The sequence below is a fragment of the Clarias gariepinus genome, chromosome 19, assembly GCF_024256425.1.
Source record: "Clarias gariepinus isolate MV-2021 ecotype Netherlands chromosome 19, CGAR_prim_01v2, whole genome shotgun sequence".
In the NCBI taxonomy this organism is placed as follows: domain Eukaryota; kingdom Metazoa; phylum Chordata; class Actinopteri; order Siluriformes; family Clariidae; genus Clarias; species Clarias gariepinus.
In genome coordinates this window covers 27571599-27642910 of record NC_071118.1, presented here as the reverse complement: position 1 = coordinate 27642910, position 71312 = coordinate 27571599, and the positions used below count along the sequence as shown (strand labels likewise).

General features: G+C 38.6%; 6 protein-coding genes across 8 annotated transcripts in view; 2 read left to right on the top strand and 4 right to left on the bottom strand.

Annotated features, from left to right (window-relative positions):
* The window catches only part of aff1 (AF4/FMR2 family, member 1), a 50463-nt gene extending 48933 nt beyond the window's left edge, over nt 1–1530 (bottom strand). Inside the window, exon 1 of the mRNA XM_053479236.1 lies at nt 1324–1530. Coding sequence (XP_053335211.1) covers nt 1324–1340 — 17 coding nt within the window. The 5' untranslated portion in view covers nt 1341–1530. The remainder of the gene's footprint in view (nt 1–1323) is intronic.
* A 14424-nt stretch (nt 1531–15954) lies between these two features.
* Nucleotides 15955–19493, bottom strand: gsdf (gonadal somatic cell derived factor). Its single transcript, XM_053479073.1, has 5 exons — nt 19121–19493; nt 18065–18225; nt 17854–17937; nt 17614–17750; nt 15955–17019 (listed from the first exon to the last, which is right to left on the bottom strand). The coding sequence occupies exons 1-5, from the start codon at nt 19243–19245 to the stop codon at nt 16873–16875; spliced, it is 654 nt and encodes a 217-aa protein (XP_053335048.1). The 5' UTR covers nt 19246–19493; the 3' UTR covers nt 15955–16872.
* A 5874-nt stretch (nt 19494–25367) lies between these two features.
* LOC128508019 (serine/threonine-protein phosphatase with EF-hands 2-like) lies at nt 25368–37919 on the top strand. Its single transcript, XM_053479215.1, has 17 exons — nt 25368–25532; nt 25635–25652; nt 28063–28190; nt 28501–28555; nt 28661–28836; nt 29151–29265; nt 29382–29428; nt 29533–29699; nt 30082–30118; nt 30777–30926; nt 31080–31373; nt 31472–31657; nt 34145–34287; nt 34434–34540; nt 35220–35386; nt 37250–37337; nt 37493–37919. The coding sequence occupies exons 1-17, from the start codon at nt 25472–25474 to the stop codon at nt 37708–37710; spliced, it is 2157 nt and encodes a 718-aa protein (XP_053335190.1). The 5' UTR covers nt 25368–25471; the 3' UTR covers nt 37711–37919.
* Nucleotides 37920–40808: 2889 nt separating this feature from the next.
* Nucleotides 40809–54887, bottom strand: nup54 (nucleoporin 54). Of its 2 annotated transcripts, XM_053479045.1 has the most exons (15): nt 54815–54887; nt 53081–53194; nt 52816–52893; nt 50750–50914; nt 48972–49055; nt 48657–48818; nt 48087–48307; nt 47303–47490; nt 46121–46317; nt 45292–45346; nt 44285–44378; nt 42479–42586; nt 42251–42370; nt 42038–42148; nt 40809–41335 (listed from the first exon to the last, which is right to left on the bottom strand). In XM_053479045.1, exons 1-15 carry the CDS (start codon nt 54852–54854, stop codon nt 41207–41209), a joined length of 1866 nt encoding a protein of 621 aa, XP_053335020.1. In that variant the 5' UTR covers nt 54855–54887; the 3' UTR covers nt 40809–41206. The 2 variants fall into 2 exon arrangements, with proteins under 2 accessions (XP_053335020.1, XP_053335019.1); XM_053479044.1 differs by lacking the exon at nt 50750–50914.
* Nucleotides 54888–57191: 2304 nt separating this feature from the next.
* Nucleotides 57192–64699, bottom strand: bxdc2 (brix domain containing 2). Of its 2 annotated transcripts, none has more exons than XM_053478657.1 (11): nt 64678–64699; nt 63835–64013; nt 61698–61809; nt 60356–60399; nt 60186–60256; nt 59882–59931; nt 59466–59539; nt 59305–59355; nt 59106–59207; nt 58606–58734; nt 57192–57644 (listed from the first exon to the last, which is right to left on the bottom strand). In XM_053478657.1, exons 1-11 carry the CDS (start codon nt 64682–64684, stop codon nt 57378–57380), a joined length of 1086 nt encoding a protein of 361 aa, XP_053334632.1. In that variant the 5' UTR covers nt 64685–64699; the 3' UTR covers nt 57192–57377. The 2 variants fall into 2 exon arrangements, with proteins under 2 accessions (XP_053334632.1, XP_053334633.1); XM_053478658.1 differs by lacking the exon at nt 64678–64699 and adding an exon at nt 64309–64379.
* A 6548-nt stretch (nt 64700–71247) lies between these two features.
* Nucleotides 71248–71312, top strand: part of fech (ferrochelatase) — an 11991-nt gene continuing 11926 nt past the window's right edge. Inside the window, exon 1 of the mRNA XM_053478619.1 lies at nt 71248–71312. This exon is cut by the window's right edge and continues 130 nt beyond it. The gene's annotated coding sequence lies outside the window, so the exon portion shown is untranslated.

Here is a 71312-nt window from a genome sequence, read left to right as displayed (position 1 = left end):
TATTTTGTATTATTATTATTATCATCATCATATCATTCAACCACTGAGTTGAAACATGACAACTCCACAAAGGCTTTGCACATGATCATATCCAATCCCTGACTGTTTAGTTGAATAAACAGACAATAAAAAGGTTTTTTTCGGGGTTTGATTTGCATGTTTCATAATTTGGGGCCTGGAGCCCATCAGAGTAGGGCACGAGAGGGGTTACACCCTGGACCGAGTCCTTATCCATCACAGAGCACACATACACATAATTTGGGAACACCAATTAGCCTAATCCACATGTTATTAGACTGTGGGAGGAAACCGCAGTACATGGAGGAAACCCACCAAGCACGGGGAGAAACATGCAAACTTCACGCACTCGGAACCTGAGGCGGGAACCAAACCCTGGAAGTGTGTTGGGGACAGTGCTAGCCACTAGTACACCACCGCCATATCATACATAATATATTAATTATATGTCATATATAATATTTATTCATAAATATCATATACATCACGCCATATCACTGATATATTAACAAATAAATAAAATAATAAATAATGACGGGAATTTTTTTTCTGTTAATTAAAAGTCCATCAGAGAAGCTAAACAATAATAATTGTCCATATATTGAAAATATAAAACAATTATTATTTAGTTGAATAACCTGTGAATAATCTGTGCGCATGCAAATGAGAAAACTCCTATTTATAGCATGATGTTCAGGTTATTTTGTGTTTTTTGTTCCTAAAAAAAAATAAAATAAAAAAAAGACCCTAGTAATGGGGTTCAGTCCTTGCATTGAGTATTTAAAGAGTCTTTCAGACCATATAATAATAATAATAATAATAATAATAATAATGCCTTGTTTTAATTTACATGTCTGTGGTGTAGAACATTGCAATTATATGCCAGTAAGAGCTCTTACACACACACACACACATATATATATATATATATATACACACACACACACACACACACACTATATATATATATATATATATATATATATATATATTTTAACAATAATATTAATAATAAGGAACAATAATAAAACACATAGGGATCTCCACTCCAGATGTTTTCGTATTGTTTTGTCCCTCTGATTGACTTTGAATAAGCAGAAAAGGGACACACACAAAAAGCACAGAGGAAAAAAAAGAAAACAGAAAACACCATTTTGTTCAGATGAATGCGTTTTTAAGGTGGTTTCTCGACAAATCATATGCATACTCCTAAACCAATCAACTTTCCATCCTAGGGACAGGCTGTCACTTTAATCTCACAGCTGGATTAATTATAAAACTGCTTAATGCATTTAAAGTACTCACCTAGACTGAGCAGCCATTAGTGCCAAGCCAAATACAGATTATCAGCCAAATGTGAAGTTACAGCTTGCCATTGAGCTTCTTGGCACAAATCCGTCTTCTTACATGGTGTTACGATTGAGGCGAAACGATAGATTTATTCGTTTATAAATGCCGAAAGTAGGATTGATCGTTCATAGTTCACAACTTATTGTAGCAGAACAGCTAGGAGCTTTGATCCCTGGACTCACCGGGCTAAACCATTCAGGTCATCCCCGCTTCCGGAGGGGGGTGTCCCAGGGTCGTGTCGTGTCCGCGAAATACGATTTATAAAACATATAAAGCCGCGGTAGACATCTCCTACGAGAGGAACAAGCCTTAGTCTTACAATCCTACTTTTACAAAAGGTCACATCTCTGTTTAAGTGTCGTGTTTGAGTGGAAAGGTCGAGACGTTCCCCCCTTCCACTTGTCACGAATGGTACGTCCCGCTGGATCCTATTATGGGCATGTTATTCTGAAAGAGCGTGCCAAAATATTACAGAGGGGGGCGCGCGGCTCGTGCGCGACTGCGCGTGCGCCTGTGAACTAGAAAACTCCTATTGAAATCATGATGTTCAGGGGTTTTTTTTGTTTTGTTTTGTTTGTTTGTTTGTTTTTGTGAGTTTTTCTTCCCCCGAAAACAACATAAATAACCCAGTTTTGTGGTTTGGTGCTTGCTCTGAGTATTTAAACAGTCTTTAGGACTATTTAATGCTTGTTTTTATTTACATGCCTGTGGTGTAGAAAATGACTTAACATTGCAATTATATGCCAGGAAGAGCTCTTACATGCATGTAATTAGGTGCATTTAATCATAGGCATGCATTTCTGGTATTTATGGCACTGCATAATTTATTTTAGGATTTAAAAAAAAAAAAAAAAACATGGATACTACTTAGAGGGGGTGGGGGTCATGTTGAGGCTTCGCCTATTATGGTTTGCTCCTGGAGATGGGAACAGAAATTGGCTCCAGTCAGATGAACAGAAGTACCTGGTTTAGATTGGTTATTAGTGTAAATATCATTTTTCTGATAATATATAATCAGATTTCATCTTTTCATCATACACTATTTTGACAAAAGTATTTGACCAAACCTGTTAATTAATGGCCCATCTTAATGCCTCATCATAATAAGACATATCTACGGCTCAATCTACTCTATATATTTGCTGTCTGATCTATTTTATTTAAGATATCTGCCGTCCAATACACTCTACGTATTTGCGGTCTGATCCACTCTATATAAGATATCTGCAGTCTGATCTATGCTATGTAATATATGTATGGTCTGGTGCACTCTAGATAAGATATCTACTGTCTGAGCTATGCTACGTAAGATATCCATGTACGTACCGATCTAGTCTATATAAGATATCTTTCTCTATATAGCTGCGGTCTGATTTACTCTAATAAGATATCAATAGTCCAATCTACTCTAATCTATTGGATATTAGGGATTCAATCTACTCTATATATTTGCTGTCTGATCTATTCTATTTAAGATATCTGCAGTCTAATCCACTCTCTGTATTTGCGGTCTAATCTACTCTATATAAGATATCTGCAGTCTGATCTATGCTATGTAATATATGTATGGTCTGGTCCACTCTAGATAAGATATCTACGGTCTGATCTACTCTAATAAGACATCAATGGTCCGATCTACTCTATTTATCAGTGGTCCAATCTACTCTATATAAGATATCTGTGGGCTGAGCTATGCTACGTAAGATATCCATGTACGTACCGATCTAGTCTATAGAAGATATCTTTCTCTATATAGCTGCGGTCTGATTTACTCTAATAAGATATCAATAGTCCAATCTACTCTAATCTATTGGATATTAGGGATCCAATCTACTCTATATAAGGTATCTATTTACCGATCTAGTCTATATAAGATATCTAACTCTATGTATCTGCTGTCTGATCTACATTATTAAGGTGTTTCAATCAGGGCCCCTTATCCCCAGTAAAGGAAATCTTAATGCTTCAGCCTATCAAGACATCTTTGATAATGCTACCTCATAAACGCTCTACAGAATGAATGGACACAAATGTCCCACAGAATCATTTCAAATTCTTGTGGACGCTGTTATAGCTGCAAAAGGTGGACCGACTCCATATTAAATGAATGCACAAATACTTTTGTGTCTAGATAATGTGTTCATGTAGGACAAAAAATCGAATTAGAGCACAAGAAGCAAGAAGAACTGCATGTGTTTTTCTGAGCATGAGTGCAAATATTAACACATTTATTTGTCCGCTTGTTTTACTAGTAGTTCGGTGGGGAAAAAAGGGGGTTTTTAGTGTCTTAGGACCGGCTTCTTCACCCATGGAATACCACCTGTACACTCTTCTAGTGACAACCTTTATGACGTTGAACGTAGCAGTCTGATTGGCTGTTTGCACGTTTGTTGTCGATCAGTCAAATCGTCTCGTCTTGTAAAAGGAGCCTGGTGGCACAGTGGTTAGCCTCCACCGCTGGGGGGTTCGAATCTCACCTCCGGCCTACGATTGTCTAGTTTGCATGTTTCCATGTTTTTGCTGTGGTTTGTGGGTTTCCTCCAGGTCCTCTTCCTCCACAGTCCTAAATTGCCCCCGAGTGGACAGTATGTTGTGATATTGAATGTGCATCTATACCCTGTGATCATCAGACTTGTTGTTTTGAGTCATGGTGGCTCTGAAACCTGGGTGTGTGTAATGCAGGAATAGCAATTTTAAATAAAATCTATAAAACACCAAACACACACATACATGTTTGTACACAACTAAGGGGGATTTAGAATAGTGGATTCACCTACCTGGGGGCTAAATGGGGAATCTGGAGGAAACCCATGCAGACCATGAAAACCAAGTAATATCAGCTGCACTCAGGGACGCATTTCTTCCAGAATGCGTCTTTCACACGCTGATAAAAGCGCTACAGAGATGTGAGTTCTAGTTCTAGTTCTAGACCCAACAAAAATTGACAGAAGAATAGAAATGAGTACAAACGAATGTCCAAAATTAAACCATGATGTGTCGTTTATGAGCGGGTATTTGAGTATCGCTTGATTTTATTTACCAAGTTTGTTTTTACCAAGTGCCGCAGCATTGAATGACTAGCATGATACACTAGATAATGCAAACTCTCAAATTGCCATGAAACAATAAACAGACCATGTTAGAGCTTGCATCGTTTAAAAAAAAAACAGCTGTATTTTACTTTATCCTTCCCTACAGTTCAATTGTGCTGTGTTGACAAAGGTTTGGGGCCGATAAGAGCTCGGCTCTTAGGGAGGCAAAGTCCATGGACGGGCTGGCACGTAAGAGGGAACAGGTACACTCACTCCAAGTCAACATGTGCCTTATGCTTGACATTCCTCCATGGCCCAGATGCGCAACGGGCCTCGTGTTGGGGAGTGTTTGTGTTTTTGTTTAATCCCGACGGCTCCACGCCCACTTAACGTGAGTGTTAGACTCCTAACCTAATGAGTAAAAGCAGGACACCAGTCTCTGTAGTACCATGATGCTACAGTATCACTATGTAGGCTTGAAGCCCATAACATCTCCTTAGTTTAGATTTAGTTCTATGCATATAAATATTTAAGATGGTTGGCAGAACATGAGACCTCTTCTTCACACAGAGGTAGCCATATCGTTCAGAGTTTTGACCCCTTCTTACAGCGACACCGGAGTCTCTATGAAGTGAGCAATGATTCATTTACTCCAGTTCAAAACTTCAGTCGCCAAAAATGTCTTGGCTGATTGGTTTCTTGTGGATCTTTTATTGACGACATCATTATTAATGGCCAATGCTGATTATTACAAACAACAGACTGTAGATTAGATTTCTGTATCTGTGTGTGTGGGTGTTTGGCTTGTTATTTATTAAATATCAGTCAGGCCCATCTTAACTCTATTCTATATATCTACAATCCAATTTACTCTACATATCTGCAGTCTGATGTAGGTCTGATCTACTCTATATAAGATATCCACTGTCCAATCTACTCTATATATCTGCAGTCTAATCTACTTTATGAGAGATATCTAACAATATCTAACGAATTTGCGGTCTAATCTACTCTATATAAGATATCTAATGTCCAATCTACTGTATATATCTGCGGTTTAACTTACTCTATGAGAGATATCTAACGTCCAATCTACTCTATATATCTGCGGTTAAATCTACTCTATAAAAGATATCTCATGTCCAATCTACTCTATATATCTGCGGTCTAATGTACTCTATATAATATATCTAACGTCCAATCTACTCTATATATCTGCAGTCTAATGTACTCTATATAAGATATCTAACGTCCAATCTACTCTATACATTTGTGGTCTATTGTACTCTATATAAGATATCTAACGTCCAATCTACTCTAAATATCTGTAGTCTAATTTACTCTATATAATATATCTAACGTCCAATCCACTCTTTATATCTGCAGTCTAATCTACTCTATATGAGATATCTACGGTCCAATCTACTCTATATATCTGCGACCTGATTTACATTATATAAGATATTAACGTCCCATCTACTCTATATATCTGCGGTCTGATCTACTCTTTATAAGATATATGGTGTCCAATCTACTCTATGTAAGATATCTGCGGTCCGATCTACTCTATATAAGATATCTGCGGTCCGATCTACTCTATATAAGATATCTGCAGTCCGATCTATGCTATGTAATATATGTTGGTCTAATCTACTCTATATGAGATATCTGCGGTCTGATCTTTGCTATGTAATAAATGTTGGTCTAATCTACTCTACATGAGATATCTACGGTCCGATTTACTCTACATATATGTGACATCTGCAGTCTGATCTATGCTTTGTAAGATGTCTACGGTTTTATCAAGTCTAACAACAGAATGTAAATCAGCTTTCTGTATGTGTGTGTGGGTGTGTGCTCCTTTTGGCTCCCTTAAGCCTCATCATTCTTCACCTCCCCCCATGCAGCTTAGAGTCTCAAATCCCAACTCTTCCTGGCCTGAAGCCGGCCCTGGGATACACAGGCAGCTAGAGTGTGTGTGAGAGTGTGTGTGACCCATGGCAACAGGTCGACCTGGATTAGCCCTTTCCAGTACACTAGTGTTGGGGTAAATAAAGGGTGAATACTAGGTGCATCTTCATGGCTGAGAAAGTTTGTTCAAGCTAATGACACAAACCAGAGCACCACTAGTCCGGTTAGTTGGTAGTTAACTAGGTATGCAGTGAGCAGTCTTAGATGAAACTCCTTCCTGATAGGCTTTGGGAATGTTGGATGTCACTTTGCTGGTGGGAAGGGAGCTTAGTGTGTTAGATAGGAAGGTTTGGAATATATGTAGATAAGGTGGCCTTGCATGCACGCCCTACTGTTTTAACTTCTGTTAATCCAATCAGAACCAGAATCAGGTTTTATTTGCCGAGTATATTGACCCACACAAGGAATTTGATTCTTGTGCTTTGAGGCTCTTATAAACATAAGACACTGTCCAGCTGTTATACATAGTAACTATACTACATTCTATGACTGTACAGATTAAATAATCTTTGGAATAGCCTTCCAAACAGTGTTCGGGGCTCAGACACAGTCTATCAGTTTAAAAGTAGATTGAAGACACATCTCTTTAATCTGGCCTACACATAATTCATCACATATAGTAACCTTGTACTCCAGTATATCTAAATGCACACTCCTATCTAGTGCTGCTAATATCCTGAACGGGCTTTACGCTAATTCTTTTCTTTTCCACCTGTTTCTCTACCCATCCCGAGGCAACTAGAGATTGTGCCAGCTCCAGTGGGCAGAGGACAAGCCTGCGAAGATCTTGAAGCATCCAGAGAAGAACCGCCTCCTGCTGGATTCTGCTTTATGATGGTTTGGATCCACCCATGCTGCTCCTGAGCTTCTAGTGCTCCAGACCCCCCTCTGTCCTCTGCACCTGCTGACTCATCCGTGTGCTGAACTGGACTCCATGATAACTAGGACAAATCCATGACAACTTTTGTTATACTGAACTTCCAGCAGCCTAACACACATGATGTCGTTATATAATTTCTGTTATCCATTATAACCCAGATGAGAATGGGTTCCCTGTTGAGTCTGGTCCCTCTTAAGGTTTCTTCCTATTAACATCTCAGGAAGTTTTTCCTCGCCACCGTCGCCCTCGGCTTGCTCATCAGGGACTAAACTATCTAAACACATTTTTTTTCTCACTTATACACACTTCCATACATTTATTTTTTTTATTTTGTAAAGTTGCTTTGAGACAATGACTATTGTTAAAAGCGCTATATAAACAAAAATGTTTCAAGAAGGAAACCTCTTACTGGTTTCTATGTATGCACCAAACAGCAATACATTGCATTTAGTCTTTTTGGAGACGGTAAAGCACATGCTCGTGAATGTACCTCCTGGAACACTATAGAGCTCATGTTCAAACGGGAGGAACGTCCTTCTGGATCTGAACATGATAAATAAAATGTTGCTGGACTTCTGTCTAAACCACAGTGAACAATTGAACAAACATGAGTTTACATGAACCCAGAGCGTTCAAGTCAAACCGGGACTTGATGAAATTTCTACATTTCTTAAAACAGCTGTAGGTCCTTTGTTGATGATGTCACCAACTTGCAAAAGAGACGCATCTGTCTGCGTGAACTGTAGACACAATCGTTCACCATCACTTGTAAATAACAGGAACTCGTCTGGGAGTTATCGCCTCATCCCCCATACAGTCCTGAGCTCGCTCCAGGCCATTTGCAAACGGCTGGGACATGAAAGGAGTTCCTGGGAGGCCGGTGTTTCAGACAGGCAATCTGATCATGTTTTGGGAAAAGAAATAATATTAATAATAATAATAATAATAATAATATATTTTTTTTTATATGGACACCTTTCTAGTCACCCAAGGCAGCCGTCCAATTTAATAAGAGATTTTGTTATGTTTTATAACACAGAGTAACTCTAACAGAATATTAAATAAAACAATAGACAGTGTCATCACTGAAGGGGTGGAACTGTCAGCTGATAATGAGCGCTGAGTGGGGTTTGTTGGAGGTAAATAAATTTAAATAACATGAGTAAGATGAGGAACGTCGAGATTAAACAGACCAAGTTAAAGTCTTCGATCATACTGTAGATGCAGCAATAAGGCTGGAAAGCACTTTCATTTACTTCTTACACATTTTTCTTCTTCACCTTCTGTTTCGCTGCCAATTCTCCTTCATCTCCACTTGTCCTTCATCTCTCTCTCTCTCTAACTCCTTACATCCTCTCCCCTCCTCTACTATTTTCCCTGAAGAGAATGTCACCATGTTCTGTTTTGAATCAGTCGTATTTCTTCAGGAACAAACGGCCCATTTATCTGAGTATTTTCTGGTTTCTCTTACCACGGACGACGACGTCTGCATTTAAGCCAAAAAAGGCTCCCGTGAGCAGAAAACCGTCCTGTTCTCAGTATAAATGCATGAACGTTTCTTCTCTAAAAGCTGTTTCTAACAGGAAGAAAGGAAGCGGTTGTGTGAAACCTGTTACGACTGGTATTAATGCTGATGGTGATGATTTTGATGATGATGATGATGAATATGTGACGATGTATAAAGCGATTTAAGGGTTTTTACCTGACACTTGTAGAACAAAAGGGTGCATGACTTGTCTTGGACATGTCTCATACTGTATCGTGATTAAATGGAATTTCTTGCTTTAGATATTAAATAACAAGACTAAATTACATAAAGGCCTCCTTCCTGTGTAAGAGTAAATGAGTAAGATGAAAAGAGCGTGCACGTGTCTGTATGCGTTCCTGGAAGCATGTTGTAAATTAAATTCCTTTATTATTTTTCTCTTGTTGAAATTGGAATCGCTTATACAGAGTCAGCCAATAAAAATGTACACACACTTCAGGCAAAGAAAAATAGTATGATGCGTATTATTTTAATATAATATAAATTATTTGATCTTAATATATAATGTATAGCAATAAACTTAGTATTTAAATATTTATACAAGTTTTTCTTTTCCTAAAGTGTGTTTACATTTTTATTGGCTGACTCTCTATTTTTATTATAGGATAAAATATGGCTGCAGGAACATTTAGAGGTTTTGATTTAGTCTAGACTTTAATGACTTGAAGGTTAGTAAAATGACTAGTTTCTCTTTTCTATATCCAACTTTGGAGAATTAGTTTTCAGGAGGTTTTCAGATTCTCATGACTGTGTTAGTGTGTTAATAAAAAAGGTATTATATTTGTACTAAAAAAATTAAGATTAGACAAGATAATATAAACAGAATCTTCTAAGATTAATTAAATTAAAAAAAATAAAATAAAGGACCAGTCTCCAATAAAAAGAGATGACATCGATTAAAAAAACAACAACTGAGATATACAAATACATGATACAATGTAATGAAATGTAAATAAAATGTCTATAATGTACACTAAGCTTATTTTAAAAAACAAGCAAAACCCTCAAAAGATCAACTGGATGAGATAAGATCTACATTACGGGATGACTGATAACAGGACCTGGAGGAGGAGGAGTGATACTGAAAGTGTTTTTTGTTTCATTCAACTGATAAACCGCACAAAAATAGCAGAGGCTCAATTTCCAAAGCACTCGGTAAACTTCATGCGTGTGTTTCCTGTGGGCAAGAAAATACACAGAAAAGTCACAGTTTCTATATAGACATTATGTAGGGGAGAGACCTGATGTGAGAGAAACTAAATAACTGAGTAGATCAAACCATGCATTTTCTGTATACAGTATGAGTGTGAAATATCTTAAAATAGTTCAGGGACAGAATAAAGTTGTAATTACTCTCATAAAAAAAAAAAAACCTATGAATTATCTGGACAGTCCAGTTAGACTTTGACTTTCTTGCACAATAGTCTCTATCTGATATTGCACCAAGGTTTGGTTTTGTCCTGTGGGTTAGGGAGAACTTCCATGATCCCACCAATAGGGGGCACCACCTCCATGAGCAATCACCATACTGAACCAGGCATAAAAAAAAAACCTACAGCTTCATCTGTTCTTGCACTTTTGTTAATGAACAACAACAAGAACAACAAGGATCATGTTAACCTTTATGTCATTTGTTTTATGTTAACCAGAAGCAAAATGCTCTTATGTTCCCCTTTTTCTAATAATCTTTTAAAGCCTCACAAATAAAACCTCACCGGTATGAATAAAATCAGACAACGTTCTCTACATCTGCAAACAAGGCCTACCTGTGGATGTCTTAATTACACTACAACTGTCCTGCAATTCTATCCTTCATTTGCATCACTTTTTCATCCTGGATTCAGTTTCGACTCAATCGTAATGTTTCATACTCTCAGGTATGAAGGAGCATGGAGGGGATCGGTCTGTGGCTCTGCTGAGGTCGTATGGAAGCCCAGGATGCTCTGCTAGCAGCCTTCAGGTCGTCCGGTGTCTCACATCGTTCTCCTTCGCAGGTGTTTTAAGTTTATCACAAAATTTACATTTTTGAAAATACTGAATTTTGGGTTTTCATTAGCTGTAAGCCATAATCATTAAAATAAAAAGTAAATAAACACTTGAAATAAACATTTTTGAATTGAGTCACTGAAAGAAATTACATTTTTAATGATATTCTAATTTTTTGAGATGCACTTGTAGTGTCTTTAATTAGATGTTGGTGATGTAATGCATTAATAATGTTGATGTGTGTAATATTAGATAATTAGATGGACTTTGCTTCACTAGTCTCTTTATTATCACTAATGCGACTTATACGCTTCGGGTTATTTTAACCTCATTTACTGTACTGTAGTTAACGTTAAGATTGACTCACCTTCTCAGCAGCTATGAACATTGTAAAAACTTTGAATGGTTTAACTATATTTTGAATTATGAAATCGATCAGATGTTTGTATCCAATCAGAAGCCAGATCTGGTTCCACCTGTTCACATGACAATTAGACACATGAATGGAACAAATTTCTAGAAGCATTCGCATTAATGCGTAACACAAAACACAAAGACAGCTGTATAGTTGTATATATATTTAAAATGATATAAACTCATAAAACCGTTTCGTGAAAAGCCAAGCAGAGGCTATATCAGTTTCCAGATATTTCTTATTATACAACGGTTAGTTCTAATCTGATTGGACGAGAGCCATTTCCTAAATGGTGGCACCGGCACCGGGATGCTTATATGTATCACTCCTCGTCCAGGGTGTTCTAACGATCATTAAGTACTGTCGGTTGCAGTGTGGGTGAGTGCAGGTCTGTGTGGTCCGCAGTACTAATCTTATTACAATAAATGGTGTTTGTTAAACTGGTATACTGTATAAAAGCAATAACACACTCAAGGTTGTGCTGTTGTACTGAATATCAACACAACCTTTAGTGTAATATTGCGTAATCATATTGGCAGAGGCAAAGACATTATTATGATCAGTCAGTTGTGTGGTTTCATTTTTTTCCCGGTTGTAAAACCAACATAAAATGTAACACATTTTTACCTAATGAATGACAAATAAAGCCTTACGTACAGTAGATAAATCTTATTTTTTTACCATTTCATCCATAAACAGTATTCCCTTACATATTTTTTTAAAGCAAGATTTAAAAAAAAAAACACTCTTGTAATAGTATACACTCAACCGTCGAGAGAAAGAGAGAGAGAGAGAGAGAGACTGAAGAATAGTAACTAAAAGAAGATCTTCACCTAACTGTTGGTTCATCGTTCACATAAAAGCAACTTGTGTATATGTATATATATAAATCCAGAAGCACATTTGTGAGGTCAGACACTGATGTTGGACGAGAAGGCCTGGCTCGCAGGCTCCGCTCTAATTCATCCCGAAAGAGTTCTATCAGGTTGAGGTGCAGGACTCTGTGTAGGACAGTTAAGTTCTTCCACACTGAACTTGCTCATCTTTGTCTTTAAAGACCTTGCTTTGTGCGCTGGTACGCAGTCATGTTGGAACAGGAACAGGCCGTCCCCAAACTGTTCCCACACAGTTGGGAGCCTGAAATTGTCCAAAATGTCTTGGTATGCTAAAGTATTGAGAGTTTCCACACCACTTCCAACATCCAAGCAACGTCCATAAAGACATGGATAGGCGAGTTTGGTGTGGAAGAACTTGACTGGCCTGCACCTCGACCCGATAGAACACCTATGGTATGAATTAGTGCGGAGACTTCAAGCCACGCCTTCTTGTCCAACATTAGGGTCTGATCTCAAAAATGCATTTCTGGAAGAACGGTCAAAAATTCACATAAATGTATATGTGTGTATATATATATATATATATATATATATATATATATATATATATATAAACAATGCAGACACCAGTCAGTCTGTTGGTTTCTTCTCCTCTGTTGTTCTCTCGTAATCCATGAAGGTTTTAATTTTTCGGGGGTTTTTGATGTGAAAATCATAGAAAATCTCTGTGTGTCTCAGTGAAATATAATCCACTTGAAGTTGAAGAGCTTATCCTGGACATACTGGACATAACATAATGCCCTCTGATATCAGGCAATGTAACAGTTAGTTAAAACGATACTGTATGTAGTTGGCTAACACATCCTACTGCTGATGTCTGTGCATCAGATCTTATGTAATGTAATGTGATGTTAAACATAGCGATAACTGCGTGCAGATGAAAAGTCAAGTTTATCCCTGATTCCATTTCTCCCACATGGTGACCAGGTACGGCGGACACATCAGGCCTTGATCCTGAGCCATGATCTTTACACAGAGGTTTTCCTGACGCTCTTTTGCGGCTATGTGCTCCGTGACGTCGAAGCGAAGGCCACATTCAGGTGCGATAACTGAGTCCTCGGCGTGATGGTGCAGGGTCGCTCCATTAATCTCTGAGTTGATCTGAAGTCTGATGGTCTCTCTGGCCATTACAGATGAGTCCACGGGGACGAGAACGAAGGCGCTCTGCAGACGTTGGCCGGAGCTGCACTGTCTCCTGGTAGACCAGCAATACTCTTCATGTTCACCTGGAGACAGTAAAAACAAAAAAAAAACAAAGAAGCATAAAACTAATTAGCTTAATTTATCAAAAAAATGCTTTAGTTTTAATTGAGATTTAACTAGAAAGATGGTATGAGATCAATTTTTAGAGTTGAGCATACAGAACTGTCCTGTGAAAAAGTAAGACAGAAAGATAGACAGACGGTCAAATATATATGCTGCAATAAACACCACCATAAGATCAGACATTTGCAAGAAATAAGTTTTACACCAAAAGACAATAAATTAAATCAATTACCCAGAATTATGCATAATATGTCTGTCTACCTATATCATATAGTCTATCTATCTATCTATCTATCTATCTATTTTTATTTCATTTAGATTTATTATACAGTATGTATGTACGTATTTAAGATTTTTTCTATATTTTTTCTAAATATATGTGTCTATTTATTTATCTTTAGGTTTTGTTTTATATATATATATATATATATATATATATATATATATATAGAGAGAGAGAGAGAGAGAGAGAGAGATCTATCTGTAGGTCTATTTATATTTTATTTTATTTCTATCTATCTATCTATCTATCTATCTATCTATCTATCTATCTATCTATCTATCAACCTCTCTATAGTTTCTTATTTTTTTTATTTTTTTATATATATATTTTATATATATCTCTCTTTTTTTATCTTTTTTATTTTATTTATATGTGTCTATTCGCCTTTTTGTCTATCTATCTATCTATCTATCTATCTATCTATCTATCTATCTATCTATCCATCTATCTATCTATGTATCTAACTGACTACCATAGACACCACCATAAGATCAGACATTAGCAAGAAATAAGTTTTACACCAAAAGACAATAAATTAAATAAATTATCCAGAATTATGCATAATATGTCTGTCTACCTATATCATATAGTCTATCTATCTATCTATCTATCTATCTATCTATCTATCTATCTATCTATCTATCTATTTTTATTTCATTTAGATTTATTATACAGTATGTATGTACGTATTTATGATTTTTTCTATATATTTTCTAAATATATGTGTCTATTTATTTATTTTTAGGTTTTGTTTTATTTATATATATATATATATATATATATATATATATATATATATATATATATATATAGAGAGAGAGAGAGAGAGAGAGAGATCTATCTGTAGGTCTATTTATATTTTATTTTATTTATATATGTCTATCTATCTATCTATCTATCTATCTATCTATCTATCTATCAACCTCTCTATAGTTTCTTATTTTTAAAATTTTTTTATATATATATTTATAGTATGTGTCTATCTATCTATATTTTATTTTATTTATATATGTGTCCATCTATCTGTCTATCTATCTATAGTTTCTTATTTTATTTTATTTTTTAATTAATTATATATATATATATATATATATATATATATATATATATATATATATATATATATATATATATATATATAGTATCTCTCTTTTTTATCTTTTTTATTTTATTTATATGTGTCTATTCGCCTTTTTATCTATCTATCTATCTATCTATCTATCTATCTATCTATCTATCTATCTATCTAACTGACTACAGTTCTGCAGCTGCACTAAACACTACCATAAGATCAGACATTAGCAAGAAATAAGTTGCACGACAAAACACAATAAATTAAACCAATTATCCAGAATTATGCATAATATGTGGAAATTTGTGAAAGACATTTTGTGTGATATTCTACAAACTGTTTGTACAAAAGTCTTAATACCCAAAGAAATGTCTTTACACACAACATCAGAGAATAAAACAGAGAATAAACAGGCATCTCTCTAACACATCCATGAAAAAAAAGAGCAAGCCTTCGCCTCGAACTCACCCACACGTGAGTCTGTGAAGCGGATGGTGGTCCTTGTCTGCATCGCCAGAACAGCCCTGTAGGTCCGAGCTGTGCAGTCCAGGGTGCAGTCAGACGGCATGCGCACGTCTGCAGGCACTTCCCTGAGAAAGTCATCCCTGTCTCCGCAGTCCCACACGCCGTCTTGTGCAAACACCAGAGCAAACACAGAACACACCATTCCCCAGGGCAGAAAGCAGGAGCTGACGTACGCCATTGCCTTGCAGAGATACAACACTTCTCACGTCTCCTGCTCGTCTTGGATCCTGACTTGCGTGTCAAAAGAACTTTTTTTCCCCGTCCTAGTTAACTCACTCAGCTGGGACGTGCGAATGCTGCTGAGAGCATTTAGATTTTTTTTGTACCATACCTCAGGCAAGATGGAGGGGAAAAAAATAAAGAAAGACAAGAGCAAAAAAGAGAGAGAGAGAGAGAGAGAGAGAGAGACTGGCAGTGATCTCGAGAGCCCAGTGAGCTGGAATTGTGAATGATCTAACCACGAGGCGTGTTTTACAGAGATGTGCCAGCCAAGTCCAGGGGGAAAAAAAAGAAAGGAAAAAAAGAAAGAAATCTGCCTGGAAAGACAAAGATATAGAAATAAAAGTCTGCAGTATTTGCAGTCAAGTCAACAAAGTAGATCGGACCAAATATATTGGAACAAACCCATGAACTTTGGGGGGAAACGTGTTAAGCATTAAGAGAATTGGTATTATAAGGCAAATCTGTATAAAAGAATGAGTCGAAAAGCACTGAGAATATTGCATGAAGCTTTTATTTAGTGAAATACATGTGAAACATTACTGGTGTAGATATTGCTTTGGTGATTTGCAAACAAGCATAAAACATGCAGTAATGCAATAATGCAGTAAAACACAGTGTAAATAAGAATGAATGTGCAGCATGTGCTCGGTCAGTGTATATAATACAGTCCATAATTATAAGACCATGTGAGTTTAGGGAAGGTGGACTGACAAGGAAGAAATAAAAAAAACAGGACGCAGCTTTAATCTCAGGTACGGGACGAAATGGACCTGCTGTAGAACTACAAGCTCTTAAATATATACTAAATAATCAAAATGTCCCGAACGTGCTCCTTTTCTAAGAAGAGTAAAACAACAGCGGGGCACAGCTGCACGCCAGCCTTGAAACCTACGTGGAAAGACATGAAATACAAAATATGCCCTTTTTTTCTGCACCGCTCGCTTAACACACTAGGGTCATGATGTTTATTCAGATCCGGGAGGCCCGCACGGGGAGACGTCTGGCTCGGGTAGACTCGCTTCGCTGCCCACATTTTTGCAAGGAACACCCCGTAGCTGTTATCTAATCCCTTTCCAGAGTCCGGCTATGAAGTTATGAAGCTATGCATATTTAATAATAATAAAAAAAAGCAAAACAGTCATGTGAATAAAACTTTCAGTGAGATTTATTAGGTGAACTATTTGACCCTTTGGGGAACGTCGAAGGGAAAGACCACCGAAGGAAAGATCTCTGTGAAATATCAGACACTCACAATATATGATTTTTATTTGTATTTGTTATAAAAAAATGTAAAGATAAAAAAGCTGCTCAGTGTTAAACTTTTGGAATTTCATTGTAGTATCCTGACGGCGACAGACCTGCGTGACGTGAAAGAGGTAAGGGGAGGCACGTGTACGGGTGGTGCTGGTGTCACGGTTGAAGGGCCCGGGGGTCACCGTCGTCATGGCTGCAGCCGCATTCGCGGGGGAGGGGGACGGAGCTCAGGAAAAGGGAGCTGGTTTCATCCAGGTAAAGGAAGGGCACGGGGTCGAGCGAGGTCACCTGGCAGCATGGGGCCTGAGAAAGAACAGAACGAGAGAACGTCAACGTGTGGAAAAGAAATGCAATTTAACAAGGGTTATTTATGTGACTTGACCAATCTCACTCATTTACTCATCTTCTATACCACTTTATCCTACATTCACATGGACTTGGAGCCTATCCCAGGAGACTTAGGGCAATTTTTTTTTTTTGTACTCAGATAAATTGGCAAGCACGACAACGGCCTATTTGCTCAGATCAACCTGCAATGTCACCTAGTTCCCATGTAAACATCACAAGGTCACTTATTCCTTTAAACTAGTCACATTTACTCAGATCTGGTTTTCCTGAAAACAGAAAAAAAAAAACTTAGCCCTATAGCTCCAGCTGTCAGATCATGTGACTAACATTTGGGACAAAAATCTGTTCAGTCTTCAAAGACTTTCTAAAACTCTCAACAGCATTCATCATGAATAAAAACCTTGTTTGTTTGATTTTTTTTTTTTATCTCTAGAAGCATAAGAAGTTAAGGCATGTGCTCGTGAACCAGGTATGTCTAAACACAGTGATGTAAAAATGGACTTGTGTCTCCAGTGTGTGCCTTTCATTTATTGTTTCTGCAGAACTGACCGGTGAGGGAGGATCCTGTGTCGCGGGGTCATCATCTCTGCAGGTAAACACGCGCTGATTCAGCTCTGGGACGCATGCGGTGCACTGGACAAAGGTGAAGCTCTCAGGGTAAATGATCCACTCGTCCCAGCCCAGGTCTGAAACATATATATATATATATATAAAAGAGAGAGAAAACACTGAATCTTGATAAAAATCATTAAGAAAATCTTCAGTGGTGTGTATTTTACAGAAACGAACCTTTAATAAAAACCTGTGAGGCCAACTTGCAGCACTGGAGTTGGGTTGAATTCTCAGAAGTGGATGATGGTAGTGGCGTGTTGCCTCAAAGAAAAAAAAAAAAGCAAATGATTTTTCAACTATACCTTAACAGATCTGGAAAAGCTCCTAGAAAATTGATTCAGAGCCAAGAAAACATCCACAAGAGATCTGTTTCAGGAGATTCCTTTACCGTCTTGCTCTCCAGGGCTCGAGTTTCTGGTGGCTTTGAAGGCGCTTTTCCACTGCTCTCGAATCTGAACCATCCCGGGAACGGAGATGCGTGGCTCGCTCTGTAGGTTCAGAGAATCCAGTACGGCCCTGCGAACCTTCTGATGTAGATCTCCCAGGCACCTGGGAAAAAAGAAAACCACTCATACATAACATGCTTAGTGCAGAGCTGGTTTAGGACATGCACGATTTAAAATATATATATTCAAAGAGTTCCCAAAGTGTTATTTGCATATTTTGCACTAACTGATACAAAAATTGGCCCATGCAACATGCTTTTATATCTAAAACTCTAAACGCTTTTCACCGGCGTGAATAAATCACTTATTGCTGATGCATTTAGTTCATGTTTTGAGCTTCGCATGAGCTAATAAATCAGTGTGACCAAGGGCAGACTGGTGTTTCATGCCAGGTTGGGAAGCCGGAGCGTGAAACTTGTCTCTGCACGCAGATTGATGGTTTTCATCGCACGAAAGAACAGCATGTAATCAGATTCCTGTTATGGGTCAGAACAAGTTCTCCCTCCAGAGAAAGAAGGCACAACGGAGAAAACTCTGGTTAGCAAGCTATAAAAGGAAATGAATGGCAAGCAAAAGAAATGAATATATAAATAAATAAACAATCCTGGCCTTGGGTCTGGACGTGTGGCCCGGACTGGTGTGAAAGCTCTAAATATGTTTCTCTGTGAGGATTTAATGAGCTAAATTGTAAAGACTAAAACTGTTTTAAGTTTTAAATATTTCAAAAAATGTAAGGATGCAAACATTTATTAGGCTGAGAAAAATGAACATGTACAATAAGGTTCAATGACATCTGAAAAAAGGAAGCACACCAACACTTGATTAATAATGTCAGACTTCACCAAAATAAGGGTTACCAAAATAAAAGGTAAAAATTTTGAACCCTCGTCTGACTAACAGATCATCTCGATAAATATCCCGTGCAAACAGTGACTGTGCAGAATATTTCCCATTGTGAGCATGAAAACAACCAAAAAGTAAAAATCTGTGATGCTCACCTGTTCACCCTGACGATCGGAGGAGACTGAGCATCCGTTGGTTCTTCAGGTGAAGGATGGAGGACGGACGCTTTTCCTGGATGACAAGCAACCAGCGCAAGTGTCACAAGCAGCCCCAGAGACATGTCTGCGGTTAGAGGTGGGGGGGAGGGGGATTTGCTTTGCCGATGCTTTGTCTCGGTCCTGCACGGAGCAGAGAGATGCTCGTCCCGTTGGCTGCGATGTCCGGCACGAGCGCAATGGAGGGAAGGAAATAGCTGTTGTTTCTTATAGCCTGGGAAAACCTGCACTTTATCTACATGTAGACCGGGTCTGGCCTTGGAATACTCTACATTGTTTTCATTTCTCACAATTGGGAGATGGCGAGAGGGAGGAGAGATTAAATGAGAGAATGGAAAGGATTCAAAAGGAATACTTTTTTACCAACTTGGTCAATGGTCCCAATTCCATGGAGCGGAAAAAGAAAGAGAGAGAGAGAGAGAGAGAGAGAGAGAGAGAGAGAGAAACAAACCTACAAGATAAACATTGTGTGGGAATAATAACGCCTGAGATTATAAGGGAACCCCGAGACCGCAGGTGCATCGAGAACAATACTGGATAGTATGTGTGGGTCAGGAGACAGTATGAGCTGTAGACAAAATCATATTATTGCATGATCTGTCTAAGTATAGCATGCTCACGCAGCCGATGACACCATCAGTCAACGATATTAGCATATTAATAACATTGTGACATTATAAAAGGTAGAGGGAAAACATGACAGTTGATCATCAGTTTAACTTGATGTCGAGTCTCAGTTATCTTTTATCCTAGCGTTTAGGTCATCTGGAGACGTTTCATCAAACTCAAGACTCATTAAGAAGTCCTTGAGTTGTTTTAAAAAAACAACAAGGTGCCAATAGACACTAGACACCTTTATTATGAGGCCTTTAGGAAATTAGCTTTTAGGCAATTAGCACCCAGGTTCTGGGTTCGATTCCCACTTCGGGGTCTGTGTGCATAGAGTTTGCATGTTTGCTCTCACAGTCCAAAGACATGCAGATTAGACTAATTGGCCTTTTCCGAGCCAGGGTCGACCTTGCCATGTGCCCCGAGTCCCCTGGGATAGATCCAGGCCGCCTGTAACCATATAAGTGGTGGTGAGAATAGTGAGTGAGAGAGAGGAGATTAGTCCTGAAGATATCTCTGGAGTCATGGTCTTTAGAGCATTAACGAGTCCTAAAGAACTTTACAATGAATGAAGTATTCTATTAGAGATACGGTACGGTCTCAGGTTGCTCCTGACGTCCTGAAGACATTGTGCAGCTAGCTGGCTTTCAAGCAGACATGAAAATGGGTTCGAATGTTTCCTTCTATCATAAACAGAAGCAATAACATGAGAGTACGTGAGAAAATCGTGTTTTTAAATTTGCGGTCTGTGTGCATGGAGTTTGCATGTGCTCCCTATGCTTGGTGGGTTTCCTCCGAGTACTCCGGTTTCCTCCCACAGTCCCACCACAGTAGTGTGTGTGTATGTGTGTGTGCCTTGTGATGGATTGGCACCCTATCCAGGGTGTACTTCGCCTTGTGCCCTAAGTCTAGGCTCCAGGCCCTTTGCGACTCTGGATACAGGATAAAGCGGTATAAATGGCGAGTGAGTGAGAAGCGATCAAACAAAAGGAATTTAAGACCAGTTGACATGACCTGGATAGCTGACTATTTTTATTGATTCATGCAGCTGGTAACAATAAGCATTCACACTGAGAAGCAAGATGTGTGATCGTTCTGTAAATTCCCAGAAGTTTATTGAGGTTGATTGAACTCGCCCGAAACAGGGAGCAGATATGAGGTCTGGATCGACATCCTGGACCAGCTTCTACTCCCAACTTCTCTGGCAGCACATGAAAAGCTTAATTCTACCGCAGACCAATCAAACACTCATACCTTCCTTTCTAAATATATTTTTTTTTAAATAACAACTCTCAAGGCCAGAGTTTCTAAGAATACAAGCTCTGTGTACGACTGATGGCGGTCACGTCAGTCAGCGACCATTTATAGACGATCCAGACGGCTTGCCATCACTTGTTTTATCCCTGACGAGGCTTAACACAAACACACAGGCCTCTTTTGTGGTTTATTATCAGGAATATTCAAGGAATGCAGCACGATCACAACAGCCAGCAGGTGGCTTGGCGAAACGTTTCTAAAAAGAGGGCTGTTCAACAGATCGGGTGCCGTTTAAATGCCGTATTTAACGCCAATATAGCCATGCATATATAATAATTAACACCCAGGATGCACATAAACGACCATTTTCTACTAAAACAATAACAATAATATTATCTGGACTAAATAAATCTGCATTTTTCTGTCTCGGTGCAGCGTGCACGCTAGTTCCAGCTCGCTCACTTGAAATGTTTTTGGCAAGCCCAGGTGAATATCTTTAAACCAGAACAATCCAAACCGACATCTATTTTAAGAGCAACTCGACCTTTAGATATTTCGAACTCGTCTCGAATGCCAAAGTGAAATAAGACACGTGTCAAGATGTGTTTGCTTCCCCATATTTCTAAGAGTTGGCGAAGTTCTTTTCTAACATTTATTTAACGTTCATGGTTTACAAATCTGGCCGTAGTCGGTGAAGCAGGGCCCGATGGTGGCTTCGTCTGGAAGGACGTCTGAGGACAAGCAAACGTGTGTCCTTAGACGACCCCAGGCAGCGTAATAGTTTTTATTCAGGAGTGTTGGAACAACAGGAAACGTAGTTGTAGATTTGTCCTTGAGCACAGGCAGCCTCCCTAACTCTTCTATTAGGAAAAAAAAAAACTCATAAAGGATGCATTCACTTTTGACAGCAGTCGTGTCCTGCCGGTGGGAAACTTTTATATAACAAGGAACCGGAGGATTCGTCCCTGGAGGAATGCTACAATTTTATGCTTTACAGGAATCTCTGTGATATGTTAAAAAGTGAAGCTGTCTAAAAAGATGAGCACGAGATAAATGATCAAGTATTTACTTTTTGATTATAGGCCTATACTAGAAAATGAAAATGTAAAAAACAACAACATAATGTTTCAACCAAAACAATAATGCGCTCAAGTAAAAAAAAAAAAAGTGCTGTCTACACGAGACTTTCAATTCTCTTGTGACAAAAAATAAAGTTGCTTTAAAGTGAATAACTTAAAAGCTGTTGAACTTAAATGGAGTGTAAACAATAATATACATAAAAATAACTAATGAAGCACTGGTGCCATTCGGACACTCTGGTAACTACAGCACGTCATCACTGCAAGCTTTATTTTATATCATTATTATTGTTTTTTATTAGAATAACGTAAATGTCAGGGATTTTGTTAAGTACAGTAGTTTGAAATTAACTACATAGTTTACAGTGTAGAATTTATTGTTGCTAAAGGTTTTATTGCTCCATCTATTCTTCTACATAACTGTTCACTCTGTTCTCAGGGTCTCTGTGTAACAGCTGGAATCAATGCATCAGGTTTAATTAACTAATACGGTCAGTTATAAACACAATTACAACTGTACATGTGTACCTCTGATCAGACAGTCATACTGTATATATACACACTATATGCACAGATTTTGGATTTTTTCAAAGTTCACAGATCCTACAAGAGCATTAGTGAGCTCAGACGCTGATGTCAGGATGTCGGAGGTCCGGTTCAGTCAGGGCTTTGTGCAGTAGGACACTCGAGACACTCCAAACTTTAAATTAACACACATCACATCAGCTTGTGAAATACATCCAGCAGAAAAAGTGCTATTGGACTTGGACTGAAGGCTTCAGTAGTCAGGCTGAGCCACTGCACAGTGGAAGCTGGTGATGAAGAGCACTACAGCATGAAAGGAAGGTGTGACAATAAATAAGCTTAGTGATCCCCAATCCTAATCTACTTGCTGGTTATTTCGATTACCACGTCACGAGGTGGTTAAAGACACTTATCCCCGCTGAGACTCTTCAGCAGCGTAGGAGCGATGGACTTTACAGCAGGGCAGAGACTCAGTCTGGCTTTCTGCTCAACCTGAGAAAGCTTTGTCTGAGAAGAGACCCGCCCGCGCTGTGACAGACGTTTCCACTCGTCTACCGTTTAAGAACTTCGAAGCAGCACGTGGAGATCTTGGTCAGAGGTTTCTGCTGACATGGTGGGACTTTGAGAAAACAAAAGGGTTAGTGAGTGTTAAGGAGATCAGCTGGCTTTAATCTTAGAAAATTTGGATGTTTAGATTAGTGTAAAGTGCAGATCCTCAACCTTGAATACATTTTGAGCAGCGCTCCTGATGCAACATCGAACACATGCTGCACGATAAACCCTGACTAAATTGGGATAGAGGTAAGGCTGTAAAAAAAAAGTGAACTAACTGAGAGTGAAAACATTTTAATGTATGGAAGCAAAAATCTATGAATTTGTAAATAAAGGAAAGGAGTTTTCCCCCTAATGTACAGTAGCAGTTAATACATTAAGGCTACCCCTACTGTACTAGTCGCGGAGGGCCGAAGGCTATCACATGTCTCCTCCGAACCACGTGACACCAGTCGACCGTATCTTTTTTAACTGTTCGGTCAAAGCAAGTGCTTCGCATTCTACCCCGGTGATAGAAAGCTCGGCCAATCGGCTCCCTCTAGGCCCTCGGCTGCAGGCGGCCACAGAACAACCCGGGAATTGACTTAGCGGTATCCGGATGATAGGGCGAGCAATTTTTCACCGCGCCACTCAGAGAAAGTACTGTTACATTTTTACAAGCACAAGAAAGACACAATTTTTATCTCAACCAAATAAGATGTCAGTTCAGTTGGGACACAATGCACCAATTAGCCATGACATGACAAATATAATGAGTAGAGTGTAAGCAATGTTTGGAACCTACCAGAAATTAAGCGAAGGCTGGTCCATCTGGTTCAAACCGCTGAAAAACGGAATGCTGATTTTAATAGAAAGGAGTCAGAATGCACAGACAGGTCAGAGTGGCCATGCTGACTCGTGTCTACCACCAAAAGCTCCAACAATGGGGATGTCGGGTCCATCAGAACGGACCACGGAACAGTAGAAGACCAAGTACCAAGTACACCCATGGCAGTGTAGTCTTTCAGCAGGATAACACACACACACATGCCTGACACATGGCAAACATTGTTTAGGAATGGTTTGAAGGACCATGACAAAGATCTTGAGATGCTGACTTGGCCTCAAAATTTTCCAAATCTCAATCTGATACGCCCACTCCACTCAGCCGAATTTGCTAACAAATTTACACCCATGCAAATTCGTTGTGACCTCTGGAGCTTGTTAGAGGTTGGTAATGGCTCCTTACAGCCTCTTCTGGGCTCGGTGTGAATTCTGTCCTGTTCGTCATCATTAATAGTGTCAGGAGGAGAAATTGGAGCATGTTCAAAAACTTGATGGTACCATCCTCTATTTAAACAGCTGGGCATCGAACATATGTCCCATTCCTCCAGTGTCTATAGGTCGGTCTCTATCCATTTAACAAGGTTGTTATCATATCCTTAACCCCTCGGTAATAATTTGTAATAGTCTGTAGCATTGTTGTAATTTCGCTTCATGTTGGTAGCAACGGCGTGGTTTCGTTCTTTAGGGCTCGGTATAACATTGTTCAATTCCTTAACTGCTCACCATTGAAACATCATCATGTCGCTAACATTTTGTTACTGCATCGTGTCAAAATTAGTGTCATATGCATTTCCTTATGAATTCATTTGCATAATTAACAACTTGATGTGGGGTCTACTCGAATAAGTACCAATTTAAACGACTTTAAAACCGATTTCAAATCCCGAGACGTTGGGATAAAGTTCGGCTCAGTTGACTGGGGTATAATCAAGTGTCTGTAGGACATGCTGAGAAAAAAAAAATTCCAATCCATATACTGTAGACCTGACCTCGCAACTTACAGGACTTACCTAAAGGACGTAAAGGAGATACCACAGCACACCTTCAGAGGTTTCCTCCCTCGACAGCTCAGAGCTCATTGTGACGAAGGTGGGACTCTTAAGTTCTTCTATATAGGAAGAAGACACAATCATGTTAATAATAATAAACCATTTTGAACTTCACTAACATGCACATCTTTACAACTAAAGACTTCAGACTGATCAGGATAACCATTCGGGGAGCTTGAGGATAAAGCCAAGGCGCACGAGTAATCTGGGATTATTGGGCTCTCATTAATGAGAGTCTGCTGAGCCTCTGTGTTTGCTGCATCAGACATATAGTCATCGTAGTGCTACGCTATCTCGGGATGCCTCAGTCACGAGTGTGCTCTACTCTAATGACACGTCTAGGGAAGTACACTGAAGTCGTGTGTGTGTGACTCTGATGTCTGTGGCAAAGGGAGATGGGATGTGGTGCTACCAAACCCCAAGCCAGAGACCTGCAGCCGAACAGATGCGACAAAGGTACGCTTTATATGCATGAAATATCTTCATAGATTCCGAATACACTCTACTGTAATATAATCAAATCTACAGTACTACTTTTGTCTTCTTTGCTGTCCTTAGCAAACATTTCAGTTCCAGGTAAGTCAATATGTTTAATTAATAAAAATAATACCAAGCTCGAAAAAGTTAGATGCATAACTATCTTAAGTAGTTCCTTATGTATAAATAAGCATTGTATTTATTTATTCATATACATATTATTTTTCATCTGAAGCTGTAACAGGTGAGTCAATTCTTTTAGGTTAGGATAGACAGATGGTGTACAATAGTCTGTACAGTGGCAAGAAAACATATTGGAATCTTTTGGAATTTCATGCTTTTCTGGACCAGTTATTAATTCGTTCACTTACTTTTTTTCACGACCATTTTGAATGTTGAATGAGTGTGTTCAATTAAAACTCTCCGTTTTTTTTGTTACAATATTTTGTCAATATTCAGATTAATGCAGAAAACCATGAAATTCCAAAAGGTACTTGCCACTGTAGTAGATTATACTATACAGACCATATAGAGTTTGTACTATATAGCGTAGAGTATTTAAGAGTAAATTTATACTTATACTTGCTTATACCATAGTGAATTTAATACTACATATACTACTGTGTATTTATACTGTATACTGTATATAGTGTGATTAAATTTGGTATTAGGTATAAGTATTAGGATGCAATTTAGGCGATGAGTAGTCTATGGAGTTATGGAAAAAGTATTCACATTTTGTACTCAAGTAAAAGTACTGTTACTTCAGTGACATTTTAATAAAGCATAAGTAAAGTTACCAGTCTAAAAATCTACACAAGTAAAAGTAAAAAGTAGCTCTTTAAAAAGTTAAAGTTAAAGGTTTTTGTTTTTTTTTAACAGCAGGGGTGGGGTGGGGGGTTCAAGTTTAGGGGATTTAAATCTAAACTAGTTGTTTTTAATTGAAAGAACACCTTTGCATAATAAAGCTGTTGCCTTTCTTGCACTTGAAATCAAAGTGGTTGCATCATAAGAATTCGATGGAATTTCGCTTTCAGCTGGGTGTGGCATCTGTTTTGTCCGTCTCCATCGTTGTTGTGAATTTAGCACGTTTGTTTATCAATCAATCAGTGCAGTGGTTTCCTGGTGTTATTTTTATTTTTATAAGTACAATACTAACAAAACATAATTAAGTAAAAATAGTAGTGCGCAAAAAAACAACTTAATTACAGTAACGTGAGTAAATGTAATTCATTACTTTCCACCTCTGCAAATAACGGTGGTGTAGTGGCCAGCACTGTCGGTTTGCTCCTCAAGGGTCTGCGCTCGGTTCCTGCCTCGGGTCTGTGTGCATGGAGTATGCATCTTCTCTCTGTGCTTGGTGGGTGGGTACCCTGATTTCCTCTCACAGTCCAAAGTCGTGTAGATTTAGGTAATTGGCGTTCCCAAATTGCCTGTAGCGTCTGTACAGTACATGTGTTTGTCCTGTAATAGATTAGCATAAGTACCCCGCCTCATTTTACCCCATTTTATTTATATAGCGCTTTTAACAATTGAAATTGTCGCAAAGCAGCTTTACACAATCAAAATAATTATTTAAGTCTGTATGAAATGTTAATGTGTATGAATCAAAATAATGAGACTGTCCCTTATGAGCAAGACGAGTATGACGGCAACAGTGGCAAGGAAAAACTTCCTGAGATGGTAATAGGAAGAAACCTTGGGAGAAGCCAGACTCAACAGGAAACCCATCCTCATCTGGGTGAAACGGATAGCAGGAATTGATCTGCGCTCATACTGTGTGAGACTGGAAGTTCAGTATAACAGGAGATGTGTTTAAGTTAAAATTAAGTCCATTCTCTATTGGAGGCTCAGGTAGACTGTGGAAAACTCCAGTCGTGAACTATCGAGCGACTGAAGTCACAAGTCCTCAGAGAAACAGCTGTCTGCATCAACCGAGGACTTTGGAACCGTCCCCAGTCACCACACGCATCCCAAAAGACTGGAAACACAATGCGATAAGACTAGTCATAGTGTGTTTCCACTTATTTGAGTTTCTTATTTAAGAAGTCTGGGTTGATACTGTACTGTATATGCACCAGCTCTGGTCCTGTTACTTACGGCACCTTAGATACACTGTCTGGCCAAGAAAAAACACAACCCAGGAGATTTCTGAAATCAATGGAATTAGGTAAAGAACTTTCTATCAAAATACTTCTATCAAACTTGAGTTTGAGAGCTAGGGTGTAAAAAGGTCATGTGACCTTATGAGTCCAGATTGATCCCCATTCCAGAGTGATGGGCGTGTCAGGGTAAGAAGGGAAGCGCATGAAGCGATGCTCCCATCATGCATAGTGTCCACTGTACAAGCTTCTGGAGACAGTGTCATGATCTGGGGTTGATCAGTTACTCAGGTCTAGACTCAGCAACGACCCTGATGACCTGGCAGTTTATTTACAACCAGTACATTACGGTGTATCTACTGTTTAAAAAAAAATGTGAGCAATTGAATTCCCGTGTACCCGTACAGCTATGCGGGCCGCGTTACTCATCCAGCGCTGGTACCGGCAGTACGTGGCCCGCTTGGAGATGAGGCGCCGGTGCACATGGAACATTTTTCAGTCCATCGAGTATGCAGGAGAGCAGGATCAAATCAAGGTGAGCTGAAAAGTGAATGATGGGACCATCCAGGCGTTGATTACTTTCCTATAACAGAATGTCACAAAATTGGATGCAATTTGCCAAAGATTACAACATATTTTATTATTAGTATTATTATTAGTATTACTGAAGAATGATCAATGTAGTAATCCACTCATAATCAATGTTGAAGTGCCACAAAACAAGTTAGATCCTCTTTCCAATTCCCAAATAGCTACTACTATTAACCATTAACTAAAATAAAAGCTTTTACAAAAAACTTTACCGTATCAACCATCACACACATTGTTGTTGTTGTTTTTCTCAGCTGTACAATTTCTTTGGCTATCTTATGGATCACTTCACTCCTGCAAGCAATGAAAGTAAGATTTAATAGTCTCCGCTTATTTTTAAAGAGAAATAGTTTGGAGCCATCCAAGCAACATCTGCGTCTACTGTAACTTCCCGTGTCCCGGTCTGTCTCTCAGGGAAGCTGATTTCCCACATATTCCGGGAGACTGAGGTTTTCCTGGACACAGAATGGGAGCGCTACTTCTGCTACAAGGACATCACGGTGCCGGATGTTTACACCGGGCCTCATCTCACGTTTCCTCTGAGTGTCAGCACGGTCACTGATCTAGTCGAGGCCTTCAAACTAAAACAAGTAGGTTCGTCCTGGTTCGCTCAGGCAGGTAGTGATGGTATGATGGATGGTGAATGAGGAATCTTAGCTTCACCTCTGAAAGGGAAATCCTCTATTGTTGGGCTTTACACGGGATCCTGAAGGGTATTTCTCAGAGAAACATCTCAAAGACAGATTTTAAGGAATGAAAAGGATCAAAAGTTCTCTGTAGAATCGAGTGATTATGTTTACCTTCAACACTACTATCAATCTTTCCATCACTTCTTCTTGAATCAGTCCATTTGACTTCCTGTTTGTTTTCTTGTGTGTGTGTGTGTGTGTGTTGTTCCCAGTAGCAGCTCCATTCTCGATACGTCCTCCAGCTCCTTGGGGAAACCTGGAGATTGCTCCGGGTTCTGCCGAACATTAATGTGGTGTCTACTCGCCACAGCAAGGAGATCACCATCTGCGGTGATGTACACTTGCATACATGGAATCTTACGATAGATTTGATAAGAAATCAGAATAAATAATCACAAGTTCCTGCAGTTACTTCTCCATTCACTTCTTCATTCTTATTCCTACAGGAGATTTGCACGGACAACTCGAAGACCTCCTGCTGGTGTTTTATAAGGTTAGTCCTTCACATATGCACGTGCTACTTACCGAAACATCATGACAGTGTCTGTATGTTGTGTTGGACCTGAAGGTTTTTTTTTTCGTCTCATTTTCCTCTAGAATGGCTTGCCATCGGTGGAGACGCCGTACGTCTTCAACGGAGATTTTGTGGACCGAGGGAAGGACTCCATTGAGATTCTGCTGATCCTGTTTGCCTTCCAGCTGCTGTATCCCAACGACATCCATCTCAACAGGGGAAACCACGAAGACTACATTGTGAATCTGAGGTACAGTACGCGGTGGTCCGAGTTGCATGCATACAGTACGTCACTGGGATTCGACGTTTTTGGCGTCTTTACCTTATTAGCAAAATAATATGAGGCACCAATGTTACTTTCTTCCTAGGTTCATTTTTCTTTCCCTCAATGAGGTGTGTGTGCTTGTGTCCAGCAGTGTGTTACTAGCCCATCCAGGGTGTACTCTACCTTGTGCCCTGAGTACCTTGCGTTAGGCTCCAGGCCCCTCATGAACCTACAGAGTGTACGCGGTATAGATATCAGCTAGAGCTCCTCTGCATAGAATAGAGAAACTCTTTGTCATACATGTCTATAGACATCGTCAGTAAGCAGAATCCGCCCTGACTAAACCCCTCACTCTTTTGTATTCCAGGTACGGCTTCACAAAGGAGGTTCTTGGGAAGTACAGGGTGAGTGAACGTCCTGCTCATTTCTTCAACAATAAAAGAAACACCAAAGCACTCTTTGGACTGAACATGCACTGTGGCTGAGCCGTGGCGTCTAATAACCAGGCTGTGATATGGGTCAGTCATGCTGACCTGTAAGGATTAGAGGATTAGATGGTCTTCCCTTCTCTGAGACAGGCTTAGTCTGCCTAAAATAATAATAAGACATGTTTCCACCCACAAGGGATGATTTTGGTTTATTCCCACCAATATGCTTAGTCTGGAGTCAGAACCCATTGTAAAGCTGTGGGGTAAAAAGGAGAGGAGATGAAGAGAACCCACAAAAAAATATGAAATGTAAAACGTTTTTACATCAATGTGAATACTCTCATTTTCTCTGTGTGTGATTAAAATGATACACTACAAACGTGATATTAGCAGCTGTGATTAATGCCCGGAATAGCAGATTGCCTGGCTAAATTTATCACTTCCACTTAGTGTTGAATACATCTCATAATAAATCAAGATCAATTCAATAATCTAAGTGCATATGGATGTGATGGTTAGGTGTCCATAAACTTTTGGCCATCTAGTGTATATTAGTGCAAGAGTTAAGGAAACTCAAGATCTGCGTTCTTGGAATATCGACCCAAAATTTTTCTTTTTGTTTTTCACATCACAGGTTCACGGGAAGAAGATCCTAAAGCTGCTCCAGAAGATATTTAGTTGGTTGCCCTTGGCAACCGTAATCAACCAAAAAGTTCTGATTTTGCACGGTGGGATCTCAGACACCACTGATCTCCAAATCGTTGCCAAACTGGAAAGACACAGAGTGAGTCGTTAAGGAGTAACCTGCTCCGTGTTGTGCTGTTCTAGTAAAACGATCAACCACAGGGTGGTGTGATGAAGCCAAGCTCCTCTTAACAAGACAGTTAGGTTTTGTTATAGAACCTACATTATAAGGTCCTTCATTCCCTTTTTGCAGTACGTCTCAGCACTGAGGCCCCCGAAGCGTCTTAGGCAGATCCCGAAGCCCTCAGACCGAGACGAGGATCACTCGAGCACCTCCTCCAGGAAACGAGTGCGCTCTTTGACGTACGAGCGGCGACCCCTGCAGACCTACTACAGTCGCGCGAGCCCCTCTGTAGAGGAAGAGCTTCAGGAAAGGAGGAGGTGGGCGGGGCTCAGCACGTCCTGCGACAGGCTTCACTTCTTTTCTTCGGACTCGGACCCCGACTCGGTGGAAGCTCCAGAGACGGACACTGAGAAGTGGAAGCAGGTAAAGCAGATGAGGTTTGTAATGGTGTAAGCCGAACTACTATTTTGGTACAGATGGAGGTGCTTGAGTAACTATTTCTTTCTTTCTTTCTTCGGCAGATAGTGGATCTGCTATGGAGTGACCCGATGCCGCAGGATGGCTGCGTCCCGAACGAGGTGCGAGGAGGTGGGTGTTATTGGGGCCCGGATGTCACGCGTGAAGTCCTCGACCGCCACAACCTGCAGCTGCTTATCCGATCACACGAGTGCAAACAGGACGGCTATGAGTTCTGCCATGACCGCAGGGTCAGGGGTTCATACACCACACAAATACTAATACACTCACAAACACACTACAAGTGGAAGCAGGTAAATGTGCTACTGAAACTGTGAAAATGTGCTAATGAAACTGGCTTCATAGTGCTTTTAATGCACAAGTACCTTACATACAAACAAGTTTCATTCCGAGAGCTCGTTCGTAAGTCAAATTTGTTCATATGTCCAATAAATATTGTGTAGGTACTAGGATACACAGTATAAAAACTAACAGGTTCCATGAATTTTGGATTCTTGATATTTAGAATCGTGCTGATGGTTGAACGATTAAGTTGAAGGGCAATGGTTAAGGCATTGGACTTTTTGTTTGAAGGTCCTAGGTTCGAACCCCACCACCATGTTGCCACTGTTAGGCCCTTAAGCAAGGCCTTTAACCCTCAACTACTCAGATGTATAAAGAGATAAAAATGTAAGCTGATCTGTATAAGGGTGTCTGCCAAATGCCGTACAAGACCGAGCGTTGTCTGCCATTTTCACCTCGCTGCATTTTCTTTTTATTTTCACTTTTGTATTCATTGTTATTGCTTGGAGCTTCTTAGCAGTACCAGCTTCATTGTCGCTGCTTTTATGCTTGTTTCCGGACATCCTGGGGCACACGCTGCACTCACGTGACAATCTAGGCTGGACATGTGACCCAACATCCGCGATTGAGCATACAGTGGTGTGAAAAACTATTTGCCCCCTTCCTGATTTCTTATTCTTTTGCATGTTTGTCACACTTAAATGTTTCTGATCATCAAACACATTTAACTATTAGTCAAAGATAACACAAGTAAACACAAAATGCAGTTTTTAAATGATGGTTTTTATTATTTAGGGAGAAAAAAAATCCAAACTTACATGGCCCTGTGTGAAAAAGTAATTGCCCCCTGAACCTAATAACTGATTGGGCCACCCTTAGCAGCAATAACTGCAATCAAGTGTTTGCGATAACTTGCAACGAGTCTTTTACAGCGCTCTGGAAGAATTTTGGCCCACTCATCTTTGCAGAATTGTTGTAATTCAGCTTTATTTGAGAGTTTTCTAGCATGAACCGCCTTTTTAAGGTCATGCCACAACATCTCAATAGGATTCAGGTCAGGACTTTGACTGGGCCACTCCAAAGTCTTCATTTTGTTTTTCTTCAGCCATTCAGAGGTGGATTTGCTGGTGTGTTTTGGGTCATTGTCCTGCTGCAGCACCCAAGATCGCTTTAGCTTGAGTTGACGAACAGATGGCCGGACATTCTCCTTCAGGATTTTTTGGTAGACAGTAGAATTCATGGTTCCATCTATCACAGCAAGCCTTCCAGGTCCTGAAGCAGCAAAACAACCCCAGACCATCACACTACCACCCCCATATTTTACTGTTGGTATGGTGTTCTTTTTCTGAAATGCTGTGTTACTTTTACGCCAGATGTAACGGGACACGCACCTTCCAAAAAGTTAAACTTTTGTCTCGTCGGTCCACAAGGTATTTTCCCAAAAGTCTTGGCAATCATTGAGATGTTTTTTAGCAAAATTGAGACGAGCCTTGATGTTCTTTTTGCTTAAGTGGTTTGCGCCTTGGAAATCTGCCATGCAGGTTGTTTTTGCCCAGTCTCTTTCTTTTGGTGGAGTCGTGAACACTGACCTTAATTGAGGCAAGTGAGGCCTGCAGTTCTTTAGTTGTTGTCCTGGGGTCTTTTGTGGCCTCTCGGATGAGTTGTCTCTGCACTCTTGGGGTAATTTTGGTCGGCTGGCCACTCCTGGGAAGGTTCACCACTGTTCCATGTTTTTGCCATTTGTGGATGATGGCTCTCACTGTGGTTCGCTGGAGTCCCAAGGCTTTGGAAATGGCTTTATAACCTTTACCAGCCTGATAGATCTCAATTACTTTTGTTCTCATTTTTTTCTGAATTTCTTTGGATCTTGGCATAATGTCTAGCTTTTGAGGTGCTTTTGGTCTACTTCTCTGTGTCAGGTAGCTCCTATTTAAGTGATTTTTTAATTGAAACAGGTGTGGCAGTAATCAGGCCTGGGGGTGACTACAGAAATTGAACTTTTAACTGTGATAAACCACAGTTAAGTTATTTTTTAACAAGGGGGGGCAATTACTTTTTCACACAGGGCCATGTAGATTTGGAGTTTTTTTTCTCCCTTAATAACATAATCTTCATTTAAAAACTGCATTTTGTGTTCAATTATGTTATCTTTGACTAATAGTTAACGGTTTTTGATGAGCAGAAACATTTAAGTGTGACAAACATGCAAAAGAATAAGAAATCAGGAAGGGGGCAAATAGTTTTTCACACCACTGTACATGAATGCATTTTCATATCTTCGAAATGAAAGTTTGTCGAACGGGAAATTACTGTTTAAACGTATAACATAACCCCAGTGTTTGAAGCCCTGTTGCATTTTATTCCGAGCTTATGAGAAGTGTATTTTAAAAAAACGTCACAATCGTGTGTGTGTGTGTGTGTGTGTGTGTGTACAGGTGCTGACCATCTTCTCTGCATCTAACTATTATGAAGTGGGCAGCAACAGAGGAGCTTATATACGATTAGGACCAGATTTGAACCCTCATGTCATCCAGTACCAGGCTAGCAGATCCACCAGAGAACTGACGCTAAGACAAAGGTGAATACACACACTCTCCAAATCTGTCAAGTACACTTATGGAAATGTTTGTGAAACAAATAACTGAGTGGGGAAAGACTGTATAGCTGTGTGTGTGTGTGTGTGTGTGTGTGTGTGTGTGTGTGTGTGTGTGTGTGTGTGTGCAGTGTTGGACGGACGGAGCGTTCGGCTCTCCTGGCCTTGAGAGAACAGCTCTTTGCACACAAATCAGACCTCATCAGTGCCTTCCAGGAGTATGACCCCGAGCACACAGGTACATCACTCACGCACTCACGCACGCACACACACACACACACACACACACACACACACACTACAAGGTGGATTTAATCTTTTCTGTGCGCCTTTATACTTTTAAAAAAAAACTAAACTCACACGCCATTGTGTGGCGCTCCTGTCTACATGGGATTCTTGAGGTATTCCAGTTTTTTTCCTCCACCATCTCCTTATCTTAAGCTCCTATGAAGGAGTAGAATCCGATTCTGGATGCGTTCCCGTTCTCTGGATCCAGCAGAAGAAAGTACTTACTCATTATTATTCTTCCTCATCATTCTTTAAAGGTCAGGTCTCAGAGCACCGCAACCTGCACTGTAAACTCCGTCTGATTCACTCCCCTTCCAAATGCGCCGTTTCTGTGTCTATGTAAATGAGCTACCGCTGAGCCACGCCCCTCGAGTGAACAGCAAAGCTGAGCAACAATCCGGAGCGAGCGGCTTTTCTTCAATGAGATCACATTGGGGAAAAAAATCTAATTGGATTGTGAAAGGAAGTGTTTCATATTTGTTGTGATGTCTAAAAATGACTTAAATGTTCCCAAGTAACCAAAAATCATTTGCTGAATCAAGAACTGAATCTGTATGATCCAGGACTAGATTATGGTGGACACTCACTCGCACCATAAGTAACCGTGCCAGTCGCTGCGTCTGTCTCAGGTGTGATCTCCATGAAGCACTGGGCTGCTGCGATGGAGTCGGTGTTGCGACTCGGCCTGCCGTGGAGAGTCCTGCGATCCCAGCTGGTGGGCTGCAACTCACAGGACGGCACGCTCAACTACCACAAGTGGTTCAGAGAGCTCGACATCACCGAGCCCAACAACGAGGTGAAACAGGAGGAACAATTATAGAAATACAGAACAGTTCAACCTAGTGGCATATGCAGTCACCATGCACGCTTGTCCTCCTGTACTAGAAGAAGGTTTTTCATGGTCTCCTTCTAGTACATGAGAATGACAACGGGAGCTATGAACTACTTTGTTTTGTGAAAGTTACACAACATTAAATGTATATGGGGATAATTTGGGATGGGAATCACCAGGGACCAAACAATACGATACTATCATGATAGCTACTGTAGGTCGCCGATTCAATTTGTATTGCGATTCCGTAAGTATCGCTATTTTATACAATACCCTATCGGCTATTATTTTTTTATATTTTGTTACAACGCCTAAACAAACTAGGCAATAATTCACTCCTACCACACAGGATGATGTAACTGTCTGCCGGTGTGTGAATAGTTTAGAGTGCCACCTGTAGGATTATAGAGGAACTGCAACATTTTACCACCTCGAATGCAAACGTGTAAATAAAAAATAATAATAATAAAAAAAAATAATAAATAAATAAATAAATATATATATATATATATATATATATATATATATATATATATTGGAGTCAATGTCCCCATAAACGAATTGCCACACAAAAGAATCACAATACATCACTGAATCGATTTTTCCCCATCTTTTCTACAAATAAGTAAAAAGTACGATGAAATCAAGTCATATTGAAATCCTTGGCATGTTGCTGTGGTCTAAAAGTAAAAACACAATAAGCAATGCTGATATGGTAAAGTTTTTAATTTGGCTTTATCTCAACATATTGTGTTTGATTATTTTCCTATAACAGGATCACACCGAGTGCGTACTATTTCATTAAACGTTTGGCCAAAAACAGCAAACGGTATCATTGCTAAAAAGTGTCTGACCTAGATGAAAAAGTGATTTTTATTTAGATAGGATCATATAACACCATTTTTCCTGTAATACTTAATGCGCATACACATTTATATTTTCATCAGATAAAACAAACACATTTGCCAAATACAATTGCATGCCCTTTTATGTCTGTAATGTCGGTAACTTTTTTGAATTCAAATCTTTCAATGATCTTAATTGTCATTCACTTGAAGTTAGGCCAATTTAGATTTCACATGAAAAGACATAAACCTAAAAAAGTGTATTATTCTAAAATGCTAAATTATTAAGATATTGCGCCATAAATGTGACATGGTTACGGACACTACAGATTGTTTGCTATTTAAAGTTTGCTTTTTTTCCCTAAAAAAGAATTTAAGCTACAATTTTTGCAGATCATAAGCTTCTAGAAGATTACACCAATTTAAGTATCAATGCTGTTAAAAAAAATAACAGCGAGATGATTTTATTAAAATTTTTGTTTTAAATGCTTATTGTTTAAAGCGAGACAGAATAACACTGAAAAATGGCTATTTTTTGGGGCTCATATAAAATCATCTCCCCAAAAGCAACTTGAAATTTTTAGAGAAGCAAGATCGGTCACTTCCATGTTGGATAAACTTCAAAAGTATCTTCCTTGGCACACACACTTTCTGTACTACTGTATAATATTAAAAAGAAAAAAAGTTTAAAAGTGTTTTTTTTCGGTGAAGAGTTTAATTATCATGGATTAGAGTTCATGGATGCTCTTTCAATGACATCATCTTGTTTTTTGGACATTTAAAAACAGGATATACAAGGGATAAGAAGAATAAACCACTTCAGGTCATGCTTTTATAGGGAAATAATCAACTTTGCAGCAGGAACACTAACTGCCCCACTGTCTAAACTACTAAACCTGAATCAACAGAACAATAGTTGCATAACTGACCTGTGATCATATATGAAATGAAAAGTTTTCTCTCTCTCTGACTTGTTTCTCAGCTCGCTCATACGGGGCTCCTGGAGACCATGTACAGACACCACTCCAACCTGGAGACAATCTTCAGAATCATAGACACCGATCACTCAGGTAGTCTGAGTTAGAGCTCTCGGGTTGCCCGTATGTTCCACACCTGGTAGAGGAATAACATCAAATACCAATTAGTTCCAAGGCAATTAGTGTGTTTAATAGTAGATGAAGCAGGATTTGCTTTCGAAGATCTAACGAGTGGTTCCTCCTCTCAGGACTCATCTCACTGGAGGAGTTCCATCAGACCTGGAAGCTGCTGAGCTCCCACCTGAAGATGGAGATCAGCGACGATGCCATATCAGACCTGGCCACCAGCATCGACTTCAACAAGGACGGCAGCATCGACATCAACGAGTTCATGGAGGCCTTCAGGCTGGTCGAGAGCACGGTCGGAGCGGTGACCTCTGACCTTTTACGACCTAAAAGCCCCTGACCAGGTGCAGTCGGGATTTAAGTATTCGGTTTAAATCCTGATCAATCTCTAATTTAAAACATGAATTTGTGGACAGCGAGGACCTGCTTAAAGACTGATTCAGACTATACATCCGATTATACGAGAACACAATAAATAAGAAGAATACCGAGCGATGCGGTTATTGTCTTGGCCTTGCACATCTATCTATAAAAAAACTTTTTTGAAAATTGTTTTGTGCAGTCTGTACTTTTAGTATGCTAATTAGACCCAACCTCTCCCTCTCTTCTTTGGCACTGTGATCACATGACCTGAGACCTCATTAAAATTTTCTTTAAAACAATCATCGACTCGCACAAAAAGACGCAAATTTTTATGGAATCTGGCCAGAAAACTCTTCTCTCATTTGAGTTTCTCATTTCAGTTATCTTGTCTGTTTTGCCACCTTGTCACATGACCGATGCATTTGCATACGCATCAATATTCATGAGCACCCAATACACTGTATTTGTGACTTTATTTATTTATTTTTATTTTATTTTATAAATTTTGAGAACCATGTACAATCTTTAAACCTAGATACTTGATTTAGTTTTTTAATACATTTAAAAAATTTGAAAATCTTTATAAATCTTGAATTTTAAACAGTTCAAACCTCAAATTTACAACATAAACTTAATATTTCTGTATACGTGAATACACTCCAGTGCTTCGAATTTCAATTTCGTTATCAGTAATGATTGCTTAATTATTTTCGAATAATCACTTAACTGCTAATTATCTTCACTATAAAAGCACAGTTTTAATTTTTTACCAGGTATGACTAGAATTTTACATTATTACCTATTTAAAAACAATATTACACAAAAATGTAAGGTGTAGTGGTTAGCACTGCGGTCTTGCACCCCCAGGGTCAGGGGTTCGATTCCCACCTCGGGGTCTGTATGCATGGAGTTTGCATGTTCTCGCTATGTTTGATTGGTTTCCTTCAGGGACTTCAGTTTCCTCCCACAGTTCAAAAACATGCAAAACATGCGGACCCTGTACAGGGTAAGTGGTGTAGAGAAAGAGCGAGTGAGTAATAAAATCTAACATATTTAATGTGAAATAGATGAATATGACTTCATTATCCATAACAAAGGACCATAAAGTTGATCTGAATATTTACTTTCGATCTGACGCATTATTTCAGTGCACTATTTTAGACAGCTGACTGGATAAAGTGAGGGTTTTTGATTTGCCACTCTGATAAGAATCAGAGCTTGTGAGCGTGAGATGTTTTGCCACACCCAGTTTTATTCCTATAGATGTACGAGGCAAGCTTTTTAGAATCCGGATCATACGCTCAGCACAGACAGTGAACGTCTGGACGAGTCCCCGGGAACGTCGCATAATGGACGCCTCGGTGTGAAAAATCTACTTTTATAACCAAACAACTGAATTTGGTGGAGACGTTTGTGCGTAGATGATTTTGGCTCTGAGGGTTAACACGCCCTGGCTCCCAGCGACACATGAAAGGCCAGAATCTGCTGCTGATAGTATGAATAATATGAACGGGAAAATATTATTCATACTATCAGCAGCAGAATGAATAATATTTTTCCCGTTTTCCACCTGCCACTAAAGGACAGATGCAAGGTCAAACGGGCCGGGCAAACGGCCCGAAATCCTGCCGACACCAAACCCGTCCTTTGTGCTGCTCCTGAAAATGAACTCTTCTACTTTTCAGGGAAAAAGAAAAAAAAGGTCTAAATTATTTCAGAGAAATAGGGAGTCACATCAGAAAAGCAACAAGCTACAAATAATAAAAAACAAAACAAAAAAATCAAGGCTCGGCCAAGATGCCAACTATGGTGTAACCATCGTGAACTGGCTGCTTTATTTAGCAAATGAAATGAGACCTAATCGTGGAAGGAAGGGACTGCACTTGGGGCCAGCAGGTGGCTTTTGAAATATAGAAGCTACTGTATTTACAATTTACACTAAAACTCAACTTGAAGTTTTATTTTCAGGTCTCTTTTTCACTCCCAGTATACGTGCGTAATGCCATTCCAATTCCTACCCTTTTAAATGGTTATTAAAAAGGATCAATTATGTAAGTGCTTGAATTGACAACGTTTCTTGTTATTGCAGCACTGATGTTACACACAGATGTGTGAGGAGGATTTCCTCCTTTAAATAATGCAGTGGCTGTTCCAGGTTCAAATCTAATTTAGACTACAGACTTCAGATCAGCTTAAATTAAGAGGTTAGGCTTATTAGATATTTTATTCTAAGTTTCAGATGCTTTTGGGTTTGCAATAAAAACAAAACGTCAAATTTCATATAAAGAATTTTGGGCCGGACTGTAGAATATGCAAAATATTTAGAAATAGCATTGTAAGAAACATATATTTATATATTTCATATATCTTTCCAGTCCATTTATTGTTTAGGGAGGTAGGTAAGCTAATTTGTATTTTGTTTTCTTGACTTTCATTTCAAGTTACTTAGGTTTAAAAACCAAGTCTGTTTTGTTTATTGTTTTGGCCTTGTCTACCCCTGAAGGACCCCCCCCCCCTCAAAAAAAAACTATTGAACTGATCTCTCTTAGAGGTCGTAACAAGAGAGAAAGCAACAGAGAGAGATGCATAAATGATTTGTTTAAGAAATCATTACCATAAAAATCTGTTTACTGCAATTATCTTTGGTTTGGTTTGTTAGACGACGATCGGAAAACTGTTAATCAAATTTTTGCATTTTATTCAAATTTAGAACTTTTAAATCTAAATCAAATTCATGACTTAAAAAAGACAACATATGCACACTATACATTTTACTGAACAATCCTTTTAGCCCTTAAAGTGACTAAATGTATTTCTGTCAAAAAGTATGCGGCCATTTTATGATAAAAAGGAAACAAACCAGTGACTAACAAAGTGGAGTTATTGATTCTTTTCCTTCGACAGCATGTCCTGGAGTGTTTTTATTCCTCATATTTCCTAATAACCCACAGTACAGCCAGAGCAGCTGTTACAGGAAGTGAATCAAATCCTTCTGACCACTGATCATGATCATGTGATTGTGAAGCTTTATCTGGAGTAGGAACACCTCAGTAAGTTTGAGTCCAAACACAGAGCTTTAATTAAACAAGTTCCAGGAGTTCTTTATTAGAGATCCTTGGGTGCTTTAGAAAAAAATATGCTATATTTATACAAACACTTACTAAAAAAAAGAAAGAAATCACCATCCTGTCAGACCATACTCTCTCTCTCTCTCTCACACACACACACTTGAACAAATTTGTCTCATGGCTGCTCGTTGTCTTTTTAAATCCTCCTTACTGTATGTGTCATTGCTGCTCTGTGAAATACTCCAACAACTACAACGCTGAATAATTCATGTGAGGACGAGAAGCGCTGGTTCCTTGATGTGTTTATTGTATGTGTTTATTCCTGTAAGGGAAAGACAGTGAGTGTGTGCGTGTATGTATATGTACTGAGGTGTGTGTATGTGCGTGTGTGTGTGTGTGTCCTGGTCAGCTGAGTTTCCCGGCCCTCACGTGTACACTATCATGCAGTCCCTGCTCGATGATCTTGATGTCCTCCATGTCGTCTTTAATCACACTGATCAGGTGACTCAGTCCTTCCTGCTGCTGCTTCAGATGCTGTGGATCGATCAAACACACAGACACACGTTAAACAATTATTCTAATAAAATGCATTATATTAACACTATAAACTAAATTCCTCCCCCACTCATTCTCTCTCGCTCCGTTTCTTCCTCTCCATGTCCTTTATGGCATCCTTCCCTTGCCTCACTTTAAACACTTGTTTTTTCTCTCTCAATGATTCTCTTTCTCCCTGTTTTCTCTCTTTATTGTCTACAGAAAAGGACAATTTTTATTTAATCCTTGCAGCAAAATGTTGTGGATCTTTTATCAGTCTGTTGTGGCGAGTGCAATATTCTTTGCTTCTATCAGCATCAGTGACTAAGAAGCTTAAGGAGGCGCTCAAGAAGGCGAGCTCAATATTCTGAGAACGGAGAACAGCAAGTCTTTAGTCTTTACAATAACCCTACTCATACATTCTGTCCTCACTGCACTACGGTCATATTCTTCATTTACTTCATCCTCTCTTTTCTCTGTCTTTTTTTTCTCTTTTTTTCCCCCTCTCTCACTTTACTCACCTTCTCTCTGTCATCCTCACTGTTTTATTCTCTTACCCTGCCCTCTCTCTTTGACTCCGACTTTTGCCTTCTGTCTTTAGTTCTTTCTCTCTCAATCGCCCACCCTCTCACTCACTCGCCCACCCATACTCTCACTTACTAAGCCCGCCCCCTCTGTAAGAGACACTGCTGCACCTCTCACCTGTCTGATCTCTCTCAGCAGGTCAGTGTCGACGATGTAGCGTTCCTCAGCTCGCACCGCGCCGTAGTGGTTCTGCATCCGGATCTGTGACATCAGCTCGTTCAGCCGACCCTGCGTTCGGACAAACACAAACCAGGCTTCATGTTAACGACTCGATTAACAGCCTCTTTAACGTCTCTAAGCGTACGCACTCACATGTCCCCACACACACACCTTAAACTGAGTCGGGGCGTTCAGCTCAGACTGGATGGTGTCCAGCTGAACCCTGAGGTGCTCTTCATCCACCTGGATGGCGTAGCCGCTCTTCCTCTGAATCTCCTGCTTTATCAGAACCTACACACACAAAACACAAGCTCTTTAGGTTAAACAAACTTCATTCCTATATATATATATATATATATATAGCAGTGTTAAGAGGCCTTAATTAAACATGGTGTGTACCTGCAGGACACGGTGCGACAGGTCCATCAGCTTCCTCTTGTACTGAGCGATCTTCGCCACGGTGGTGGCCTGGTTCTTCTGGAGCTCGCTGATATCCGTGGCGATGATCTGCACAAATGACACAGGGGTGTTGTTTGGTTTCTGTGGGGTTTTTTTTGTTTGTTTGTTTGTTTTTTACTAGGGCTGCAACAACTAATCGATAAAATCGATAATTATCGATAATAAAATTCGTTGTCAACGAATGCCGTTATCGATTAGTTGGGCTGCTCACGTCACTGAGGCGCGCGACCACAAGATGCACAAATACACACAGATACACAGCCGCTCGCGCAATGGAGGTTACAGGAAAAAGCGCGCGCCCCGAGTCCTCCAAGGTATGGGAGTGATTTACATTAAACGCCTCTAAGAAGACGGTAACCTGCACGCTATGCAAGACCGAGCTTTCATGGCATGTCATGCACGAACACGTAAAAAGAAAACATGTTGGTGTTACGGATGGCGAAACGTCAGCGGGGTCAGTAAAAACTGTATCTCCATCGTGTAAAAGTTGAAGTGCTTTAAGTTTAAATTGTTTGCTAACTTCGGGACAGTCGCGCCAGATCTGTTCATGGGCTACTCGCTAGCATCACATTGCGCAATTACCTCATGAGCAATAGTGATTAGTTAAATGATGCTATTTTAGATTAACTTAATTTAAACGGTGCGAATAACAGTAGAATATTACATTTAGTGATTGTTGTGGTTTTCAGCGAATGCAAATAACAGTATAGTTGTGACTATTAGCTTTTTGCATTTCTACAGTTTTTTTATAGTCCACTACAAAGTTAACTTGTAATTTACTGTGGTTTTACTTATGCATACATAGTTTTATTATACAAAATTACATTATTTTAGCTGTTTATATCTTATCAACTGAATATATCAGTGTATTTTTTAAACTATATACACTCAACAAAAATATAAACACAACACCTTTGTTTCTGCTCCGATTTTTATGAGATGGACTTAAAGATCTAAAATTCATTCCAGTTACACAATATTACCATTTCTCTCAAATATTCCAGGGTGGCCTTTTATTTTGGGCAGTATAAGGTACACCTGTGCACTACTCATGATGTCAGATCAGCATCTTGATGTGGCACACCTGTGAGGTGGGATGGATTATCTCAGCAAAGCAGAAGTGCTCACTATCACACATTTAGACTGATTTGTGAACAATGTTTGAGAGAAATGGTAATATTGTGCATTTGGAATGAATTTTAGATCTTTAAGTCCATCTCATAAAAAATCGGAGCAGAAACAAAGGTGTTGTGTTTATATTTTAGTTGAGTGTGTATATATATATTTATACTGTATATATTATATACTACATTTAATTTAAGGTTTAAAATGTCAAAATTAAAGATTATTAAACTCTTTATATGGCTTTTGCATTTTTTTAAGTTTATTTTTATACATAAATAATACCCTGTTTTTTTTTTTTATAGTTATAAGCAAAATATCAAATTAAAGAAGCGGTTAGGTCTTATCCGATTAATCGATTAATCGAAAACATAATCGCCCAACTAATCGATTATTAAAATAATCGTTAGTTGCAGCCCTATTTTTTTACACACACTGTGTTCTACACACACTGTCCTGTTTTTCTACTGTTCTAAGAAGACAACAAGCTCACCTCTGAAATCTCGACACCTGACGGAGATCTGTCCTAAGCCTCTGACTTGGGTAATCAACACAGGCTGAACAGATCCGCAGTTCTACTGTACACATTACAGGAGTTTGGTGATGTGAGAGAGCAGGACTTACGTCTACTCTGGTCTGGTGCTGTTTGCTCATCTGTTCTTGGAACTTCAACCTGCGCAGCAACTCCTTAAACCCGACCATGGGCACCGGGATCAATCTGGGAAAACCGACAAGTTAGAGACCGCACCGATCCCATGGAAGACAAAAACATACCCCACGCGGGAGGCAGAGGGTTTTTTAAATAAACTAACAATTTTGTAATTATTTAAAACAATTTCTGTACAATCTGTGGATTGTGTGTGTATTTAGTAAAAATGCTTAAACAATTTATATAATTATTTTATTATTTTCAAAGAAATCCTGTAACGTTTTGGATTTTTTTTTTAAAAAAAAGGTAAAAAGTGTTTTTTTTGTTGTTGTTGTTGTTGTTTACATACAAGGAGAATATGATGACTGTATACACATACACACTTCAGGAAAAAAAACTTTATTTGCTATATATATATATATATATATATATATATATATATATATATATATATTGGATACAAATATAGAGATAATATGATATTATTAACATTATATTAATATAATTCACATACTATTTTTCTTTTTCTGAAATGTCTATATATTGTATTTATTTCTTTTTTTTAATATATAGATAACATTTATTGTGTTCTTTTTCCCCCCCAAACAAAACCTATATTTTTTTCTATTAAAATTTTCTATTTTTTGTATTACATTTTTTTAACGTACAAAGAGACAAGATTGCTTTATATATAAAATTTGTGCATTTTTTTTCTTTTTTTAAGTGCATGCGTTTTTAAAAAATAATATATAAATGAAACATCGGTTTATACATCAGCTAAAACTCGATGTTCCAGTCTTGATTATATCATGCCGTGTCTAACACACAAAAAAATAAAAATCTTTATTCATACATTTTAAACCATAATCGTGCCCAACCATTAATGCAACAGATTGAAAAAAAAAAAAGAGTCCACGTCTCTGTAATATTTCCCCCTGAGCCTTCTATAAATTATGATAAATACCATGGATGAGAAACTTACTTCTCAGGGTCAGGATTGTCCTCTTTGGCCTGCTCCCATATGATCGGATCGACTCCTGGAGGGAGAGAAAAACTAAATAATGCAAGATGATACAGATTGCTGAGCAAAGTTAGACTTTGTGATTTGCAGAAGTCAAATGTTTTGAATGATTTGAAGATGTTACAATTATAAAATAAATATATATTTTTTTTAAATCTGTGTCTATGTGCTTTTTCTTTCAAACCAGACTGAAGCAAAAGTTGGCCTCTGACTTACAATGTTGTTGAAAAACTCTTCATATACGGGAGATATCATCAAAAATGATTATTAATACTGTACACCTAACCTAATGAAAAGCCTAGCCTAGCTTAAACCTGCTCACAACATGTGCATTAGCTTAGAGTCAGCAAAATCATCCAACATAAAGTCTAGTTCATGAGAAAATATCCCCCCCAAAAAAAACAAAAAAACACAGGCAAAACATTGGGGGCTTCCTGGCGGCACCCAGTGTCATGAGAGAGAAATGCATGGCATATCGCTAGACCAGGAAAATAACAAAACTTAAAAACGGAAGTAGAGTTTCTACTAAAAGGACATCACTGGCACACAATATATATATTTTATATATATATATATATATATATATATATATATATATATATATATATATATATATATATATTTTTTTTTTTTTTTTAACCATACACAATTAATTAAGGCCAGTTTTACAGCAACCCTCCTTTTTAACCTACTCACTCGGAAACAGGTTTGGGCTGATCCACTCTACCTTAGGTTATAGTGGGTGAGGGTGTCGTGCTGTTATACAGATGTTGAAGGCGGTGGTGCGTACCTGCGGGAGGATTCTGCAGCAGCTGTTTGAGTTGAGCGGGAGACAGGGCGGTCCGACTGATGCTCATCAGCACACCGAGCTGCTGCAACTGCCCCTTAATGTTGGGCTGCTCCATGTAGCTGAACAGGGTGGAGGTGGGAACTCGCTTCGACGTGCCGTTGGGTGAGCGCTCCACCACGTAGATTATCACCTCCGTCCTGCACACAGAACCAACAACTGAATGTTTGCTTTATCGTTAATACTAAAACTGTGGGTAGAATATTCATCATAGTAATTCTCATGATATCTCCTGATGTTTTATATAATAATCTAGAGCAGGGGTCATCAACTATATTTGTCAGAGGGACAGAGTTTTACCAAACAGTCTCCTTGGGGGCTGGACCCCCAAGAAGAAAATCAAATAAAAATCTAACTTTGGCTTAACATTATGTTTAATGTTTATACTTTTTCCATTTTATTACAAAACTCAAGCATTCGATTCAGGCTCCCATCACCTATACCACAGTCAACCACTAGGAGTGATAGATATTTTCCATCAATTCTATTAGGCTAAGTCAACTTTTTTATAGAGCACTTGAAAAACAAACACGGAGGAAGTGACAAAGTCTTAACAGAGGTAAAATGGCACTCTCAAAGTCCATGAAACGCAAAGTTGATGTAGAAAGCAGGTCCTTCAATGATGACTGGACTGAAAAGTACGCATTTATCATGCCAACCTTCCGAAATGCGTCACCAGTTGCTGTTGCAAAAGAGTACAATCTGCGCCGTCACCAAAACACAAAACATTCTAATTTAAAGGTTTCATATCCTGAGCAGTCAGAGGCCCGTCAGAGAAAAATCGCCACACTGAAATCTACCTACTCCCGCGCAAGTGGCATTATTACTCGAACTTTAACTGATCAAGAGAAAGTGACGTCTGCATCCCTGCAGGCGGCTTGGGTGCTTTGCAGACATAACCGGCCTTTCGCGGAAAGTGAGGTTTTAAAGGAATGCATGATCACCGTTCTAACTAATTAGCAGCTGCACTAATGTCTGAGCTGCTGTGACGGGAAATTAATCAACACTTTGACTAATCACAGAGAATTCAGCAGTGCTGTGATATACATAGAATAATCAATAACACTAATAACAAATCTGAGGAAAAGCAGGTGAAGCTATGCAGGAAGTGAGGTGGACACTGACTGGTCATCGGGCAGAGCTTTAACCCCCTCCACGTTCACGGTGAGCGTCGGGTTTCCGCCCAGGACTTTGTGCAGAGACTCGACCAGCTGCTGCTGCTGATTGCGAACGTCCGCCTCCTTCTTATTAAGGGCCAGAGCCACCAGGCCGTCCTCGTCCTTAAGGCTGGGGATGCAGGTGAATCCCACTGCCTGTAAAAACACACACACACACACACACACACACACACACACACACACACACACACAATGTGAGGATAGAAAGATAAGTGAGAAAAAACAAAATCTTTCAAGGAAATTTGTGTCAGTATTAATGTTGCAGTGTATAAAACCCGTTGGCCCCGCATCTGAAAGCGCTGTGTCACGCCGAACAAATAATCGCGCAAAAACTTGACACAAGCTTTTAAAATTAATTAAAAGAAAGCTTTAAGGCAGAAGATTTTGCCTCAATCATTTTTTGTAATCGAATTACTCTAGGAATTGTTTCAGCCCTAATTACCACCAGCTGTAGGTCTCATTTTTGCTCGTCCTCCTGGTCCAGTCGTCCTTAAAATTGTCCAACACTTCTCTTTCCCTGAACTTGTTCTGTGTCTTGAACCCTTTCTCTGCTTTATCCTGCACTTCTACACCCACAGTCTTTGACATGTTTTACTCTCAGTAACAGTTAAACACTTCTTTCCCTGATCAGTGACTCCTCGTTCTAAAAGACTCTTAACTCCTGCCTGTTACTCTCCCTAGTTCTCCGTATCTAACCCTTTCAGGTCGCCACCTCCGTTGCCGGGTCTCACCTTGAATCTGCAGAAAGGGTTCTCCTGGGTGAAGTCCACGGGCGGGATGTTGTTGTTGAAGTAGCCCCTGCCGGTGCCCCAGAAGGCCTGCAGCTGGTTCCATTTGGCCAGGATGGTGTCGCGCTCGTCGTTCAGCAGCGTGGGCGCCGAGAGCGCACTGGCTGTGTTGATGAGGTGATTAGATTGCGCCGGGGCTTGTGCCTGCTGACCGAACAGACCTCCTATTGCACACACACAAACGACAACAGATGATCAAACACATCAGCAAAATGTTTCTAATAATGTAAAGCACTTTAATCTCCAGGAGCATCAGGTGAAGTTTAACCGTTACTTTTCCAGGTGTATTTAAATTAACCCTGCCCATGTGAACGTAGCTCCGCCCCCGGTGTGACTAACAGGAAGTGCATCCAAAAACAACTCCTCACCTCGAGCTGTTGCCATCGCAACAATATTAAAGCATTAAAACAACCGGGACAGTAAATAAATCTGCAATTTGTAGAAGTTAATCAACAGCTTCTACAGTTTTAATATTTTTATCTGCACCCTTACTCACTCACACGTGACTCTCACCTTGCTGCGGCTGCGTGGACTGGAGATTGAAGCCCCCGAAGGCAAGGCCGCCGGCGCCGCCTCCCAACCCAGACCCGAATCCCGCCCCGGTACCAGTTCCCGCTCCTAGACCGGATGAAAACCCGAAGCCTTTGTTCTGGGTGTTTGCGAACAGGCCGCCACCTGGAGGAAAGACGTAATCATATACAGAAACAACAAGATTTAAAAATGCACAGTGCCATCTAGAGGTGGCTAAGCAAAAGTACACATGGAACATATACTGTATGCTGGATATAAAAAAAAAAAAAAAAAAAAAGTAATTGAAGGGCTCGTCACCCGTGTTGGCGGGGTTGGAGAAGTTGAAGGAGGAGCCGGCGGCGGGGGCCGAGGTGGTGGTGGCGCCGAAACCTCCGAATGCACCTGAAGAAGAACAAGATGATCAGCGGATACGAGCGGACCGTCAACAAAGGCCACGATGGACATGAGGGCGGAGGGAGGTGGAACACACACACCCAAAAAAAAAAAAAAGACATTTATGACATTTACGCTATTGATAAGTGACGATGCAGAAAGCTCTAGTACTACCACCACCAGGTGCACATGTCCTGTATTAAGAGATGGACAATATGACAGTACGATACATCGATATCACATTTATATGATTAATGACAAAACACAGGGATCATACACAATACCGCAGTCTCTGTACTTTAAACACAGACTTTCTTAGTTTTTCATTTTCATAGACATTAAATATATGATGGTAAAATCTACATCATAATTTCAAATTATTAAATTAATTTAATTTAATTAAAAATTAAATAATTTAAAATAAAATCTACATCATAATTTATATATTTATAACAAACACTATTTTAAAAAAGCATTTTTATGATCACTAATGATTAATACAAACTTCGATTTGATGGTATTGAAAGTTTTAATGTTTAAAATCTATTCATTATAATTTATTATAATCCCCTTTTTAGTGAGAATTTTTTATTTAATGGAGACGTTAAATATTTATTTAAAAAGATTTGTTACATTTTTTCTCCCTGATTTTCAGCAGACTATTTTACTTTTCAGGAATATTTATTTTTTACAAAAAAAAAAAAAAGTATAATAATTATTTAAAAACATAATTTCTGTTCAATTTGTTAGTAAACCTATATGTTGATAAAAACACCATAAAAAGTTATTTAAGTATCACAATATGACATACAGGTTAGTCCCTTACTTACGAACACGTCCATTCCTGGAGCATGTTCGTAAGTCCGATTTGTTCTTAGGTCCAACAAAGTGAGTCTTATACGCCTTTGACACGAATGTACTGTACATTGTAAAGCATACCGATTTACTTGACCAAATCTCTGTCCCATTTTCCCACACTGCCATCATGTGGTCAAAAACCTAAACGCGCTTGAGGAAATTAATCTCACACGTAAATGTAACAGTGTTGTCTCTGCGCCTTTAAATCGCGAGGGCAATTCCAGACACCATTCTGTCTCAGAGCTGTTTTCCACTGTATTGGACTGCGAACTTCAAAATTAGGATTATTCACCATCAGGACAGCTTTACAGGACAGACTTTTTTTTCCCCTCATCATGCTCCTGGACTAATTCATTGAAACCGGTGAGGCCGACTCATTTCTCCCGCAAAACACACACACAATATACCCGATTTTGGCCATTTTATATATTTACTTAGACACTGAAAACATTGTATATAATTGTAAATATTGGTACACTGCAGTATTTTTTTTTGTAAAACACACATGAGCTACTTCCACAACTGAAGTAGAACCCATTCATATCTGCGGAAATACGTAACTCTGAGACTACCTGTATTTTTGTCATATTGTTTCCCTTTTAAATTTTACCAAGACAAGAAACTTCCTGCAAAGTTCCTGCAGGTTGATTTGCACCTTAAATACACAGAGGAAGTGTCGACTGGTCGCATTTTAAAGCAAATACAGTAAACACTATCTGGTATTTCATCTTTATTGACTTAAACCACAAGCACACACACAAGTACACTCGCACACCAATGATGATGATGATGATAATATAAAGAACACTCATGGCTGTTGAGAGAAAGGGAGAGAGGGAGTCTACCTGCACCGCCGAGGTTATTTCCAAAATTAAAGACAGTGGCAGTGGAGGGAGGAGCCCCGAAGCCCCCCATGTTAAAGTTAACTGCCGCTGGGTTAGTGTTTAACCCAAACCCCCCGAAACCAAAACCCCCAGCGGTGGTGCTCACAGTCCCCAAAGCCCCGAATCCTGAGCATCGCAAGCCATGAGGAGAAAGCGAGAGAGAGAGAGAGAGAGAATAAAAGGGGTTAGTTTAGAGTCTTAGGAAAGTTCTTAAGAAAAAGATTAAGACAAGTGTATGGTAAAGTAGTTTGAGAAACTGTGCGTGTGTGCAAGTTCTCCCACCTAAAAAGATGAGAGAGGCCTGTAATTTTCATCAGTTATACCTCAACTATGAGAGACAAAATAAGAAAAAAAAAAAGATTCAGAAAAATCACATTGTAGGATTTTTAAATAATTTATTTGCAAATTATGGTGGAAAATAAGTATTTGGTCAATAACAAAATTTTATCTCAATACTTTGTTATATACCCTTTGTTGGCAATGACAGAGGTCAAACGTTTTCTTGAAGTCTTCTCAAGGTTTTTACACACTGTTGCTGGTATTTTGGCCCATTCCTTCATGCGGATCTCCTCTAGAGCAGTGATGTTTTGGGGCTGTCGCTGGGCAACACGGACTTTCACCAAAGCATGATGTTTCCACTCCCATGCTTCACAGTAGGTATGGTGATCTTTGGATGCAACTCAGAAATTCTTTTTCCTCCAAACACAAAGTTCTATTCTGGTTTCATCTGACCAGATGACATTCTCCCAATCCTCTTCTGGATGATCCAAATGTTCTCTGGCAAACTTCAAACGGGACTGGACATGTACTAGCTTAAGGGGATCTTGCGTGGAGCCCCAGATGGAGGGAGATTATCAGTGGTCTTGTATGTCTTCCATTTTCTAATAATTGCTACCACAGTTAATTTCTTTACACAAAGCTGCTTACCTATTGCAGATTCAGTCTTCCCAGCCTGGTGCAGGTCTACAGTTTTGTTTCTGGTGTCCTTTGACAGCTCTTTGGTCTTGGCCATAGTGGAGTTTGAAGTGTGACTGTTTGAGGTTGACCTCTGTGACCAAATACTTATTTTCCACCATAATTTGCAAATAAATTCTTTAAAAATCCTACAATGTAATTTTTCTGGAATTTTTTTCTTATTTTGTCTCTCATAGTTGAGGAAACATAAAGGCCTTTTTCCCTAAACCTAGGCCTATTTGACATTCCTGTTTTCCTGTCTTTCTTTTCTCTCTTATATTTCTCTTATTTTACATTCTTCTTTACTGCATATTTTTTCTTTACTTCTTTTTTTAAACCATCTTTCCATACTTACCTTTTTGTCTTATATTCCTCTTTGCCATATTACCTCTTTTCCACTTTTCTTACACTACTACATTGCTTACATTTTATGACTTTCACACTTTTTCTTCCTACCCATTTGGCCTCATTCCTGTTTTCCTTTTCTCCCATTTATTGTCCTTACGTCCTTACCTTTTTTCATTCCTGTCTTACCTTCCATCAGTACTTTTTTCCTCCTTTGTTTCTTCTTTTCCTTTCTTCCTCCTTTACTTATTTTTATTTACTTAATATCATTTGTTGTCCTTTCTTCTTTCCTTCCCTACTTCTCTTTTATTTCTTCCATGTGTTCCTTCCCTTCCTACCCACCGTACCATCTTGCCTTATCTTTATCCCGGTCTTACCTTAATTTCTTCCCTTTCTCCTCTCCTCATTTTCTCACATACTCACTCTCTCCTTCTTTACATTCCCTTTCTTGTTCTCAATTGTGCCTTCAAGAGATACACAACATACTGTATATACACAGGAAATTGGGTTGGATTGTTCACCAGAAATCGGGACCGCTAGTGTTCAAATGGTGCAACTGCATAAGATACATAGTTAATGGAATGCAGAGCCGTACGACGTGATTCGCACGTTCCCATCATGCATACTGTTGTTAACCTGGACATCAGCAGTGTAACGAGTCAGAAACGTACAATTATCAACGTGATATCATAACGAGACTCTTTAGAAATCTGAGGAAGGAAACAAACCTGGGGTTGCGGCGCCGAACCCGAACCCGGTAGAGGCCGTCGTGGTCGTGGGCGCCCCAAAAGCTGGGGCAGAAAGGGCTGAAACCACAACAATAACAATTATTAGTTTCTGATGTCTGTGGTAGTTTTACTTTAATAAATAAATTAAAGCAGGCAGTGTTGAGGAAAACAACAGCTTTAATGAGAATGAATGGAAGATGAGCGCCCCCCCACCCCCTCCCCATGCAGCGCTTTTTATTAATCAGACACGGACACATGAACTTACTACCAAATCCGGATGAGGCGGTAGTGGTGGTACCGGTACCAAAGCCAAAAGCTGAGGACGCTGTCGTTTTGGCACCGAATGAACCGAATGAACCGAACGAAAAGCCAGACGAGCCTTTATTCACAACAGACAAGACAGAGACACACGTGAGGAGGATGAAGACGAGCACTCTCAACAAATACAATAACCATGCTCATCTCTCTCACACACACAGTCCGAAAAACTGCTTTCATTTCATGCCTGAAACCACACATCAATATTTACAAACATTCATGCAATATTGCAGTTTTTGCTTTAGTGTAAATTATGCAAGACTTTATTGCTTTAATCCTCATCATTAAAAATATTATTATAAAAAATATGTGCATTAAGTTGTAGAGTGTGTATAAAAGTGAATAAGTTTGATGAATAAGTGTGTATAAAGTGAATAAGTTTGATCATTCTGGAGTAAAGGGTGTTAACCCTCCAGAGACAGTTGTCCTGATGAACTCCAACCTTACAGTACAAATCAACTAAACCGCTTTAAATCCTCTTTAATTCCGCAAGCTCTCTCTTCCTTCATTTCATTACATCCCTTTCTTTCCCTTCATTACATCCCTTTCTTTCCCTTCTTGCTCACAGTCTGTCCCTTATTTCTTTCAATTCTTCACCAGTTATTTTTTGGATTCTTTATTTCCTTTGCTTTCCATCCTGTCGTTCCTTAAACTTCTTTCCTTCTTTACTCCCTGTCTTCGTTTCCTTTTTTAAATTTTTTCTCCCTTTACACACCATCTGCCCTTCTTTACTCACTGTCCCTTTTTTCTTCCTTTACTTACTGTCTTATCTTTCTGTTCTTGTTTTTCTCCCATTCTTTTCACTATCTTTCCTTCCTTACTCACCATCTTCCCTTTATTTTTATTTTCTGTTCTGTAACACACTACTTTCCCTGTAACCTACTTTCTTTGTCACTCACTGTCTTCCCTTTATGTCTTTCTCTCCTCCCTTTTTCTTCCCTTATCTCCATTACACTCTTACCTGCCTTCCTTCCTCTTTCAGTCCTTCTATACTGTTTTTCCCAACACTTCCTAACATGTTTCCCCATACCAACTCTCCATTCATCTTCATAGTCTTTCTTTACTTTCTTCCACGTAGTTTCTCTTTACCTTCCACCCTTTCTGCGACTTACTTTATTTTCCAAGCTGCATTTTCTTTCTGCCTTCTTTCCATTAAAATCCATCTTCCATCTAATATCGATTTTTTTTTTTTTTGGTAAAATGTCTTAATTGTTTCTTTGTATTGAGACTTTTGGGACACATTTTCTACTATACTCTACCCTATTTATTTTTAAAAATAAATTATTTTTATTTTTCTAAACAACGGTTTGATATCTTTTAGACTGTCAAGCAAATTTTGACTGGGCTAAGCTAATCAATGCTACCTATAGATATAATCACATTTATAATTAATTTTGCCCTAATTAAAAAAAAAATTACTGATGTTTTACGATTTTTCACATGCCCAATTATAAACTTATTCATAATTTTATCTCTAAACTGCGCATCACTCCCTCAGACCCTCAGTGAAAACCGTTAGCCGTTAGCATTACACTGTTTTAGCGATGCTAATATCAGGTAGCTTATAACACACTTCAAATATTTTCAGCTAAAACTATTAAAGCCTTATGGAATAATTAATTTTACTTCATAAAAACACACTTTTAATCATGTTTTTTATTTAACGTAAGAAAGCGCGTACCCGCATTGCCCGAGGTCCCGCCGCCGAAGTTGAACGACATTTTTCCCGTGTCCGTCTCACTGAAGAGTCCGGGCGGAAACCAACACCTGAAAAAAGAAATGTTCCGGCTTTCACTGCTAAGGGAAAAAAAAAATCTCAACTGTATTTCAAAAAAGAAAAAAAAATGCATTGTGCTCCTTTTAATTTAATTGGCTTACATTGCATACAATATTATTCAATAAAAGTATTAAATATAGTTGCAAGCAACGATGAGCGGGCCCAAGCACCCTGCAGGAACAGTGGACACATGCTACTAAAGGGGACATACCAATACCATTAAGAAATAATTTTAGAAAAAGGTAGTTTATTTTATGTTTAGACCTCCAAAAAAACCCAGATGCTGGAAAAAAAGCACCACACTATTATGTCACTCAATGATGTCACTTAATAAAATGTCACATAAAGTTATTAACCACTTTTTAAGCCGCATAAGTTTAAGGCGTCGTCTCGGCTGACCCGTTTGAGATATCGAAAATCCCTCTGCAACATATTGAGATCACATCGGCCCGGTTTGTTGACTTCCGGTTGAGTGGAGCCCATGACATGTGAAAGTTGTTCAGCTTAATGAGCTCTGAATGTATACCGGGTTTCATGTGCATAGGTGCAAGTGTGTATTAGCTATGCAGCAAATGCTGGTGTGAGGGCCACGTCTGGGGCCTAGACTCTCAGGTATCCAGATAACTGCGGACTCCACAAACAGAAAAACTAAAATAACACTTACTCACTCACTCATTATCTATACCACTTCATTCTGTATACAGGGTAGCAAAGGGCCTGTAGCCTATCCCAGGAGACTTAGCCCATGAGGCGGGGTACACCCTGGACCAATCCATCACAGGGCACACACTCATTCACACACTACATACATACATACATACATACATACACACTCATTCACACACTACATGCAATTTGGGAACGCCAATAAGCCTAACCTGCATGTCTTTGTACTGCCGGATGCCTAACATGCACTCCACACACACACACACACACACACACAGAACTGAGGCAGGAGTCAAACCCTTGACCCTGAAGGTGCTAATCAGTAAGCCGCCGTGCCGAGTCAAAGTACTGTAACATAAAAAAGTAAAAGTGATGTGATTATGTCACAAAAGCTCCGAAGCTTGTATCGAGAAAAAAGAGGGGGCGTGAGTGGGCTCCCTAAAAGTCATCATTATATTGAAGATTTTTGTTCTTAAATTCATAAATCATTAATAACCTCAATTTATCTCATAAACTCCAGTGCTATTATATCTAGTTTTTTCATCTCTTTATTTTTTCCCCTCCTCTATTAAAATTCGTAATTGCGTGTTTTAATCAATGATTTGTGTATTGAATCCTTAAGACTGCCTGGCGAATTTATATATTCTGTTCGAATATTCCAAACAGTGGCTTGTTAGTTCTAACAATGTTTGTGTTTAAAATTAAAGAATAAAAGAAAGAAAAGGACTTCCCTATATGTTCATTTCTATTCTAGATCTTCAGTTAATGTTCTAAGATTCAGGGATGGTGATTATGTGCCTGAACATTTCCTTGAACAGTGGAGTTTCAAACAAAACACACACACACACACAACTGACAATGATGAATGCAACATTACTGTACATTACAGCTGCATGTCCATATTAATTGCGCTGCTTGAGATATGATCTATTTGCTACCCAAAATTTGTTCACTATAATAAGCTATATTATATATAAGCTTCATGAAATTAATCTTTTCGTGAAACTTGACTGGGAGCAACAACATCTGTATAAGGCTTCACCTCACCAATACAATTATTTATTCCCACATTTCATACTCATTCCCCTAATTTTCCTCCAATTCTGTAAAGCTGCATTACTTATTTTGAAATTATAAAAAAAAAGGCACCTGGACAATAACATCAGCTAGAACATAACAGGTTCTGTAGGTGGAAAAGCTGTACGCTTAATAAAAATAACTGCTTCATTATACACGTTTAAGCAATGTTCTTGTCATGCCACAGAATATATTTTAGCATTTAAGTAGTGTTACGTCAATACCAGATCCACTAATTTATACTCAGATCTAAAAAAAAAGGAAAAAAAAAAAAAAAAAAAAAGGGACAGAGCAAACTAGACTAGAATTATAAAAAAAAAAAAAAAAAAAAAAAGAAAGAAAAGCTTTTAGCCAAAGAAACTGGGTAAAATAAATAAAAGCACTACATACCACTAGGTAAGCCCTATTCTGTAGCTGGTTATGATACCACAGTAAACTAAATAGTAGTTCTATTAAATAAATTAGTTTCTTCCTTAATATATGAGAACTAAAACATTCTTTATATACACCCCCTCATAAAAAAATAAATAAAAATAAATGCAATCAATCAGGACAGGACCTGGTGTTCAAACGGTTTAATGTTGTAACAAATGCAACAAATACACATACAATTAACACTAATGTATTTAGAAATAAAGATGGCGATGGTCCTTATAATAAGGTTTTCCGGACACGTCCTCCACTTCCTGTCTGGAAAATAAAACACCGACACGGTGCACTCTTTTCATCGGAGACCTTTGCGTTTCATCAGCGTCCTCTTCTTCAGCTCGCTCAGCGTCTTCTTCTTCTTCTTCTTCTTGCTCAACGCCGGGTCTGGAGCCTCATGCTCCACCGTTACCGGTTTCTCCTCTGCCGGCGTGGCGAACACGTCATCTGTGACGTCTCGTGTCAACACTTCCTTGGGCTCATTCCTCTTCTCCAGACGGATCTGCTTCACCATCTGCTTCTCCTTCTGTTTAGCGGACGTGCTGAGCCGCACCAGGCGTCGAAACTGTGCGAAGAGAAACAAAGAAACAAATAAATTAATCAGATGAAATGGGATTGTAGTGTGCAACAAGGAATTTGCGAGCAGGGGGTAATTACTTATGACACCAGCTATTTAACTCTTTAAACTGAACAGCAAAGACCACTGTATGGTCACTTCCAGAAATAATGTTTCCGCGCTTTAAACGAAGTGCAAAATTTTTTTTAAACAATAGTTCTTTTTAAAATAATTGCTCACCCATTACATCTGTGGAGAAAAACATGATTTATAATATATATTACGTAATTTGTGCAGGTTAATATAAATGTTTCATTCCTGCTTTAACTCAGAATATTAAAGTAATATATAAAAATATATAAAATTGCTTACATATATTTAAAACAATTGAAGAGTGTTAGTAATTATGGCTTTCCCATCAGAAAAACTGTATTTTTCTTTTTAACATTTAAAAATAAATAAATGAAATGGAAGGCAATAAAAACGAATGTTGGCCGTGAAGAACTTATACTGCAGGTTTTTTAATTTGGGCAAATATTTTCAGTTTTTTCATATGATAATACAAATTTCAAGGCAGGTGTGCTTGTGTGTGAAGTAAAATGTCATGTTCAACTAAAAATAATAAACATAAACTGACTTACAAGATGAACCTGTTTATTAATCTGTAGTTACAGAAGTAAAAATTTACTATTGGTTTCTACCCCCGCTAAAGTCAACCTAACCGACATTAGCAAATGACAAATTATCTAATTATTATTTAAATATATTTCTATTCATTTCTTAAAATTTAATTAAATCATCCTTAAATTAAAAGAAAACAAAAACAACCATGTTGTAATTGACAGGAACACAGTGATTTTCTGCTCACGAGGGCTTGACAATAATGTTAAATATTAATAATGAATATGTTTAAAAGGTTAAGCACATTCCCTAAAGACACACGAAGAGCTGCTGCTGTGGCGCCGCTTACCGCGTTAGGCGACTGGAAATGAGGGTTCTCGAAAAGCGTCGGCCCACCAAAGCTGCCCTGGAAAATTTTGATCAGATTGAGGACGAAGCGAGGCCCGATTTCCACCAGAGAGCCATCCTCTTCAATGATCTGCAACAGACAGCAAGATCACAGAGAAAGAAAAAAACAGGGTTTAGAATTGATTGCAGTACAGCTAAAAGGAAAAAATGGGGGGGGACATGAGATGTGATCAGCAAGGCTGCTCAAACAGGAAATACTGCATTCTGTGAGGTTTCTGTAACTCATGTATAAACCAGTTCTTATTGTCTAAAAAAAAAAAAAAAAAAAATTTTTTTTTATTTTAAAAAATATATATTTAAGTACAATTTTATACTTTAAAATATTGAGGGGAACATTGTTGCTTTATCGCTTTACTTTTTTAAAATAAATTATTACACATTCATTTTAAGTATGTATTAATTTCCTTTGAGTCTGGTTCCTCTCACGGCTTATTTTCTCACCTGATAATTCCTGAACCATATCCTTTTGTCAGCGACGGTGAAGGTGAAGACGTGGTCTACGAACGGCTGGCTCCTGGGATGATATTGCGGCGTCGAGAAAGTCTGTCCGAGAGGAGAACACGCATGGATTATCATCAGGTTCTGAGAGCTGCATTTAAAAAAAAAAAAAAAAAAAAAAGGATAGTACGTGCGAGCGTACCTGAATAAGGAGCTCCTTCAGCAGGGCGTATTGAGGTTCCTGGTCAAACTTCTGTTAAATCAAACAGACACGATCAGAAGAATTCGAAACGAGCGTATGAGCAAAGAGGAAGGAAAAATGGGGGAAATAAAAAAAAGACAAAGGGAGCGCCTCTTTCTTACAGGATCGAATGAGAGGAGGGGTCTGGATCCCTTCAGGCAATTCCCGGTCATTTTCAGCTCAGCCAGTGTGTGCACTGAAGGAAAAAATAAATAAAATAAATAAAATAAAAATAGCTTACTCCTGTAGAAGAAGTCCTTGACTCCTTTTAAGTATTTTCTATGAAGGCTAATACAATTTCCCAGGCTAAAACATCACCCTCAGGGACAGTGCTATCCACCCTCTTCCACATACACTACTTCAAACAGCTAGCGTCTCTCTAATTGACAGGCAGAAAGAAAGAGTAAGACCCTCCCACCCAGACAGTACAACCATTTTTTTGCACTCTTGGACTCCCAACAACTTCCTGTTGTACAACCAAGGCTAGCGTTGCAGCTAATATAATTCTAAAACAAAACCACCACAAGTGTTCACTCACAGTTCTGAACCAGGAACTTGGCAGAAGGTCCGTGAGGAACGTTCGAGATCCTGTGAAGAAGAATTAACGTGAGTAGAGTTTTACGAAATACACAAATAAATACTTTAAGCTTTTCAGACAGGAATAAATCAGTAGCAGGGCCACACGGGACATTTTACATCCTGGCATTTTTTTTTTACTTGTATGCTGGTTTAACAACCAGAAAAAGAAAACATCTCGCTTGGCTGTAATCCAATCTAGCTTGAATTTTTCTTATGTTATTTTATTTTCATAGTCAAACAACATGGAACGTCGCTCTACTCACCACATGTACAGATCCTTTTTCTTCTTCGCTTCAAAGAATATGCACTTGTTGCAGTTTTTGATTTCGCACACCTGAAGGACGGAGATAAAAACAAACTGTAAAGCATTTGCGATCTATAAGCATGTCGAGAGCATGTAACTGCGTGGGGATGTCAGACATGCGAGTCGTACCTCATTCACAACAAACAGCTTGTCTTTTCTGTCCATTTTGGTGTCTGGGAAAAAAAGAAAAGAGGAAAAAAATGAATGATTTTTAGTAGTTTGTTTTGTTAAGTTACAACGTTATTGCTTATTTAAAAAAAATTCTCGCACAACCCTGAGTGACTTTAAAAAAAATTTGTGCACCTTTTCACAAACTGGTGAACATTTAGAGGAGTGGACCGCATCAAAAATCCATTATAAAAAATGACATATAGAGAATAAAAAACAGAAATAAATGATATCTCGCAAACCCCGGAGTGACTCACTTCTGCGACTTTTAAACTGCAGTTAAAGACAAGACTTTTACACACTAAATTTCTAACCAATCACAGACGAGACCAAATTCTTCTAACTAATTACAACGCAGAAGGCGTTCCTTAACCTCACAGCTTTGCAACAGTTTTCCCTTGTATCATCTCAATAAAACATCATTACATAAAAAAAACCTTAATTATGCACATACCGTGGTTTCAACCGACATTGACATTTAATCATTAACAATTATTGCCCTTATCTGGGCTAAAAACACAACAACTTAAGTCCCGCCTTCGTGCTCTGTGTTTCTAGCCAATCATGGACGAGATTGAATTCTTGTAACCAATCGTAACACAGATATTACTTTAACAAATTATTTCTAACAAATTACTCTTTTTACACTGATCCGGATATTCTCTCAAAAATTTCTGCCAAAAAAAAGTTTATTTCTTCTGTTATGTCTCTTCCATATTATTATTTTTCTTCTATGTCCCCTAAAAGGCGCACAGTAGAACTCCCTCTATAAATAAGTAAAAAAATAAAATAATTAATTTAAAAAGAATATTAAAAAAAACATCACACTTCAGGTTTTTTAATAGCTTTTCTATATATATTTATTATTCAAAACATATATTTTTAATTATTATTAATTTAGTGCACTTTATTTACTTTATTTATTTCTAAAACTACTGTTTTATTATTAATTGATTTTTCATTGGGATTATATTGCTACATTTACATATGTTTACTCATAAATTTGAATTACTTTTAATGCATATGAAGTTCCTTATAAATAATAATAATAATCCTGCATCATATGAAATCTCCTACACAAAATTTTTTTTTTGTTTAGACATTTATTAAGTGTTGTAACACTAAAGAGAAATCTAACTATAAGTAGGAAAAAAGACTAAAAGACCACAATAACATTACTATAGTATGACTTATCTGAGTCTTATTATTATTATTTTTTACCAACATTCATTTAAAACTCTTGCGTACATGCACAACTCTGCGACGAGTCGGCATTAGATAAAATGCCGTTGCTGAAAGTTACCTGCTTTTGAGTGAGGCATCATGGTCCTGAGATCCTGCATTAGGTGCCGCGTTCTGAAGTTGATGCCTCGAGAAGAGAAAATTAAAACACGTTCCTTGTTTTTCCACTTGCCCTGAACAAATAAAAAAAATAAAACAAACACCTGAATCAATGGATGTTAATTAGAAAAGCCAAATTGAATACTTTTACTGGGATTAGTTCATATTTTCACTTCGGCTGAAATAACATTGCTGAAGTGGTATAAGTGAATTTTAACGCCCTGGAGTCGTTATAACTTAAGACATAACTTTATCTGATCTACTTTTTCCATTTCTCATCTGTGATTAGCGAACAGGGAGTGTATTGGGCTTAAATAATTTTTAATTGCACACAGAAGTGCTGATCCCTACCTTGTACGTTCACAAGATCATTTATTGCTTTCTTTTCCATATGTCTGTACTGAAATGGACCCCCCCCCCCCCTTCTCGGCTTAAAAGTAAACCCTCCTGCTCTCTTATTTAAGTCTCACACACATTAACGGAAAGACTGTTTTATCGGAAAAATTAACAAGGAATATCACTAAAACTTGCGTGAGCGACACACTAAAATAAGACAAATTAACCGGCACTTTACCTTTGAAAAGAAACGCGACAGAGCAGTGTTTCCATTAGAAAGAGAGAAAGAATGTGTGTGTGTGTGTGTGTATGCTGATACAGTATATCAGCTTGTAAATCAAGAAAATTTTGTGAAATTTGAGTTATAAATAATAAGGGATTCGTCTTTGTTGCAGACAAACATGTATGTGCGCTTCAACCCAAAATAATATTACTACCGATTACATTAAAGCTGATCAGATTATTTTTTTCCTTTAACATTTGATCTTTCTACAAACTCTTTAATGGTCAAATACGGGTACTAACGCTCATCTGTTATAATATTCCACAGTGGGCAGTACTAAATATAATAAAAATACTACAGTATTATTATACATTAATAACTAAATGATTTTGGTCCATCGTCTTTATCGCGGTTGAGATCACGTGATGTTGCACGGTATGTAACCACGCAATACACATTCACTTCTATGAGAAGCCAAACACATCCAAAGTGGGACGAAACTGTGGCACCCGATTGAGCCAGTGTGGGCAGACCAAATATCTGCGCGGCCCAATGGACAGCGCAGCACGAATTCAAGAGTACTGATTATCATGCATCACGCATGCGCTTCTTGTTTTGACACCGAACGTTACGTGATCACAACTAAGCCAACGTTTTTTCTCTCTCTTGCGCTGTGGAATTGTGGGTAATCATCTCCCCTGCTGGTTCTTAGTGCGCATCTCTCACTGGTATAATCAACATCCGTACACATGTGTACTGTTTACTATAACACTGTGACCACGTGTGTGCGTAAACATATTTTAATCTGGAAAAAATCCAAAATAATAATAATTTAAAAAAGATATATTTTCACTTTCTGCTTAAGGCTCAGCCTGCTCAGTGTCTGTGTGCGCGCGTCATTTTCCATTATTTCTTATGGGAAAATTCAATGTGGTTTACGCGCGTTTTGGAATACGAGCCCGCGCTAGGAATAAGTTATTATCCGAGCGCGGGCTCGTATTCCAAAACGATAATATCAATATTGACAATAATAATATACTATTATTATTATTATTATCTAGTACTAGATATAGCAATTTAAGTTTATATGGTATTAGATATTGTATAGTACTTGATAGTATTATATATACTAAAAGTACTACATTACTTATAGCAAGCATGTACAGATGATTTTTAATAAAACAAGTAGGAAGTTATCAGGACACACACAGAGATACTGGAAAATGGGAATGATGTATATGGATGATTATAGATAATCAATTGTGTTATTACTGTTGTGACTGAGAACACTGCAGTCTGTACTGTATATTAGTCTGTGGTAGGTGTTTCGCCTGACATGCGGAAGGCCCGGGTTCGATTCCCAGCCAGTGGACGCAGTGCAGGTCCCAAGCCCGGATAAAATGGCCCGGATATTCCGCTGAGGCGACCCCTTACCGGGAGCAGCCCAAAGACCTACAATATTACTCTGGTGTAGTTGATGGTGCTGAGATACAGCCTGAAGCTAAAAAGCTGATTTTAATACAACAGATTAAACTCTCACCTGAGAAACCGGAGGCGGAACCATGATCTCTTTACTCGGCTCCTGTGCCGTCGTGGCGTTTTTCCCTTTTTCTCCATTTTCTACAACTTTACCCTTCTTTCTCGGTGTAGCTTCTGCGCCTCCACGTTTTCTCTTGGCCGCCACCATCTTGACTGAGCGTGACCACGTGACCTGACGTGCTGCGTAAGCAGGGACACCACACACACACAAAAACCCCAACAGAAACAAAATCCGATGGTTTCGCGCGCGCCGCGCAGCGCACAGGATGACTCGACAAAAAATAAAAATAAAAACTGACAAATAAATAAACTTTTACATTTACACAATTTGCACTTTAAAATAATTGTATATCTTCACACAATCTATTCATTTAGGCACAAAAGTGCCTTATATTGTGTTATGTTTACAAACCTGTATGTAAAATAAATCTAAAAAAAAAAAAAAAAAAGCTAATTTATTCTCACAACAAATTACATTTATATTTAGAACAAATGAGACACTAAAACTTTGACTAGACCTACAGCAAACACTGTAGAAAACGGTACTTTTGCTCCTCCCAATCAGCTAGCCTTTAGCTACTCGTCGCGATTAAATTAGTGATGGGAAGTTTGAATCATTTTAGTGACTCGGTTCTTTGAATCTCGTTCATCAAAATGAACGAATCTTTTTTGAGTAATTTAGTTCATTTCGTTGTTTTGATCAGAAATAAAATAAAATGTTGCATTTTCAATAAAAATTGAACCCCAATACATCTACATACACTAATTTTGGCTATAGTTCCAGTAATCAAAATATTATAATGAAGCTAAGGACACATTATAATAAACAGAATGAGTAGCTCACCTCTCATATCTTCCAGTCTGAGTCGTTCGTTGGTTTGAGTCTACTGCACCGCATAGTGTCTATGGGAGTCACGTGACAAAGGAACAAACGACTTATTGAGGAGAACCGTTCAATTCTATTCCATAATTTCTTTCTTACAAAGCTCCAAAATCATGGAATAGTCTTCCAAACTCATGGACGTAGAGTATTATGGTGAACTGGTATGTTTAGATGCTGTCCTCCTCACTCTCATTGATCACTCAGGTTTGTTGACGGTGAGGTGATTGGTTGCTTTACATCTCAGTTCCCCCTCATGTCTGTGTTTCCTTCTGGCTCTCTCCTTTTAGTTATTCTGTTATAGTTAGTCCTGCCGGAGTCTCGGCTTGCACTCTACAGTAAATATACAGTACATTCACATTGTGTGACTGCGACCATACCTAACTGTTATCTCTCCTCTTCTGCTCTCCCCTTTTCTGTTCTCTCCCCCCCTCTCTCTCTTCCCTCTCCCCCCTCTCTCCTTCCCTCTCTCTGTCGAGCTACACATGTCGTTCCTGAGCTGCCAGTGATCCAGACTCCCTCTGCCCTCCGGACCTGTCTGACCCATTCTGGTTTCCCGCTTCTGGTTAAAGATCTCGTCACATGGATGCCCCGTGTGTCTCTTTGGAATGTGTCTGGTGTCTGGGGATGTTTTCACTTTACCATAAAGACGGTTCTGGCCTCAACTGGTGTTGACAGCTGTTTCTCTGAGGACTTGAATTGGCTGCGGTTGCTCGATAGTTCAAGATTGCAATTGTCTCCAATAACTACCTGGACTCCATATTTACATCAATTAACATCAACTGTTATAGCTGAACTGCCTGCCATCTAACACACAGTATGAATGCAGATCAATTCCTGCTTTCTGTTTCACCCAGATGAGGATGGGTTTCCTGTTGAGTCCGGTTCCTTTCAAGGTTTCTTCCTTTTACCATCTCAGGGAGTTTTTCCTCGCCACTGTCGTCCGCGGCTTGCTCACCAGGAAAAATCTGCTCACCTTGATTCATGCACACTTACATTCCATACAGACTTAAATTATTCTTTTGATTGTGTAAAGCTGCTTTGCGACAATGACAATTGTTAAAAGCGCTAAACAAATTTAATTTATTTGAATTCTGTTTGATGGGTACTGCACTGCATAGCGCATATGAGAGTCACGCAAGAATAAAAAGAAAGACTCAGAGTAGAAGAGTCGATAAGAAAGAATCGCTTAATTCTGTTTCCTGTACATAACCTACAGAGGTTATGTGATGATTTGCGCATGCGCGCCTAGTAGAAAATGAACACATCACTCTCCGAGACTACTCGATCTTCTGAGTCACGTTAAAGATTTGTTCAAAAATAACGAATCGTTCATCAACGACCCATCACTAGATTTAATATAATTATAGTCGCAAATTAACAATTATCAGGCCCAAGCACCTTGTAATTGTGTTAAGATACTGGTAAAAAGAAAAGCTTCACCATTAAAAAAATTTTGAACACATCTTCTAATTGGTGGACACGTCTTTCCTAATTTTTATTTCTTTCTACATTGTAAATCAATGCTGAAGGCATCAAAAATATGCAGTAATCTCCTTTGAACAGTTGATATTGAGATGTATATCTGCTACTTCTGCTCTGTAAAGCTTCATAACGGCTCTAATCTGAGGTGCTGGTTGTTAATTGATTTTTGAGGCTGGTGACTCTAAATGAACATTCTTCTCTGCAGCAGAGGTACATTTTGGTCTTCCTGGAAAGGTCTTTTTGAGAGACAGTTTCATCATGGAGCTTGATGGGTTTTGCAAATGGACTCAATACTGTTCTTGCAAGAACTGTTCCAAAACAGCCGACCTTTATGTCTTAAAATAAAGACTGATTGTTGTTGACATTGTTGTTGTTGTTACTTCATTACCTAATTTCATAGATTCGAAATATCCAGTATTGTTGTAGAATGTATAAAATTAATCACAAAAGAAAAAATATTAAATTTGAAGGTGTGTCCAAACTTTTAATCGGTATTGTATATATTATTTATTAATTGATTGATTATTTCAGCAAAAATTAAAACTGCAACTAAATTTACAGGGTGGGAGCAGGTAACAGAACCATGTAAACCACCATGTAAGTAATTAAAATGATACAGCCAGGGATTATAAAAGGAGCAGTAAGTAAAAAAAAACAAAAAAACAAACAGAAGATTACAAAAATATTAATAACAGCAAGGGGAAAGAAATATAAAAGGGCACCAGAAGTAAAAACTAATTTTTTTTCTTTTGACTCACATAAGTGTATAACTCTATCAGCTTCAGAGTTTTTTTTTTTTTAAACTTAGTGCTGTCTAAATATTGTATAATGTCATTTTTGATTACAAGAGATGGGGGTTACTATTGTTGAAATTACATTTATTAATAAAAAAAACTTAGCAATATAAAGATTGAATTTATTCTAAAAAAATTATCCTCCTCATACTCAGAAAAACAAAACAAAAGAAAAATCTTTTTAAAAAAAACTTAGGAGAAAAACAGGAATATCTGGCGTAAATGTTTCTGTGTAATCACACGTCCAAAACAAATGCACATAAAGAATAAGATAAGATGAACACAAAGAGACTTTATTATCATTGTAGTCCATTTTTGGCAGCTCTCAAAGACCAGCAGCAATAAGACGTTTAAGAATAAACTAAAGAATAAACAAAAGATAATTGCACTAAAATATAATAAATAAAACAATATATAGAGTACAATGGAATGTATGTGCAGGGCACTTGGAGCTTGGTGCAAACAGGACTGTCAGAAATAAGTTATTACTACCACTACAACTAATAATAATAATAATACAGTCCTGGGTTTGGTGCATTAGCAGCAACATGGGGAAGAGGGGCAAACAGCTTGGTTTGTTACAGAAAGAGCAGCTGGTGTTCATGTCCTTTTTCAAATCTAAGTGAAGTAGAACATTTGACAGGATAATATTTATATAATAATTTGTTAATAAAGGAAGGTGGATCTCTAAGGACTTAGCTCAGGGATATATAAACAATGTCTCCAAAAATGAGACACGTCCTTCTCATTAATCGCGGATTAAAGCACAACTGGCAACTCTGCTCGTCTCCCCGCGCTCTTTTGCACGATTCCCCGCCCCATCAGTAAGTTCCGCTCAGGGATCGCTCTGATTGGCTACTAGGGATCTCTCGCTGCACTCATAAACCAATCATATTCCAAGCCTGGTTGCCATGAAGCTAGGTTGTGTGACCTCATTGCTTTAGTACACTCTAGCCTAACTATGCGTGTTATATATCGCAGCAACATGGCGAACAGGGGCAGCAAAACACAGGGTTTTAATTAATTCTTAGTAATATTCATATCTATCTGACTCACCAGAACTGATAACACAGAGACATTAAACTGACAGGACATTTCTAGTTAATGCAGTATTTGTGAAGGAGTTTATATGCTGCACACTGTTTCCCCCTAGTGTAAGATAGGAGTATAACAAGTATAACACGTTCTGAATGTGGTGTCTAAAACATCAGTTTTAAATGTAGTGCTAAGTGTAACGTAATGACATTAAATGCATTTCTACATTCTACGTTCACAGCGTAACTTTATATTTCACATATCACACAATTATTTACAGTGAATTATATAGTATATATGTGTGTGTGTGTTTTCTGTATCAGAGCTCAAACTTTACTAATTGCTAAATATTTCTGCTTTCAGATTCACATCACATTTAGAATCTAACTGGCCAATACGAGTGTGTGTGTGTGGAATGTGTGATAATTTCACAATTTTACTTTTGGAGTTTGTTTAAGGCGCGCGCGTGTGTGTGTGTGTGTGTGTACAGTACATACTGGTTGCAATGGCATTCATGCCTGATAATTGGATTAATCTGTGTGTGTGTGTGTGTGTGTGTGCTTGTCTGTGTAGTTTGCAGCCATAGGGATAATGGAAATGCATTATTATTTTTATTATTATTATTTTAAATTAAATAATTTAAAAAATCAAATTATTTTGGTCACCATTGCGAATTTTTTCTTTCTTTCTTTAAATTAAGTATTATGGTAAAAAATTTTAAAGGGTGGCTTAAATATTGTAAATTCATTACTTGTAACTTACATTAGTTTTGATGCTTCAGAATCACAGCTCATGAAACCCGAATTGTCTCAATATACTGTATATGTGTATTTTATTTGGAGTTTGAATAAATTATTATTAATACAGTATAAACACTGTGCATCTCTCGGTCTGGATCAGTACACACATGGAAAAAGACTGCTGACTTGACTGCTGTTCAGTGTTCTCATCAGTAACACTACACATGACCTGATCATAGTATAATTACGGCATGTCCCAGTTCACCATCAGGCCAGTTCATACTAACAGTTATTATTTCATTTTTTTCCTGTTTTTTATTCAGAGGTTTGCACTTCACACATCAGGGGCAGATACAGGAAACAGAACTGCATTCTCAGCAACTGAAAGAAGATTCCAAATCAGCAGATGCAACAAAACGAGACAATTTATAATAGGCACCCTGTGCCAAAGCCACTTGGAGATATAAGGAAGTATAACCGTGCCAAAATTCCTTAAAGCAAAATAGCATGCTGAATTAGGTGAACTGAACGAACTTGTTTGTAAAAATGTCTGGATCTTTCTGCATTGTAATTTCTCATTACCTCATGTCTCATTCTCAGTTGCACTGTGTTTAAAAAAAAAGGACTCAAAATATTCCCAGTGTTTTTCGTTCTTCTTGTTAAATATTAAGCATAAGGAATGATTTATTCATTCACACATGAACAGGACAGCACAGTCCAATTCTTTAATTAAATCTTAACGAGGTCAAATCAAATGTTAGAGTGTGAATTTTTTTTGACCAGATCGTGTACATTTGTGCCATAAGCTTTACATATGCCATAAGCGAATGAAGTGAGAAACGTGCTGCTGGCTAATGTGAACACAGAGTTAGACCCAACTACCTGCAGCTACACTGGCTTGTTGTGCCGAGGCATGCCAGCAAGGTTTCACAGTGCTTATGAAATAATATAATTAGGCAAAACAGAAAGACTGTAAACGATACAAGAAAACTCTACGTTACGGCGAACAGCTCTCCACCAGGGAGAGGTTAAAGAGGTTAAAAATCGGTGACAGAGGGTACGTTCCGCAGCGATCCTGTTAGAGTCGCTCTCAAAGGCCATGTTGATTTCTCCAGTAGGCCCGTTTTCTTCAGATTGGCGTTTTTTTCCGGAGGTCATAAAACAATTCCTACACGACGTCCTCTTGTAAATCTGATAAACTGTAAATGAAAAAAGAGAAATATTACTATTTAAATTAGGATTACAAAACATCCTGCAAAATCATGCACATAGATTTTAAATGTACCGTAGATATTATGTTAGGTGTGTGCCGTTCATCATCTGTTCATCAGCTGTCACTTACTCCTGCTCTTCTTTTTAATCGTTTATATTTCTCTCTTCATCTGTCTACATGTCTCATTCTCTGCCTCTATCTGTATCTGTCTCAATCTCTCGCTGTCCCCTTTCTCTCTCTTTCTCCATGTCTCATTGTCTTCATCAGTCACTCTATCACTGTCTCTCACTCTTTCATCATTTCTCTCTTTCTGTCTCCCTTTCTCTGTCTCTCTATCTCTTCCTCCTTGTCTCTGACTATATGTCTTTCTCAATATTTGTCTCTCACTCTGTCTCTCTTTCTGTGTGTGTCTCTCTCTTTATCCCTTTATGCTGCTGTCCATCTCTCTGTTCCTCCATGTGTCTTTCTCTCAGTCAGCTTCTTTCAATCTGTCTGTTTGTCTCACCCTCTGTCTCAATCTCTTTTTCCTTCTAAAAGTATCTATCTCTTTTTCCTTCTAGAAGTATCTATCTATAATTTTGTGTTTACTTGTGTTATCTTTGACTAACTGTTAAATGTGTTTGATGATCAGAAACATTTTGTGTGACAAACATGCAAAAGAATAAGAAATCAGGAAGGGGGCAAATAGTTTTTCACACCACTGTATCTCATGCTCTCTCCTCATCTTACTCTGTACCTCTATGTCTCACTCTCTCTCTCTCTCTCTCTCTCTCCTTTCCTCTTCCTTTCTGTCTGTTTAACTGTTCTCTTATTATTTGTTTTTTTTCTGATTGTCTTACCCGTTTCTCTCACTCATCCCTTGTTCTGTCTCCCTCTCCCTCCTGACCTACAGGTGCTACATACAAAATAAATTAAAAAAAGCTAAGAAATATATGTTTGGGCCATGAAGGAGTGCCTGAGAGGCCAGGCACTCCTTCATGGCCCAAACTTCATGACTCCCTCAAATCATGATTAAAGAAGAACAACTTAGTGTAAACAAGGCGTAAGATACTCAACTCAATATTTTTTTGTATTAATAAGTTAGGCTTCAATCTGAAACAATAATATCACTGATTACATAAAATTTAATCAAATTACGTTTAGTCAAAACCTTTAATTATGTCTAGAAAACTGATAAAGAACAAACCGGAAATTAGTTTGGTGACTTTTAATTTGAAATGTCCGCGAACCCGGAAGTGTCAGCGCGCGGTCTTGGGGCGTGGTTTGCTCTGCAGGAATGAGCGCAGCGGCCAGAGAATCGGCGTTAAAAAGCGAGCGTGTGTTTCCCGAAGG

What these genes read in the sequence shown, in the direction of transcription:
- nup54 (XM_053479045.1), bottom strand. Translation starts at nt 54,854, where the DNA reads ATGTCGTTCAACTTCGGCGGCGGGACCTCGGGCAATGCGG. An exon ending in GTTCGGCGCCGCAACCCCAG is followed by an intron (nt 50,915 to 52,815) that starts GTTTGTTTCCTT and finishes TGCGATGCTCAG; the next exon opens with GATTCGGGGCTTTGGGGACT. An exon ending in ACCCTTTCTGCAGATTCAAG is followed by an intron (nt 47,491 to 48,086) that starts GTGAGACCCGGC and finishes GTGTTTTTACAG; the next exon opens with GCAGTGGGATTCACCTGCAT.
- bxdc2 (XM_053478657.1), bottom strand. An exon ending in TTCCGCCTCCGGTTTCTCAG is followed by an intron (nt 61,810 to 63,834) that starts GTGAGAGTTTAA and finishes TTATTTGTTCAG; the next exon opens with GGCAAGTGGAAAAACAAGGA. An exon ending in GATGCCTCACTCAAAAGCAG is followed by an intron (nt 60,400 to 61,697) that starts GTAACTTTCAGC and finishes TTTTTTTCCCAG; the next exon opens with ACACCAAAATGGACAGAAAA.
- LOC128508019 (XM_053479215.1), top strand. Translation starts at nt 25,472, where the DNA reads ATGGGATGTGGTGCTACCAAACCCCAAGCCAGAGACCTGCAGCCGAAC. An exon ending in CAAGGAGATCACCATCTGCG is followed by an intron (nt 29,266 to 29,381) that starts GTGATGTACACT and finishes TTATTCCTACAG; the next exon opens with GAGATTTGCACGGACAACTC. An exon ending in AGTTCTGCCATGACCGCAGG is followed by an intron (nt 31,658 to 34,144) that starts GTCAGGGGTTCA and finishes GTGTGTGTACAG; the next exon opens with GTGCTGACCATCTTCTCTGC.
- gsdf (XM_053479073.1), bottom strand. Translation starts at nt 19,245, where the DNA reads ATGTCTCTGGGGCTGCTTGTGACACTTGCGCTGGTTGCTTGTCATCCA. An exon ending in CTCACAGGTTTTTATTAAAG is followed by an intron (nt 17,751 to 17,853) that starts GTTCGTTTCTGT and finishes TATATGTTTCAG; the next exon opens with ACCTGGGCTGGGACGAGTGG. An exon ending in CACAGGATCCTCCCTCACCG is followed by an intron (nt 17,020 to 17,613) that starts GTCAGTTCTGCA and finishes GTTCTTTCTCAG; the next exon opens with GCCCCATGCTGCCAGGTGAC.